We start from the raw sequence: 71,897 nt of genomic DNA, 5'->3' as shown, positions 1-71,897 counted from the left end.
CTTGCTCGACGTTTCGACAAGCCCCTCGCGAGTCGGTGATTATGTATTTGGAGGAGGAGTCGGAGGCTGCTAGGGCGATGGCGACCTCTTCTGCGTGAATTGATGACAGGGCCTTGAAAGTAAGGGCGTCTACTGTTTTGCCCTCGTGGACGACCGCGGCCGTGTACCATCCCTTGGGGTCCGGGCCGGGGGCGTCCACGTAGAAGACTCCTGGTTTATTCCCAAAATGGCGGTCCAAGGCTTCCGCCCGCGCCTGGCGCCTGCCATTATGGTCCTCTTTGGACATGTTGGTGGCGAGAGGCCGCACGTGGGGGGCGCGTCTCCAGTGTACGGGAAGGCGGCATCTCTCCTCTGTGAATTGGGTGTGCTGGATGTGAAGTCGGGCTAGAAGGCGGCGACCCGACCTTGTCTTTGTGAGACGAGTGTATTGGTTGGTGAGCTGGACCACCCGAAGCTCCCTGAAAGTGTTCACCATCCCCAGTCCCATGAGGTGGCTGGTAGAGGTAGAGACCGGGAGGTCCAGCGCGCGTTTCATGATTTTGCGGAGGATGACCTCGAGAGCATACTCTTGCTGTTTCCGCAGGTGGAGGTAGGGAGTCGAATACAAGATTCGACTGGTCACGAATGCGTTCGCCAGCCGTAAGGCAGAGTCTTTGCATCGTAACCCACCGCGCTTGTTGGAAACCCGGCGGACCATGCGGCCAACCTGGTCCCCCACCTGCCGGAGCTTGGCGAGTGTTGTGTCGCAACGTCGCTGGTTGTGTATGAAGAGTCCGAGGACTCTGATTTCCTTGGATTCGTTAATGGGGCCGCTTTGCAGGGAGAGATTGATTTGTGTCGAGCATGTGCGCGAGGGGCGCAGATGCACGAATTTCGATTTCTGCGGGGAGCATTGCAGACCACAGTCCCGGGCATAGCGGTCCACTATGCTGGCGGCCGTTTGCAGGCTGGTCTCCATGTCCCCTAGGCATCCTTGCGTAGCGCAGAGGGTGATGTCGTCGGCGTACAGCGCGTGCTGGACCCCTTCGACGGCACCCAGCAGGGCAGGTAGGCGCATCATGGATATGTTGAATAGCAGAGGGGACAGCACCGCGCCTTGGGGAGTCCCCCTCGTGCCGAGCAGAAAAGGTCCATGCTCTTGGTCCTGTATTTTGATGTATGATAGTCTGTCCGTGAGAAATTGCTTCACGTAATTGAAGGTATTGATGCCGCAGTGAGTTTGACTCAAGTGTGTGAGTATGACCTCGTGAGTTACATTGTCGAACGCTCCTTTCAGGTCGAGCGCGAGGACAATTTTGTCGTTTTGGGGGTATGTGATGAGGTTCAAGATTTCGCGGTCGAGTTGGAGCAGGACATCCTGTGCGGATCTGTGTGGGCGAAATCCAAACATGATGTCCGCGAAGGTGTTGTGTTGTTCGAGGTATTCGGACAGCCGATCCCGTACCATCGTCTCCATCAATTTGCCCACACACGAGGTGAGAGAGATGGGGCGGAGGTTGTCCGTGTCGATTGGTTTCCCGGCCTTCGGGATGAAGGTGACAAGGGCCGTCTTCCAGTCAATGGGGAGGGGGTTTCCCCCGTCCAGATCGCATTAATGTATTCTAGAAGGCACTGGTACGCCGAATCAGGAAGGTTCGCCAAAAGTTTGACGGTAACCTTGTCCCGGCCCGGCACGGTGCCCCTCTTCATTATGGCCAGACTGGCCCGCAGATCGTGAAGCCGGAAAGGCTTGTCCAACTCCGAGTTTTCCCTGCCTGCGTAGGAAAAGGCCGATGTGCGGCCGTCCTGAGTTATGCACAGGTAGCGATCCCGGAGTGCCTGTGCCAACTGCGTTGTATTTCCTTGGAATGAGTGCACGGCTTTGTGTAGTTGCTTGTGCGTTTCTGTGCGGGTCTGCGTTGGGTTGATGAGGGCTCGGAAGAGCCGCCATATGTTGCGTCTCGACATTTGCCTAGCCGCCGTATTGCAGCGTTCCACCCAGTTGGAGTCAGCGAGTTGGGCCGCGTACTCTGCTGCCTGCCGGGTGAGGTCCGCAATGCGCGCTTTGAGCTTCTTGTTGTGTTTCAGGCGCTTCCAGCGGCGCGTAAGGCCGCGGCGCGCTTGCCAGAGGTGGAGGAGGTGGTTGTCCACGTCCGTGACTGCCTCTGTGAGCTGTATCTGCTTCTCGTGGGAGCGAAGGTGCGATATGACTAACTGGGACCAATTCGTGTAGCCTTGCTTTGTGATGTTCGTGTTGGCGTCGGATGGGAAATTTTGGCGAAAGGTGGTTCAATTGGAGATGTGTGCTTGTGTGGTGGGGCGCTTGAAGGGGCGTGTATAAACAGTGGTGTTGAGGATGCAGTGGTCGCTGCCGAGGGTTTCCTCGGTGTTGATCCAGTCAGCGTGTCTTATGTTGCGAGTGAAGGTGAGGTCCGGGCATGTGTCTCGGGTCACCGAGTTGCCTGCGCGCGTAGGAAATGCCGGGTCAGTGTGGAGGGTGAGCCCCAGTGTGGACGCCAACTCCGCCAGCATGCGTCCGCGCAATTCCTCCTTACGATAGCCCCATAGCGGGCTAGGGGCGTTGAAGTCGCCCACAATCAGCAGGGGGTCGCGACTCGCCTCTTTAAGTGCACGGCTAAAGAGGTCTGCGAAGGTCACTCGCTTCAGTTTCGGGGAGCAGTATACATTAAGTACGTGTAGGGGAGGATCCGACCGTCGAAGGGGAAGGATTCTTACCATGGCGTATGAGTACGGTATATTGAGATCGAGGTCAATTTCGGAGGCGGTGTACGACTTGTGTACGAGGAGACACGACGAGGGGTCTCGCTGGAACGTCGCGTAATTAGTCAACTCGGCCGCCGTTCCTGGCTCCTGGAGGGCGACCACGGCGGGCAAAGCCTCGAAAGTTTCTAGGTAGAGACGCAGGTTCGCGCGTTTCTGCCAGGCCTTGAAGCCTCTACAATTCCATTGCGTTACGGTTACCAATTTGTGTGTTTTCGGAAGAGGGTAACGCTTGTTAGGTAGTCCTGCCATCATTAGCAATGGAGGTGTCAGATGGGGGCTGATGGGACTCCGACCCAGAGCCAGCACCGGGTTGGGGTGCGGGGTTGGAGTTCACCGAATCCGCGTCTCTGGGAGCGCCGATAATTTTCATGTGCCTGTTGAAGGCTCGGATCCCCTCGAACCGCCGGCTCGTTCGGGTGGTGGTGGATTTCATGCACCGGCTGATAGCTGCAGGGACCGATGTCGAGTATTTGGTCTCCATGGAGCTCATCGCCGTTTCTAGCATTTTCTAGAAATGGGAGGTGAGACGCGCCTCCATTGCGGCCATTGCCGACTCGAACGCGGGCGGCAGTTCGGGCTCACTCTCCATGGCGTCGGAACTCGGGATACCCGTCGCAGCAGCTAGCTTTTCCTCTAAATTTTGAATTTTGGTGAGCAAGTGCCTGATCTGTGCTCTTAGCTGCTCATATTGTCTGCGGCTTTCGACATCAATGCCGTAAGCCGAGGAGGGGGAAGAGGGTGAGGAGGAGGGAGGGGAGGAGGCGACCTCTGCCCAGCTGCTCACCTGAGTGTGTTGCTGCTGCGCCGGGGCGCGGGCTCAGGCAGCGCCACTTGGTTTGAGGGCGGGGAAGTGCTTGGCGTGGTCTCCGCTAGGGGGCGGTGGTGGCGCCTGCTTATTCTTCTTCATTTTGTTCTTTCGCTTCTTCTCTCCCGTTGACTTCACTCCGGGAGAGGAGGAGGCCGCGTTGATGTCTCCCTCGCGCGAGCCGGTGGAGTGATTGCCGCGTACCGCGCCGCCATTGGCTTCGTCGACGGGGGCACCTTGCCTGTTTCCAGGCGCTGGCTTCTCGGTTACCCCATGTTGGGAGGGCTTGGCTCCGGCAAGATGAAGTCTGCGGAATTTTGCCTTACAATCTTTCGAGCCCGTGGAGTGGGCTAGTCCACAGATTGCACAGGACGGGTTGCACTCGTGTGGCGCACGGCCGTCCTGCGTCACAGTCACAGTTTGGCCGCAAAGGCCGCACTTGGGCGAGTTAGGCGTGGGGCAAATGTCCGCGCGGTGTCCCACAGTACCGCACTTCACACAGGCCGGCACAGTGCGCTTGTATTCTCGGACGGGGGTGAGTTCCCCGTTGTAGTGGACGTACCGCGGGACCACCTTTCCAACAAAGGTGATCACCGCGATGGATGATTTTCCGAGGCGGCGAATGTTGGCAATCTGGCCGCCTCGCCAGGCAATTTGGGCGGTGAGCGTTGCGCTGGTTTCTTCGTCGGCGATGCCTCCGATGACGCCGCGGCACACGTCCCCGGTTTGTTTCAAATGCCCGTGTACGGGCAGGGTGCCTTTGGTTGTCGACAACTTGAATTCGCCGAGCAGGCGATCGGCAAGGTTTGGATTCCGTGCGCCCACAACGAGCAGATTCTGCTCCCAGGCGGGGACGATGTTTAGAACGTGCTCGGCAGTAGAAATACCGAGGTGCGAGGTCAGGGCTTTGCCCAACTCACCACGTCGGAACGTATTCCGTAGGTCGGCGGTGACCCTGGGCTTGATTATGACCACGTAGTCTTCAGGGTGCATCTGTGGAAGGGCGGCGTTTCCACTGACGCGACTGGGCTTGTTTTGTACGCGATGAGGCAGGCCCGTGCGTGAGGGCTTGCTGCTTGGCTTGGGACGCCGCCGATGTGGAAGCCGCCGTGTTGGAGCCGGCTCTGCCGCGCCGGTTGACAAGTTGAAAGAGCTCCTCGTGCTCGAAACTGGCAGGTTCCGCGGGAGCTTCAGGTTGAGGTGCCGAAACAGTCGTCCAGGCCATTTCGGCAGGGTTGTAGCCCCTTAGAGGGGCTTGGGAAGCCATCTTGAGATGCGGCGAGGGTGTCGCCGCCACGGGGGCGACGCAGCCGTTAGGCCTAGCGCCCGCTCCTCGTAGCAAAGTGACAATCTCCCCTCGCAAAGCGAAAATTGGGCCCACCTGATGAAATGTGGTGTCTCCAGAGTCCTGGTGATGTTAGGGACCCACTCGATCAAATTTCAAGAGAGGCCGAATTGATGCGCCGAAAGAAATAGCGACACTTGACGGAGCCGATATGGCATGCGTCCGCTCGCGTTCCTTCGCTCCACAGAAACACGTCGAGTTCTAGGCAAATGCCGTGAACATGCAAATGCGAGCGGGTGCTAGCGGCGCCGCGCGGCAGCGTTTTTCCTCGCGCAATTGTCCGGGCCCCGTTTGTCTACGCGCAGGGAATGTTACGCACGTTTGTAGAGAAAGCGTAATTCGTTTTGGTTGTTTGCTTACTGCAATGCACATAAAAGGAGAGGGTGCTGCCTGACCGCGGCATCGACTACAATGTTTCGCATAATAGAATACACTGTTCTGAAAGTGGCGCTATAACCCGAAACAACACACCGCCGTGGACGCTGGTTGTTAGCCAGGAGCTGACAGACAGAATTGCCGTGAGAGCATCCGTGTGGTAAGGCTGCCCATTGTCACCTCTGCTTCTCGCTCTGTACCTAGAGCCACTTTGCTGGAATGTAACAAATAACATCTCAATTCGTGGTTTTGAACTAGAAGCATGTGAAATTAAAGTCTTGGCTTATGCCGATAATGTGGAAAATTTTTGCAGCGATCACAGCAGCATATAACATGCGATGTCTGTCGTTCGCAGGTATTTTGATGGAACCAATAGCGTTGTTACTCTGGACAAATGTGCGGGCCTTTGGCATGGGAACTGGACATCAGCGCCTTTGTTTCATGCAAGAGTAAAATAAAATAGTCACATGTCTTTTCAAAATACCTAGGTGTTCCTCTTAAGAGGTCTCGAGATAACGATGACTTTTGGAATGAGAAAAATCAAGACCTGTCCACGCGTACACAGAAAGGGTCGGGGAAAGAGCCGTCTAGATTCCCGCGCGCAAACATATGTAGTGTATACCTAGTTTCAAAACTGTGCGATTTGTTGCAGGTCCTCTCGCGCTCTCGACTTAACATTCAAATTCAAAAGTTTCTTCTCTTCGCCATTTTTGTTTGGCAGTCCTCATGGGAGTGAACTAAACTTGATAATTTATTTCTCCGTTTGAGAAAAGGGGCCTTTCTTTGCCACACATGTACCTGAGGCAGGTGGTGTCAAGATTTATGTTTCTTCGAGATCAACGCATCCCTTTCTTCCGGACTTTTATTCAAGTGAGTTTTTCTTAGGCTTTACCAAGCTATGTGATTTCCACTGTAGACGGGATGCGATACATTGCAAGTAGATTTTTAAAAATGGTATTTGCTTTCCAGTTTCTAAATGCTCGGTTGAGTTTGGAATAGAATGTTACGCGTAAGAAACTGCTAAAATATTTGCTTGACTGTGCCTTCCGTGAGCCAACATATCTGTCTCTGTATAGTGGAGGCCAAGGAGGAAATGTTTTAAAAAGAGTAAGGAAAATGGTGGTGCCAGCAGGTGTGACGGCGTTTTTCTTCAAGCTGCACACTGGTACGTTGCAGGTGAAAACATGGATAGAGGAGAAGGGATTGCTTTTACCATGGGGTGTAGACTGCTTGTTGTGTCACAAATCAGAGATGGCTGTTCGACACTGCGCTGAACATTCACGGTCTGTCCGAGACTACTTCAATGAAAACATATTTAAGCTGCGTGAAGTGTACAAGGAGCTATGTTTTGTAGATGAAGTTACCGAGTTGATAGGAGAGTTTGTTATTTGAAACAGTTTTGATTTTCTCACATGAGTGAATCGCATGTCCACTCTTGATGTTTGAGAATGTAGCGCAGAACATCTTTGTGATCTGTTTTAAACTGTCGAAACAGGCAATAAAGACAAAAAAAGTCGCGTTGGCTCAGTGGTGAGGGCACTTGGCTACTGATCCGGAGTTTCCTGGTTCGAACCCTATCGCGGCGGCTGCATTTCGATGGAGGCGAAACGCTAAGGCGCCCGTGTTCTGTGGGATGTCACTGCGCGTTAAAGATCCCCAGGCGGTTGAAATTATTCCAGAGCCCTCCTTTACCCCTTCCCTTAGGGCACGGTTCAGCTCTCCGCGGATATGTGAGACATACTGCACCATTTCCTTTCCCAAAAAAACAATTTTCAATTTACAACACACAAGTGACAATACACAGAATATATAGTTTAGGGGGTTTCACGTCCCAAAGTGACTCAGGCTGTTAAGGACGATGCAGTCAGAGGCTCAGCAATTTTCGACCACCTGGGGTTCTTGCACTGACATGGCACAGTGCACGGGCCTCTAGCATTTCACCTCCATCGATATGCGACCGCCACGGTCGGTACCTAACCCGCGTCTTTCGGGACAGCAGCCGAGCGCCACAACCACTGAGCCTTCACTGCGGCTATTGCAGACAATATGGTACACACGCCAGAAGGGGCGCTGACATCAAAGCAAAAATAAACATATAAAAGGAGAAGCCATATTCACAGTCAAAAACTGCAATACGTGAACAGTAATTAAACAATAAAGAAGGTCATAAGGATGTAAAATTAGAGGCTGTAAGTTCGAACGCTGGGTCATTCGGTAATGATTCATCGTTGTTTATTTCGGTTGCTGCCATTTGAAAAAAAAGACGCACGCATTCTCAGCGAATGGAAGTGTTTTTCGATTTCGCGTCAGTTTCCCCTGCTGCCTGGTGACCCATAAGACGCAAAATTCTAAAGGAAAGCGTACTGCGCGATGTCAGTGCCCGTTAAAGAACCCAAGGTTGTCGAAATTTCCGGAGCCCTTCACTGCGGTGTCCCTTATAGCCTGCGCCGCTTTGGGAGGTTAAACCACCATAAACCATCTCTTTGTTAGCGTTGTTTCTTCAAAAGAACAATAAGGGTTTCTGTTTCCTGTTCTCGGCCGATGTGAGATCTAGACTGCTCAAGTTCTACTTGTTGATGCTTCCTACATTTCCGTTTGTCTGTCCTCTCTCTCGCATTCCTTCCGCGTGACTCTTTCGCGCAATATATTGTCCTAATGTGTTTCTGCACGTGGGGAATGATAGTTCGCATCTGTAGGTCCTGCAAAGAATAAAATGCAGTTTACTTGATTTTTGGAAGGGCTGGAAATGTGTAACGATAATAGGGCGAACACACGAAATCCTAGTGACAGTTTAATAGTGATCTCAGAGAGACGAACGAATGCGAATTGTGCGTGGGTGGCAGGCGTTCGACGTGGAATGCCGAGTCACTTGCTTTCGGCAGCCTTTGCTCGCTATTTAGGTGTCGCCGTGCGCATAATGGGAGGCTATGCGTGGAGAGGGCGCGAAGCGGGCAGATGATGTTAACAGCGCTGTTGTTTGGCAGAACATCCGCATACTTATGCGTTGCGTCTGTGCCTTTATCTGACCTCGGGGTAGCGAGGGGCTGGTACAGATAGCGGGCTGCAAGTTGTCGCCGAAGCAGAGAAGAGCCGAGGAGCATAAAAAACTTAAAAGGGATTTATTCCCATGAAGACAAGAGAGAAAATACCTTTTTCGAAGTTATCTGCAATAGCAAGTGTTGAAGAGAGACTAGACGGACCTTTTTTTTTTCATTTGCCAGAGCGTCCTATCGCACTCAGCACCGTCCTTAAAACCCCTTTGTGCAGCCCCTCCCTCAGGGTGGTGGGCAATCCAACAAAGCCCACATCCCTCCAGTTTGTCAGCAAATCAAAATAGCACAGCACTGCAGGAGGCCGAATCAATCTTTGCTCGAGTCGACCAGTAGGACGGGCGAGGAGAAACCGCATGCCCAGTTTTAACTCCGCTTCCGCTTCTAACCGTTGCAGCAGGGGTGCAGGTGGCTCCGTCTCCTTGAAAACAGACGTTGTCCGTGGGACGCCACAGGCATAAACTAAAACCGACGACGAGCTGTCCACTGTGGGGCTGGCTCCTAACAAAAAGGGATAATTTATTTATTTATTTATTTATTATTGATACCCTCAGGGCCAAAGGCATTTCAGAGGGGAGTGGTTACAAATCACAGAAAATGAACAAAAACAAAAATTCAACATACAAGCGTCATGTTCCTGGTTATACAATTCAGAAGTAAGCATAATATGTAAGTGCAAGGTAAGAGAACAAAACAAGGGAAACTAAAGTAAACAAAGGAAATGGAGAATGATAAGTACATTTGTTGTGAACCTTAGTATACAATGTTAGCTAAATTGCTACGGAAGCGCAGGATGTCTTGAATGCAGGCTGTCGATCCGGGAAGGTGGTTCCAATCTGCTGATGTACGGGGAATGAACGACTGAGAACAAGCTTTTGTTTCGTGCGACGTTATACCGACCTTGTGAACGTGGTCTAGCCGTGGAGAGATGAAAGACGGAGGAGATATCAATTCATCGCGTAGATTGGGACAGTTGTAAAAAATTTTATGAAATAAACATAACCGTGAAAATTTTCAACGGGAGGCTAATGGTGGGAGGTTGAGCGTGTTTTTCATGGAGGTGACACTTGCAGTACGATTGAAGTTAAGTAGGATGAAACGGGCGGCGTTATTTTGTACAAGCTCGAGTGCATTAATTGGGTTTGCGTAGCTGGGGTCCCAAATTGCAGATGCGTATTCTAGTTTACTACGGACAAGGGTTTTGTATAACATGAGTTTTAGGGAGGTAGGGGAATTGGAGAAATTCCGGCGTAGGTAGCCTAGCATGCTGTTAGCGTTGTTAATTATGGCGTTAATATGGAGCGACCAATTTAGAGTGGAAGATATATGAACTCCGAGGTAGCGATATGACGTGACGGCCTCCAGTATGGTATTATTTAGACAATATGCACCTGTAGTAGATGATGTGCGGGAGACACGTAAAACTTTGCATTTAGAAGAATTAAGTTGCATTAACCATAAGTTGCACCATGCAGATATAGCAGATAGATCATTCTGCAGAGCGCATACGTCGTTAGTGTCGTTAATTTCGCGAAAAATTACGCAGTCATCAGCGAATAAGTGTATGTTGGAGGTTACGCAAGAAGGTAGGTCATTAATGTAAATAAGAAATAAAAGAGGGCCTAAGACGGATCCCTGTGGCACTCCAGAATGGACGGGGGTTGATGGAGAGGTGGCATTGTTAGCCGTTACGAACTGAGTGCGGTTGCAAAGGAAATATTCGAGCCAGAAAAAAAGCCTAGGATCAAGGTTTAGTTTGCTTAGCTTAAAAAGCAGTAATTTGTGGCATACCTTTTCGAAGGCTTTTGCGAAGTCGAGGAAGACGCAGTCAGCTGTTGAGCGGCGATCAAGGATGAGATTAAGTTTATGCGTAAATGATGCTAACTGAGTTTCGCAAGACAGTCGCTTACGAAAACCGTGCTGCATGTCTGTAAAAAATGAATTTGACTCCAAGAAGTTCGCGATACCTGTGTATAATATGTGCTCCAATACTTTACATGGAATACTTGTCAAAGATATGGGACGGTAGTTAAGGGGTGAATTCTTGTTACCTGATTTATGGATTGGGACCACCTTCCCGACCGTCCAGTCAGCAGGCAGAGCACCGGTGTCGAGGGACTGTTGAAATATCTTGCAAAGCAGCAATGAACAGTAAGTTTGAGAACCCTTAAGAAATTTCGCGTTGATTGAGTCAGTACCTGGACTGGAGCATGGTTTAAGGGATTCAATAATCTTCTCAATACCGCAAGCTTCGATGCAAATGGGATCCATAGTTATGTAGTTGTAAGTCTGCGCTTGTGGAAAAATGGTGTTAGTACAATGAACAAAGTTTTTACAGAATGTGGAGTTCAGTACCGCTGGGCATTCTGCATCTGGGATGGCAAGGCCATTCTCGTCTAATAAGTTAATGGTATCGCTGTGGCTGGGGTTGACAATGCGCCAGAACTTTTTAGGATCAGTGGAAAGAATGCTAGGAAGTGTATTGTGAAGAAAATTATTTTTTGTGCTTTTAAGTGCAGTTACGTAAACGGTGTTAGCTTCGCGGTACGCCTCCCATTTTGCGTTACTACCAGACCTTTTCGCAACTCGGTAGAAACGTTTTTTTCGATTGGACAGTCGTTTAAGATAGGAGTTGTACCACGGGGCTCTCGAGTGGGAACAGATTGTCCGTAATGGTATGTATGTATCTGTTAATTCTTTAACCTTGGTAACGAATAGATTCCAGTTAGTATCGACAGAGCGGTCATCAAACCCGTTGCAATAATAATCGATAAATTCGGCGAGTTCCCTGTTAATGGCCTGAAAATCAGCTTTTTTATAGTCGCGGATGTGTTTAGAAATCTTCTCAGCTGGGGGAGTAACGATGCAAATGTCAAATGAGAGCGATAGATGGTCGCTGAGACCAGGTAAGTAAGTGATTTCTGAGGCCATATCGGGATGGGTAGTCAGTATTAAGTCCAGCGTGTTTGCAGTGGTATTAGTAATTCTTGTCGGTTGAGAGACTAGTTGGGAAAAGGAAAAAGTAGAACAAAGGTTTAAGAAATCGGTGCTTAAGTTAGAAGAAGGGTTCTGAACTGGGGTATCAAAAGACCAAGATATGTTAGGAAGATTGAAGTCGCCAAGTAAGAAAACAGGCGCCAGGGGGTGTCGTGTGCAAACAGCATTTATGGCATCGTGCAGATCATCGAGGAAGTTAGTAGAGTGACTGGGAGGACGGTAGCATACCCCGAAAACAATTTTAGAGTGTCCAAGTTCCACGCATGCCCAGACAATCTCGAGATCTGTTGTGATGTTAATAGCGTAAGACCGGAGTGTTTTACAAATGGCAAGTAATACGCCACCACCCTGACGTGACGTGCGGTCGCAGCGATAAAAAGTGTATCGGGATGAGTCCTGGAAAATTTCGGTGTTATGAATGTTAGAATGAAGCCATGTTTCAGTAAGTGCAATAATATCTGCGTTACACGTGTCAGCTACGGAATGAAATGCATCACGTTTGTTTACGATACTTCTTACGTTAGCGAGAAGAACAGATGTGCGTGGTGAAGGCGACGACTGCCCACGTCCCCTCTCGTGATGCTACAGGGCGTTTTCGGTGTTTTGGGCATTTGATGAAGGCGACCGCGGTGTGTCCTCTTCGAGTACTTCGGTGGGAAATTCCTTTATCAGTTCGATGTTGTTTGTCACGCTGTCGTACATGTAGCACTTATTGTTAACGTAGAGTTTGTTGTAACGAAGCTGGAACTTTGGTGACTGAGGCAGGCTTTTAGCGAAATTAGTAAGTTGCTGGCGCGCGTTACGGGTTGCTGGCGAAAAATCCTCTGATACAGAAATGTTGTCAGTTTTCAAGTGGTCAATTGCTTGATGTCACCGTCCCTTGGTTCCCCCGAACGGACCGGACCCCCTTGGTTCCGTCCGACGTCCTTCGCTGTCCCCAGCCGTCAGGAAGATCACACTCACACAGCGAAGCATGGGAACATGCTGCAGGTTCTTTACCAGAGCAGCACCATTCTTGAGTCTTCAGCTGGCCAGATGGCGCGTCGCCAGCAGTTGTCGTCTCAACCTCAAGACCACACTCTCGGTGCTCAAAAGTTGAAGCCTAACAACCTGGGCGGGCTTTTAAAGCAAAGGACTCTAATGAACAATGCATTCAATTTCGCTTTTTGTCACCTTCGATGCTACTTCGAAGTTTTTGTCGTGTTTAAGTGTTCGTAATAGCAGTGACCGAAAGTAGAGAACGATTATAGGTCGGGTTAGCGGGGAGAATCCAAATTGAGAAATACGTAATATTTGCGCACCTAAATAGTTTACTTCAGTTTAACACCTACTCTAGCTTAGCAATTCCTAGAAGCTTGATAAAAGCAGTACAATCTATAAGGCGGCTTTGTAGCGCTGCTGAATATGGCTTGATATTTGTCTCATTTCATAACCACGGATGTAGAGGTTGAAGTTACAGGGGCGTCCGCAGGTTTCCATCTTTGCAAAGAAAGAGAATGTCACGTTTCACGTGGCGTTCGCGGTATTACAGGAAGTATTACCTCCACCGCTAAGAAGAGGGTGGCGCTGGTGAAATCTCTGAAGGTTAGGTTGCATTACACATAAATACCGCCGAAAGCAGACCAAACAGTCCTGGCCGTAGCTCAGTTGGTAGAACACCGGACGCGAAATTCGGAGGTCGTGTGCTCGGCTCCCACGCGTTGCATGCGGTTGTTTTTATAATGCATTCAAATTAATTACTTTAAATAATTACCCTATTAACTTCAGATTGATTAACACGACAAAGTAAAGAAGGAAAAATTATCCCGTATGCTCCTTGGTTGTGGTGACTGTTGGCTTCCGTCATGAATGTCATAACGAGTCCATCTTTTCCCTTCCCCTCTCTGCTCATGAACTGTTCAAGGTATGTTTCGTTCAAGGGCACTAACGTTAAAAAGAATACGCTTCTCTCTTGTGTACAGCAGTTAATAAATTGTAAAGACTGCGTCGTTGTCGTCATCAGGCCACATCAAGCCAAATATTTGCGCGTTCCGGAAAAAAGGACCAGTAAATCTCTGGCGTATTTTGGAGGATTGGGAGATAGTAACAATCCAGCTTTAGAAAAACTGGCGTCCGCTGTCGCCTGCCGCTGTCAACAACGGCTATAGCGCGCCGCTTACACTCCACTACTTCGAATGCGCTTTTTTACCTTGGCACTGTCCTCGACCTTGAAACTGAAAAAAAAAGACCGAATAGCTCCGTGAGACGCCATTCCGTGCCGTCCTTTGTTCCAGCTGCAGCAGCCGCAATAGAGAAGAGGGTAACGGCAGAACGTGCCTGAACTGAGATATAAGTACTGATTAACGAGACTTGTGCGGCTGAATTTAATACGGAACAGTTCACCGTAGAGCCTCTATCGCACATTTGCATTTCTCTTTTGTATCTGTTGTGTTGAGCAGCTACTGCAGCCGCTCCTGCGGACCCAAAGGGGCGGAAAGAAAGCCTTTTGTACTGTGGACGCCATTCTTTTCGTTGAGGCAGTGCTTTCTTTCTCACCACTTTCACACCGCCTACTACCTCCGAGGTACGCAGGGATTCCTCAGGCTAACGGTCAAGGCACTGGGAAGAAACGGTGGCGTCACTGACACCGGCTTTGAGCAAGGAGACCGACATACTCCCAGGGGCTGCTTGAGTAAGTGCCAGTTGGCTGTGGGCAGCATACTGTGAAGTTTCGCATGTAGTTCGAAGGTTTGTAGCACGCAGCGTAGCGACAGGAGCAGGCATCTTTGAAGTGGAGTCGCAGTGCTTAAGTGCTTTTGTCATGACTCCTACTTGCTGTTATAGGCATTAGGTAGCGCGTTTTGACGAAGCCACACATGACGTGCGGCAGCGAATTAAAACCGGTGCCTTTGGTGAGGCTCAAATGCGGTCTAGAACGACTGCAGCAAGGCTAGGTATAGGGGGGGGGGCGAAACACCCATTGTATAAAATGATTGAACTACTAATTGTAAGGCTGCGGACAAACGAAACATGAATAAATATTTGAATACTTTGTCTTATGTGTAAATACTGTGCTAAATTTCGTAATTTCATTGTAGCATGCTTATGGTCCCCGTGTTATGAGGGTGTCTGCAGTGGTTGCGCGAATTTCCACGCCTTGTTGCTGTCGCGGTGTAGTGCTTGTGATACAGTTGCTTATGCTCAGCCCACGCTCTCTCTTGAAGGACGCCTCCTTTTCTGTGCCGCATTCTTTGCTAGCTGCTTTCGTCGGGAGCCCACTTTACACAGGTTTCGGGGACCCGCGCACATTTCAGCGGCAAAGATTGCCGTGCGCTGAAAGGCAACAGTCCTTAAGTCAGACGGGGACGCTGCGAACCCTGAAAAATTCTTTACAACCCATGCCAGTCGTGACGTCACATATTAACTGTTCCCCTTTCCCATCACCAAATGTTGTTGGTGAGCCCCATGAGCCAACATGTCTAGAACGCTTAGGCGTCTAAGAAAGCTTTGCTACCAGCTTCCATCTTTTTATTTATTTGTTGATAGATACTGTGAGCCTGTAGAGGCTCATACAGGTGTGGGTCACAAGACAAATAGTGCAAGGTAAAATTACAGCAGAAAATACATGACATGTCAGTGATTGTTTCAAAAAGCAAGCGCAACAAAAACTCAACGTGTGACGCAGATAATGCTAGGCAACGGTCGAGAAAAGGAGGAGGAGGAGGAGGAACAACTTTATTTACGTCATGGCCAAATGGCATCAAGACCTAATGGCGCCGTGACGGGGGCCCAGGCGGCAACTCAGCGGAGGATCTGAGGCCTTTGTCGCTCAAGAGCCGCCGAGACCTGCTGGACGGCCCAGGTTTGCACGTCACGGTCAGAGCATTCCGCCGCAGCCGCGAGTCGCGGCGGAATCGTTATGCTTTTAGAAGCCTCGTCGGGGAATTTTGTGCAGTCCCATAGGATGTGCGTCAGAGTTGCCCTCTCCCGCTGGCACACGCGACACACATCACTTTCATATAAGTTTGGGTATAGATGCGTCATTAACACCGGGGTTGGTAAACAACCAGTTTGTAGTTGTCTAAACAGCACCGCCTCCGCTCGGCTCAGTCCCGGGTGTGGGGGTGGGAAAGTCCTTCGAGTGAGGCGGTAAAACTGCGTAAAATCATTGAACGTTGTCATGTGGTCTTTGGCACTACACCACGTTGGACGGTCGGTTGCAGCGGCGCGATTGGTTAGCGCTCGCGCCACTGCATGTGCCGTCTCGTTGTGGTTAGCGTGCTTCTCCGACGCATCGTTGTCCGCATGCGCCGGGAACCACTTGAGTCTGACATACCTTTCTTCCCGTTGTAGGTCAGTCGAGCACAGAACGCGCACAGCCTCACCGCACACTTTGCGCAGTCACCGCACACTTGAGAGAAAAGGAGGAAAAAATCTCCAGTTCCGTTAATAATGCGCAGCAGACAAACACACGCCAGGTTAATTAAATAACAGCGCAAAGAGGACATTGCAAATAATGTAATGCTATGTGAAAAAGGCAACAGCGAACAGTTGATTCGACTGCGACCAAAAGAAAAACATTCGAATGCACAGATGCCAGGAACACAAATAAACGGCATGTAGACCTACCCATGAAAAAGGTAGCTAATTTTACTTTCAAACAAACCAACGGAGTCAACACTGACAATCTCTCCTGGCAGATGGTTCCATGAAAACAATGACACAATAAAGAAGTGAATATTTAAATGTGTCACACAATCCAAAGGAAGGCCTCATGCAATTAAGATGATTTGTTCGGTACGAATGTTGGAAGGTTGGCATGATAACTTTGCACTAACTATGTTTATGTGACCATGATAAAGGAGAAAAATAAAGTTCATGGCGGCGGCATGACGTCTTGACGTAAGGATCAGTATATTAACTTGTTTGCGCAAAGCAGTGACACTGTCGGGCGGCGAATATCTAGAGTAAATAAAAACGTAGTGCCATGTGCTGTAGTCTGTCTACTTTTTCGATTAGATAAGCCTGGTGTGGGGACCATAAGATACTGCCATGTTCAAGTTTCGGCTGTACGATGGTTTCAGATGCGGTTAATTTTACATGAAATGGTGCTGTAGCAAAATTCCGACGCAAGAAGTTCAGCTGCCTGTATACCTTAACACATGTCTTATCAATATGAGCGTCCCATTTTAGCGCACACGAGAACGTCACCCCCAAATATTTTACGGTGTCGGAACGTCTTACAGCCCGGTAGCCTCTTATGAGTGAAGCTGATGCATGTAGTTTTGCTTACATTGAACCTAATCCTCCAATTTTCGCACCAATTTGCAAAGTTGTTCAGTGACAGGTTTAGTCTGATTTGATCGTCCAGGGACCGAACAGTACTGTAGACAACACAATCATCTGCGAAAGGTCGCACTGCAACGCTATGCTCAACACAAGATGGGATGTCGTGATTATAAGCAAGGAATAGCAATGGGCCCAACACGGACCCCTGTGGTTCACCAGAAAAAACTTGAAGGGTGTCAGACTCAGCATTGTTTACAGATACATATTTTGATCGGAGTGAAAGATAAGCTGATATCCACGCAACAGCGTTAGAGTCAATGCCAATAGGTGTAAGTTTTTAATCAGTTCAGAGTGAGGGACGCGACCGAAAGCTTTAGAGAAATCTACAAATATAGCGTCTGTTTTATCTCCGGAACTAATTGTCTTCGCAATGGCATGGACTATTTCCATAAAGCTGCGTTACCGTAGAAAGGACTTTCATAAAGCCATGGTGTTTGGGGTAGACTAGGTTATTGTTTTCTAAATAACTAAAGATGGATTTGTTAATAATGCGCTCCAATAATTAGCAACAACAGCTAGTCAGGGAGATTGGCCGATATGTGTCTATGTGCGACCTGTTGTCACCTTTGTGTATCAAGATTACCATTCCGACGAGAAATCTGAACGAGGTGCCGCTGCTTGAAGCGGCGCCGTAAAAATCCTGTGTAAGAATAGAGCTAACTGCGCGGCATATCGTTTTAGTAATGCATTGGAAATGTTGTCGGGACCAGACGCTTTTTTCGTGTCAACGTTTAAAAGGAGGTTCAGCATACCAGGTTCAGTTTTAAAAATAGCGGTCATCGCAGAATTAGATTCAACCAAAACGTCACTTGCCGGGAAGAGCGTGCGAACACAGACTGAAAATGAGTGTTGAAAGCGTTAGCGATAGCGTGTGCATCATATGTGACATCACCAGCTATCTCAATCTGAGCTATTCGGTTTTCTGTTTTTGGCTGGGATCGCCAATCACTCCTAGTTGCCAGATGATTTGTTGTCCGGAAGCCAACACCGGGGAAATTGCCTTAATGATCGGGAGAGGTACGGATGTAGGTATGGCGTGGCTTTCCAAGGGACTTGGAGCCGGGACAGAAGTTGGCGGGGCTGGTTCCACTGAAGCTGGAAAATCTGCTGGCGCCCACGGTTCCAGCAGTGTGAAAGCGAGGACCCGGGTAAAAACTGACGTGAGCACATCGAAGAGACGATGTCGGGCCCCTTGTACGGGCAGCGGAGACAGATGTGCCGAGCTTCGCCGGAATGGTAGCACAACGGCTGGCGATCTGCGGTTCGCCAGACGTCAGTCCGTCTAAGACCCGTGGGATGCACGACGTTAGGCATGGAAAGTGAAACAGCAACGCCTGGTGGCGGTGGCTCATAGCCCGGTGTTCGTGGAGGCATGTAACGGCTTGCGACGGGGCAATAACTTAAGGTCTCGGGAGGAGGAATGGCTGTGACGAGTGGACGAGTGGCGAGATATTGAGTACCTGCTGCACCTCTTCACGTACGACGTCAGAAAACGCGCCGACCTGTGGCTGTGCAGTGGTCGGCAGGAACTACGCTACCCCTTCTCTAAATATGGCCCGGACCATCTCGCGCAGCGATTCTGCGGCTGGTATCGCAGTTCCCACAGCACTGGCGGCGATCATATTGATACAGTGGTTCACTGGTACTGCCGAGTTCGCATCTCAAGGGACTTATCTACTGTGGCCGCCTCACAGACAAAATCTGCTACGCTCGCCGGAGGAATTCGCACTAGGTAAGCGACCAGCTGTTCCTCGACACCCCTCATCAAGAAACGCACTTTCTGATTGGAGGCTGGATTCAGGATTCTCAAACCATATCCTCGCAGAGTCTTCGAGCGCGAAGTACACATGGCTCAGCTTAGTGTCAGTGTCCCACGCATTGAAAACAGACAATCGGTCGAACTTCTCCAGCCAGTCCAAGGCATCTTCACATGGAAAGCCGTGAAAACGAGGTGGTTCTCGCGGGTGATGAAGCCAACCGGCGTCTTTGATGTTGGCGGATTCATTGTCAACGCCGACGCTTCTTGTTTCCTTGCTCTCAAGGGGAAGTTCGAATTCGGGAGCCAGGCCTTTCATCCAGTGACTGGCCTGGTGAACTCGTGTGTCTACCGCTGGTGTGCGTCCTGGGCTCGATTCCAGGATTGTAGGGGGCGTCCGGTACATGAAAGGCGTACCCAGCGCCTTCCACCTGAGGTCACGTAGGCTATTGACGTAGGTAAAGAGCGTTGTCGGTGGATCAAGGACGAAGCCCGAAGAATTAGACACCGCAGCGGTCAGCTCTGCGGTGACTAATTCTTCAGCGCTGGCGGCAATATGTGCTAGTAACGTATAGACTGTTTCTCACTTAGAACGGAACTGGGAGCGCATGGCCGCAACGTTTCGAGAACCGTTACTGCCAAGTTCTGGAGAGAATGGGCGACAGTTTACGCATGCAGAGAAAGTCCAGCCACCCATGCTTATTGCGCATGCTCCTTTCCTCAAGATTCCTGAAGGCTGTCGGCGGCAGTGCTTCGTAATACACGGCGGCCACGCGCTCCCAGTTACCCTCTAAGTGTGAAAAACCTGCACATGTGTGCGATCCAGACAGCTGCCAGCCAGCTGGCCGACCCAAGGTGATATACGGCTCTGCAAAATTGAGATTTCAACCCGACCGCGGCGGCTGCGTTCTTATGGAGGCAAAACGCTAAGGCACCCGTGTGTTGTGCGATATCAGTGCACGGTAAAGATCCCCAGGTGGTCGAAATTATTCCGGAGCCTCCCACTACAGCAGCTTTTTCTTCCTTTCTTCTTTCACTCCCTCCTTTATAACTCCCCTTACGGCGCGGTTCAGGTGTCCAACGATAATAGTGCGCCATTTCCTTTCACAAAAAACCAATTAATATTATTATTATTAAAATTGGTTTTGAGGGAAAGGGCATGGCGCAGTATCTGTACCACATCCTGGCGAACACCTCAACTGCGCAGTGAGGGAGGGGATAAAGGAGCGACTGAGAAGAAACGAAGAATGAGGTGAGTAGTGGAGATCTCCAGAATAATTTCGACCACCTGGGGATATCTAGCATGCACTGACATCACATAGCACAAGGGCGCCTTTACGTTTCGCCTCCATCGGAACGCGGCAGCCGCGGTCGGGTTCGACAGATGGTACTGCGGATCATTAGCAGAGCGCCATAACTACTGAGCCACCGCGGCGGGTTCAACTAATTGACGTCAAGAATTAAGCCATGTAAGTGCAGTTGTACTTGACATAAGGTATCCAACGAGATATGACTTAATATTGAGCTTTACGACGCGTAAATAATACGCTCAACTGTACTCGACAAAAGCTAGACATGTGGTTAGGATAGACATCAGTTTGGGTCCCGTTTTACCAAGGCACAATTTTGGGAAGGGGAGGGCTAAATAGAGCAGTGGCCCGACTAAATTTTGTTTACAATCATGCTGCTTACGCTCGAATTTGGTTAAGCACTCAGTTTGCCCGGACCAGCATAGAACTACCGGCTACGTGGCATCTTGCTTGTTGCTAAGTGCATTTTAATCCTTATTAGGCTGAAGGACATTAGCTTGTAGCATGCTGGTCAGGTGTTCTTGAGCAGAATGGGCGAATAGATTAGAGCAATCTCTTTATAAGTGGCAGGGTTTTCAGCATAGCTAAACGAAGTATACGCGCAAAAGCATGTGTTCAGTGTTCTTGGCTAGTGGTTTTGCTTTGCTGTATCGTCGGCACGTCTGGAGACGGTACTAGACTCAGGTTAAGCTCTGATCCAGGTTATTCGATCTCTTCGCGCCGCAGCTGGAAGTTGCTGAGCACGGCGACGTGCTATGCAAACCGCAAGAGTGTTGAAGTTTAACACAAGGCGTGATCGACTACGGCGATAGCAGAGAAAAGAAGACAGATACTTTATTTGTAGATTCAGCTCATGGAGTAATCTATGGTACCCTCCAACACACTCCAGGAAACTGTACAAACCAAAATACTGCAAATGATTATGAATGCAGAGGATCAATTTGGAGACACAACTGTTTGCCCATCCCATTGTCGTTTCTAAGGATACGTCATTTTTGTTCCCTTGCGGGAACTGAATACTAGTACGGGTTAGACTGACAAAGAAAATAGTTTGCCTAAGATCACGGACGAATATAATTAGTAACAGCTTGTTGAGAACACGTTTAACGTCTACGGTAATGCTTCACATTATTATAGTTCGTAAAGACCATGGCGCATCATGAAAGAATGAAACAAGCCGTCATAAATGCAAAATGTGACAAATCAAGTAACGTTATATAGTTTCGAGGAGTCGTAGCAGAGAAGCTTCCGGATCGGCATCCAACACAAGAATGGAAAAATTCTAACACTTAAGCTAGCAAGCCAAATGAAATACTTGATGACCCAAGTAGGATAATCAAAAGAAAATTCTCAGGTGATGGTTCTCTTGAAATCTGCGCGTATTGATGCGAGAAACAACTATGCAGGTTCAAGATCAGTGACATTGTTACAATCACTTGTCCGCACAGGACAGGCGCTACATGACTTTGCAACGTTCATCCTCGGCACATATTAAACGTCAAAGAAGGAACATTTCTCCACCGGGTTCATTTTGGTTCCTTTTCGACAACTATACACGTCAGCGAAAGCCTCAGATTTATGCACTATCTTCTTACAATCCACTGCAAGAGGTTCCGTTGAGTCCTTTCTAGCGCATGTCATCAAGCAAAGCGTTAGGAAGAATACCTTGTTTTCTGGAAGATCAGAGCCCAGCGGTAGATGCTCCATACCATCGCGAAGATGGGATGATTTGAATGCGGAAAAGGTGGTCCGAAGGGCAGGTATCTCCGGAAATGTACTTTTGGTGCCATTGCTCTCGGAGCATCTCTGTGTGGTGCAATACGGTAAAGAGATGGACTCGGACTAGATGGAGTGGACGATGCTTTTGTTGGACGCCCATTTCAGCCCCTCCTCGTCTATTGATCTCACAAGCTGCAGCGCAATGAGAAAACCGAGGCCACAGTAGAACATAGTAGCCGTTCCATCATGGTAGTATGCAGGCGAAGTAGCCACTCCGAGTGCGATTTGGTATTGTTCAGTGAGTAGTCGTAGACAAAGTACAAGGGGAAGTTGCTCTCGGGTAGGTCCAAAGCGTCGCGGTAGTCCTGCGTTTAGTTCACTAGCGATGTGGCACTGCGAGAAGTCGCCCCGTACTCAGAAAGGGATGCATTTTCTCATATGTCCGAGTAGGTCCCCTCAAGCACAACATCGTTCAGGAGTGACTCCGGCGGCCACATCTGCATCTGTACAAGGGCCAATTTCTGGGCGACGCGCCCGTCGCTCTCGTTGTCCATCCAGCGGGAAGCGTTCATCTTGCTCAAAGCTGTGGAAACCAGGCTGATTAATGCTGTGGTGATTAAGCGGCGGTCTTTCACAGTGATACGTGAGACAGTGGCGGGGGACAGGACCAGCACCTTGAACGACACCTCCTCGAGGTGTGGACAGTACGCCGGGCGGAAAATCTCCGCCTTTTGCTAGCTCCAAAAGCGTGCGGTCATGAGCGCTATCTCCGAGAGTGGAGAGTAGAACTTCACCAGCTTCCACGCCAACAGTGCCTTCAAATCCTGGTTGCCGTACATGAAAAAGAGGCTGTTGAAAGCCTGAAGCAGCACAACATCACCAAGAATGACCTCGTCGTCTGGGGACAACCTGGGTTACAGGTGAAGGTCTTCGTCGAATTGTGGTAGCCAGTAGGCAGTAGAGGCGTTCGGGACATGCCTGTCGACTTCGCGGAAGGAAAACACGGAGGGTGTTTGGCTGAGCGACTTCGCTACGCTGTTAAGTTCGGAAAGCACAGTTTGCTCCAAGACACGCATCTCGTCGACGGCAGTCTTGTTCACACCGCTGTCCGCAGTGTAAGCGGCATAGTACGACTGATAGTAGAGCAGGTAGTCTGAAGCGACGCGAAGGTGGTAGTTAAGGAGGATTGGCACGTAAGTACTGGGTCGTAGAACGACGCGACGCCATCTGGAGGAGCTGTCGTGCAATACGGTGACTGCAAACCAGACGGGGACCAGCCACCGGTAAGCGAGTGACAGCGCCACACTGAACGTTGTCCCTTAAGGAAGGCGCGATGCAGGGGCAGCTGGGACCCATAGACAGGGCGGCGGCCCGTGCACATTTCGTACATGACCATAGCCTTTATCCCTGCTAGCATCTTCGTCGTGCCCATGCGCAGGGTCTTACCAAACTCTTCGTACCTCGCATAGCGCAGACTCTCTATGATTGATTTGACATGCTCGCCAGATGTTGGTTGCAGAAATCTGAAGCAAACGAAAGCTGAGAAATCATCGCAGGGGTCGATCACCGTGTTGACGATTCTTCCGAGCAGACTGGCATGATGGATACAGTCGGCGGTGTCGCAAAACTTCACGTGCTCCATGAAGAAGGCGAGGAGGGCAAAAAATAGGACAGTGAGGAGGGGTCCTACGACAAAAATGGCCCCTCCAATTGTCTTGCTCCTCCAATTGCTCCTCCAAGGCCTTGGCACGACCTTTCTTGGAACTGCGATTTCGGTCTTCGGACTTCTCTGCGGTACAAAATAGCGCATATTCACTCACACGGAACGTTTTCTTGTCTTTTGGCCTCTGTTCGCTAAAAAGAACAAAGAGGAGCAATTGAAGTTTGCCTCTATTGAGTGCTTACCATATTCTAAACATAAAGCTGCCACTTTAACCGAAAACCAGGCTTTCATAAGCAAGAAAAGACCAGAAAACAAAACACATGTGTCGCCACAAGCGGCTGAATGCTCCAAGTAAAAGGCATGCGTCGATATCGCCTTTACCTTCCTTGGTCGAAACCAGTTTCGCGGGGACTCCAGAGGCCAAGCTGAAGCGACGATCACTTCAACACGCAGGTAACCGGTTCTCTTCGGTTGGGGTATCATCGTTTTGAATCAGTTGGCGGTAAAATTTTAAAATACAATATTCTTCGCGATTAAATGTGTCTTTTTCTGCCGGACAAACTCAACATAGAAAGAAAACGACAAATAATAAACTTTTCCTGATCACAGTAACTAGATGTCGTTTCTGTGCTTTTAAACTTGGTCACCAGACTTTCTCAATATACGCATAAAATATACCACGTTCAGTACAAGTGAAAGCACTTAGTAGTTTTTAGACACCTGCAAATATTCAGGCAAAATAGTTACGTGGAGTTTTGTGTTAACTGAATGGCTCATGTAATATGGGCCTTGCATAAGGTTTTTTTTATGACTTTGGGGGGCAAATGTCAGCAGATATTTTTTAAGGTCAACGTCGCGGTCAAATTGGCTTACACAGCAAAAAGTCGTTTATTTCGGATTTCTCGGGTTTTTTTTTATAACCGCACTATGATTGATAATTTATCTTAACGGTGCGAGTTTGCTCTGCGACATTTGGAAGCATTCGTGACTTCATTAGGCTGGAGTATTTCTCTGGAACTCTATTAAGGCAAAACATGGCTAAATTTCGGTTCAAGTTTTCGTTTCTTTCTGTCGATCAGGCTTACTTTCATCTTCCTGAAAGCAAAAACAAGCAGCTATCATGGCTTTAAAATTGGAGGGGACACTTAACCTTCGCCTTAACTGATTGACGCGATAGCGTACTGGGTAAATTCTCATTTACTTGCATGGATACCTTGCAGTCCTCATACCCCCCGTGCCGCAGTGGTGCAGCGATTAAGCGATGCGCCAGTGCCCTTCAAAGCAGTTGCTGCCACCAGTGGTCGTGTTCGATCCAGGTTGCTCATGCCCAATCATTCATTGAACTGCCACCTGCCACGGTCGGCAACTTGTTCACTATCCCATGGGTAGGTTGTGATGACTCCGCAAGGTCACGTGACCTGGGTGGCCCACCAGCCTCCTTGGTTGCTCTCTGGGGACCTGCCAGAACTGCGCCCGTGATATTTCGCTCACAACGCCGTCGCCGACAACGCCGACACGTGATTTTATTGTGACCGGTGGAAGGCTATCGCGTTAAAATGTGCGCTGTGCATTTAGAGGCGTTATGTTATGAAATGTAGTTCTGCACCGCAGAGCGAATGTGCCTTGAGAAAAAAAAGGGGGAAAAGTGTAAACACAGACGAGGTAGCCTGCAGTAGCACCCTCGTGAATGTGCCTTGCGAACAATTTCAAGCCTCCATCTATCGGTAGAATTTTAGTGCTCCGAAAAACGTTCGGTCTCTGAAAAATGTGAAACATCGGGTTATATAGGGCCCTTCGTTTTCGGGCAAAACCCAATGTCACCCGCTTCTTGCACACCAGCACAATATTCTTGAAAATGAGGAACACCCCGACTTCAACACGAAAATGCGTCTTCTAGGAACTTCCATTTTCCTGTACAAAGTTGAAGAAACCGAGCGAAATTTAGCGAATATCTCGTGCCTCCTCCGGAGGGGCGTTTTAAGTCCACTGGTGATCAGACGCCACTTTGAACAAGGGTTGAGGAAGGGTTTCATTCCGCTAGTCAACGTTTCTTGACAAGTCCACTTGTCGCAATGTTTGCGACAATATATTTGCGCTGTCAACAATCCCATCCACTTGCCGCCTCTCTACCGGGAATCGTCTTTAAGCGTTTGTTGTTCAAGATAAGCTCGAAAGTACGTTTGGGAAGCGAGAGGCCGATGCATGAGTATTGACCACATATCACTGGGTCTAGTGCTGTCCAAGCTAAAGAAGCCCTATTAGAAGCCTCTTGTGCGTTCGAAAAGTGTGCTGTGATGTTGAATGAATGTTTCCGTAGGCAACGTTCATGGTTTTTTGCACGTAGCTTATTGGTAACATTAACAGGAAGTCGAGGCAACGCCCAGCGATTGCCGCTAAGTTTAGCGTCGTATAGAGCTTCAGCGGCATCCACTCGATCGCTCTGTTTCTTTCTATCGTGACGGTTGATGTCTGCAAGACGTTATTGAGTGTCCAAAACATGCGTCGTGTAGCAACACCCAAGATCTCGTTTTCTGCATAAAGTTTTTTTGACAAAATAACTCCGGCAGTTTGGGGGATACGTGGCTGCAGCAGGGACAGGATTATTTGAAGATATTGTTCTGCCGTGGGCGCCGTCGGCTCCATGATAATCAGGAATAATTTGGAAAAAGAAAGGAATTTAACTCTCTTTGGTAATAAGGAGAGATTCCCTAGTAAATAATGGTAAGTAAGACAGGGATGAGAGGCCAGGCTTGACGCTTCCAACAACGCCGTCCTTTACAGCACTGTCGCCTTTAAAGCAATAGCACTTTCCTGTACCGGTTACTTTTGGAGCTGAGCGAAGCCTAGAAAAACGTCGACAAGCAGAGAATCGAATACTTCAGGTGAAGCATAACCGCTGCCACTATGAAAGTTCACCATACTTCTTAAATGTAGCGGAACCGACAAAGAACTCCTGGCTACAACGTGTCATCGCGCCGCGACTATTCGACGTGAACTTTTAGACGTGAACGACGATAGTATTTACTTCCGTTAAAATATGCCACGTAGAACACCAATATTTCACGAGGCACCAACTATATATACGCGGCAATCTTTCTGGTGTACTCTCCTTTCGGTACACAAATTACGTGCTTTCTTTTTGCATCACGTGGCGTGCCAGTACGCAGTGTGCCCTCGTTATAAGAAACGTTCGTTCCGTGTTAAGAACACCACATAATTGTCCCCGTCAGTCTCCCGTGAAACATTTTAGTCAATTCACTAACGTACGGGGTTGCTTCGTAGTTGGCGGGTCCTTATATTCCAAAGGTTACATCCCGTAAAATTGTCGTACCCCCCCCCCCCCCCCCCCCCGTGAACCAAAACTTTGGCGCCTCAAAATTTTTTACTCAGTCCGTGTAATTAGGCATTCAAAATGAGTAATCGGCGGCGCTCTAGTGCGGCGCATATTTCTCACTGCATCATTCCGTTACGTCCCTTCCCTCACGCACAAATAAATACCATAGATTTAATTTATAATGAGAAATGGTTTATTTCAAAGAAAAAAGTAAGCAAAGTAAATGCTCAAACACGCGTCCGCATCCTAGGCCAACAAGGCTGCAGCAGACTCGCAGCCAGACATTTCTTTCGCTGGTTGCCCAAGGACACTTTTATATTTATAGGATAGAGGAGGGGGTGGTTGCTGGGTCATAAGTGTCGAAAATCACTGGTGCCTGTCGAGAGAATTGGGGGTGAGCGGGTCTTTTTTTTTCTGGGGGGGGGGGGGGGGGGGGATGAAGGCCAAGCCCCTTGGTTCCCGCTCTTCGATACGTGTCTGCTACAGTTACGGATCCATAACAAAAATATAATATTTTATGTTCTTGTAAAGGACGCTGCATGTAGAAGATTTAATCGATAGGGTTATTTTCAATGTTTTTCACGGCCTCGTAAACTTTGGATCCTTAGTTTTTTGCATCTGACGTGGCGAAGACTGCTTCGACCGCGGATCACGATTTCGATGAACTCGCAGCGCTGCTATGCGAACTCGTGTCAAAGTACTATCGCATTTCAAGCAGATTCAGTTCAGCTCTTTAAGCAATAGATTTCGTTGCCTTCCTTTTGCAAATAAGTTGCTGGAAAAGTCACTGAAGCACTCACGATGTCTATGTTTTCGAAGATGGACTGGTCTAGCTGCTCACACGTGGGTCTTCTGCTCACAAAGATCTTGGAGCTTCGCGACCGCGTACTCAGCACGGTTGGACGACCGCCTGCCACCGACGCCGACAGCGCTTCTTACAGTCGCGTAGGAGACTTTATCGTAGCTGCAGTAAATTGTATAAGATCGTCCTCCTTGGATGGCGAAGGTCTCGGCTCGCCTGAATCTTGCGGATGTTCATCCTCTGCAGACGATGGAGCCGATGTCAGCGGCAAGGATGTGGTGGCCTGAGCCACGTCGGCTCCGGGTTGTCCGCAGGAAGCCCCGGTGTTGCCGGGGCCCTTTAAGGACGGTGCGTCTGCGCCAACACTGGTGGCACCGATCGCTTTGATTGATGCAGGATTCACCGCCGATGAAACACAGAAGACTCTCCCGGTTTTGTCCTTTATGGGCCGTGTTCCTGATTTCGATTCCGCCGTCGTGATCTGCGAGGTTTAGAATAAGATGGCAGAAAACGATGGGAGCTGTAGGTAGGTACGTATCCAGGAGGGGGGGTTCCCCTCCCCCCTAAACCGCGCTCAACCTCCCCCTCCCCCCTTTCTTATGGGCTTCGCCCTATAGAACAGCCTCGGGCCCCTCCCGAGAAATTTTTCTGGCTATGTGTCAGGTGGCAGGGGCGAAATTTAACCACCGCAGCTTCTCAGGAAACCCAGCGATGGGGTAGAGCACTAGCGAATACAGGGGACAGGGCACCACAGAAGACCTTGCCAATTGCTACTCAAAGGGTTATATTGTCTACTTGGTAATATCTCGAAGATAATTAGGATTGCGTATTTAGAAGCAGTGTGTTATTGAAATCAAATAGTTAATTATTTTTGTTAACATTGCGCTCCACTTCGGCATTGAGGAAAACTAATGACGATGTGTCTGGACAACTAAACGAATACGAAGAACCGAGGGGAAGTGCAAAATCAACACGTCGTAAACACATTGAAATGACGATCACAGATCAGATCCGAAGTGCACAACAGGGAATATAACCGGTAATTAACGATAACTATCGATTTCAGGAAATTATGTTAAACTAAGCGTAATAACTGAGATCGCCGTTTCGCTTCCACACCAAAAGGCACTCTGAGCGGGATCACCATTAATCGATTTTTGCTTTGCAGCTTGAGGCAGGACCCACGGAATGAAATTTTTTTAAAAGCTGTAAAGAGAAAATGTTTCAGATAGTCGCCAATCTCATTGCATGCCGTTTAGAGAGCTGCTGTCCATGTCAGCGCTTTAATCGTTCGAGCCTTTCAATGAAAAAGATGTCGTGGTACGGTTTATCAGGTTCAACGTCCCAAACCTGTACATGGGTTACATGCGACGATGTAGTGGGGAGCGAGAGATTAATTTCGACCACCTGTGGCTTATTACCGTGTAATCATAACGTACAGCACACAGCTGTTTCTGAATTACGTCAGAGAAATTTCTGCGCCGCGGCTGGGATTTGGTCCTAGGATGCAACCAATGAGAGATGGAAAGATCTCTTACCGTTTTTTGCGCGTCGTAGGGCGAGGGCAACGTTCTTGCAGAAGTGGGCACGCAGATAATCAATTCCTCTGTCACGAAGAGCTATTGAAGGTATGCAGACGCATATGTCGCTCTTTGGTCGGATGTTGAAGGCTTCTTCAATCTCTCTGGTCCGTTGATCAAAATACGACGGGACGACCATTGTGTTGATAAACTGCGGAGCGCATTCATGCTCTCTGCAATGTTTGGGTAGTTCACTGCTGATGGCACCCTTTAGGGATCTTTTGTGCTCTCGAAGCCGTTTATTCAAACAGCGCCCTGTTTGACCAATGTATATGCATCCGCATGACAAAGGTATTTCTTAAATCTTTGGATTACAGGCGCGAAAACAGACCACAAGGTAGATAAACGGGACGGAGGCGCTCCGTCCCGTTTATCTACCTTGTGGTCTGTCTGTTTTCGCGCCTGTAATCCAAAGATGTACCAACTTGCCCAGCAAGACGTTCTTTTAAGTATTTCTTAAACCCCGCTTATCACACATGTCACATGTTTTTTCAGGTGTTTTTCTTGCAATGTTTTTTTCTTTGCTCGCCGTTGACTATGGCGCACAGGCTGCTTAACTTGTTGGGTGCTGACATGAGCACTTTTGCACCAGTTCTTGCTCTTACCCTTTTGAGACTGTGGGAAATGCCATTAATGCAAAGAATGACCGCGTAAGGCTTCCTTTATTCTGATGTGGTTGTGACGTATTGTCTGCCTCTGGGTGCTTGCAGGATCCCTTCTGCGACACTGGATAGCAGTCTCGTCGGGAAACGTGGTGCTTTCAGCCGACGGTTCTGGGTGTCAAAACTGCCTTGAACCTCATGATGACAGGATCTCGTCAATGCGGCTCTCATTGCTCTTTTTTTCAACCCACGCTTGATGATCTTGGAGTGCGCAGATGTGTAGGGGAGCAGTCAATTCTAGCTTCGTGGTCCGTACCACCAGCATATGTGAGCGCCTAGAAAGGCTGGCGTCAAGTCAAGAAATCGCATAACGTTGCTTTCTGGGAGTTCACTTGTTATTTCAAGTCCTGGTTCTTCTAGTCATTAGCAAAAGCAGCAATGAGAGCCGCATTGACGAGATCCTGCCATCATGAAGTTAATAATTGGTTTTTTGTGGGAAAGGAAATGGCGCATTATCTGTCTCATATATCATTGGACACCTGAACCGCGCCGTAAGGGAAGGGATAAAGGAGGGAGTGAAAGAAGAAAGGAAGAGAGAGGTGCCGTAGTGGAGGGCATGAAGTTCGATGAAGTTTTGGCGCCCAGAACAGTCGGCTGAAAGCAGCAGTTTACCCTATGAGACTGCTATCCAGTGTCGCAGAAGAGATTCTGCAAGCACATTGATGCAGAAAATATTTCACAACCACATCAGAAGGAAGCCGTACGCGGTCATTCCTTACATTAATGGTATTTCCCACAGTCTCAAAAAGGTAGGCGTAAGAGCTGGTGTAAAACTGCTCATGTCAGCACCCAACAAATTAAGAAACCTGTGCGCCAAAGTCAACAGCGAGCAAAGAAAAATCAATGCAAGAAAAAACACCCAAAAAAAAACATGTGAAATGTGTGAAAAGCGGGGTTTAGGAGTTACCTCAGTCATGGGGACGCACATACATTGGTCAAACAGGGCACTGTTTGAATAAACGGCTTCGACAGCACAAAATATCCGTAAAGGGCGCCATCAGCAGTGAATTAGAAAAACATTGCAAACAGCATGAGTGCGCTCCGCAGCTTCAACACAATGGTCATCTTGTCGTATAGTCAACGGACCAGGGAGATTGAAGAAGCCTTCAACATCGTGCAAAAGAGCGACGTATATGCGTCAAAAAACTTTTGATAGCGTTTCGTGAAAGCGAAATTGATTATCTGCGTGCGTTTTCCTAATGTTTTACCAAATGTATATCTTATGCGTTTGTCATGCTTCTGTCCTTTCCTTATTGCACGAGCGAGATGTATATATTGTCACTGAGAAACGGTTGGCGTAAGCAGGGCTGGTTTACTTGCTTTAATTAGACGCGCAAGACGTTGGAACGCGCAAGGCAGCAGGCAGCACGAGAGATGAAGAAGACGAAGCATCTAGCCCCGAGATGGCTCAAGGCTCGCCAGGAAATGCAGTTTAGCCGCTGCATGGCGCCACTAGAGTAGTTGGTAGCGTAGCATTGCTCCCCCTCTCTTGAAGACACCGACTCGGTGTGGTAGCAATTGCAGGCAGGACCACAAGGGTAGTCGCACTTGTCTGGCGTGTGGTATAGACACGCGCGAGGGGCTAGCGGACGTGTTACGGCTTCATCCGAGCGACGTGGGCAACTTCGGAGGTCGGCCGTCTAGAAGAGCGAACTGTTCCTTGGGGGAGAACTTCGTAGGTAACTTGACTGAGCTGGCGGAACACCTCGTAGGGGCCAAAGTATCTGCGTAGAAGCTTCTCAGAGCGTCCCCTCATGCGGATTGGGCTCCGCACCCAGACTTGTTCGCCGGGCAGCTAACGCACATTTCGGTGGCGGAGGTTGTATCGCTGAGCGTCGTGAACTTGCTGGTGCCGGATGCGCTGTCGAGCGAGTTGGCGGGCGGCCTTAGCGTAACGAACAAATTGGGCAGCACCCATAACAGAGGGGGTAGCGCTAGCTGGAAGCAGCACTGCATTCAGCATGGTTGTGGCTTCGCGACCATGTAATAAACGAAATGGAGTGAAGCGTGTCGTTTCCTGGACCGCAGTATTATAAGCAAAAGTGACGTAAGCGAGTATGGCGTCCCAGTTCCGGTGGTCTGCGTCGACATACATAGAAATCATGTCGGCGATCGTCTTGTTGAGCCGTTCGGTGAGGCCGTTCGTTTGAGGGTGGTAAGCGGTTGTTTTGCGGTGACTGGTGCCGCTTAGGCGCATAACCTCCTGCGTAAGGGCCGAGGTGAACGCTGTTCCCCTGTCAGTTAAAACGACGGTGGGTGCACCGTGACGAAGCACAAGGTTTTGAATGAAAAAGTTCGCAATTTCGTCAGCAGTGCTACGGAGAAGAGCTTTAGTCTCACAGTATCGGCTGAGGTAGTCGGTGGCGACCACAATGTAGCGGTTGCCCAACGAGGACTCCGGAAATGGGCCGAGTATGTCCATGCCAACTTGGTGGAAGGGAACCTGAGGCGGATCAATAGGCCGGAGTAGGCCGGCTGGCTTAGTCGGCGGCGCATTGCGACGCTGGCACTCGCGGCAAGTTCTTACGTAACGTTTCACAACTGCAGCAGCACTTGACCAGTAGTATTTTTGCCGTATTCGTGCCAAAGTTCGACAAAAACCCAGGTGACCAGAAGATGGGTCATCATGGCTCGCCTGCAGGACTTCGTCGCGAAGGGCCGTAGGCACGACGAGTAGATAGACAGCTTTTGTTGGACTGTAGTTTTTCTTATACAGGACGCCGTCACGTAAACAGAACGACGACAGCCCGCGCGAAAAGACTCGCGGGGGAGTCTGAGCGCTTCTTTCTAGATACTCAATGAGGGGCCGTAGTCCGCTGTCGTCCCTTTGGTGTTGAATGAGGATGGACGTGGAGATGGCACCAAGAAAAACAGAATCGTCGTCGGGGTCAGCTCGGTTATTCTCGATAGGAGCACGAGACAAACAGTCGGCATCACTGTGCTTCCTACCAGACTTATAGACGATGGTGACATTCCTGAAGTCGAAGGCTCCAGCGTGCAAGCCGTCCTGAGGGATCTTTGAGGTTCGCCAGCCAACACAGCGAGTGGTGGTCGCTGACGACCCTGAAAGGGCGGCCGTATAGGTACGGGCGAAATTTTGTTAGTGGCCACACAATGGCCAGGCATTCTTTTTCGGTAGTTAAATAGTTCGCCTCATCTCGTGACAATGTGCGGCTCGCGTATGCGATTACGCGTTCGAGACCATCCTGCCCCTGCACAAGGATCGCACCGAGGCCGATGTTGCTGGCGTCTGTGTATAGTTCAGTGTCGGCTGACTCCTCGAAGTGTACAAGGATGGGCGTACTTTGGAGACGAGTGCGGAGGTCTTCAAAGGCTTGCTGTTGCTCCAGGCCCCAGAAGAATGGTTCGGAATCTTTCGTGAGTCGCGTGAGGGGCTCAGCGATCTGGAAGAAGTTGTGCACAAAACGCCGATAATAGGCGCAGAGACCCGGAAAGCGGCGCACACTGCGCTTATCGGTGGGCACAGGAAAAGCAGCCACGGCAGCAGTCTTATCGGGGTCTGGGCTAACCCCTTTAGCGCTCACGATGTGGCCTAGAAACTTCAACTCTTCGAAAGCGAAGTGACACTTTTCGGGCTTCAGGGAAAGACCGGCCGACCGAATTACTTCGAACACAGCGCGCAGGCGTCTCAGGTGCTCTTCGAACGTGTCAGAAAAAATGACAACGTCATCCAAGTAAAAGAGACAGGACTGCCATTTGAGATCGGCAAGAACGGCGTCCATCATCGTCTGGAAGGTTGCAGGAGCCGAGCACAGGCCGAAAGGGAGCACCCGGAATTTGTACAGACCGTCCCGTGAAATAAAGGCGGTCTTTTCCCGGTCGCGTTCTTCCACCTCGATTTGCCAATAGCCGCTTCGTAAATCTAGCGATGAGAAGTACTTGGCGTGGCACAGCCGGTCCAGGGAGTCATCAATACGCGGGAGAGGATAAACATCCTTTTTAGTGACTTTGTTTAAACGTCTGTAATCAACGCAGAACCGTAAGGTTCCATCTTTCTTTGCCACTAGAACAACAGGCGACGCCCACGGGCTTGTCGACGGCTGTATCACGTCGTCCTTGAGCATTTCTTGAACTTGGCGGCGAATGGCATCGCGCTCCTTCGAAGAGATGCGGTAGGGCGGCTGACATAACGGCCGTTGGTTGGCGTCAACTATAATTCGGTGCTTTGTGAGCGGTGTCTGCTAACCTTGGAGGTCGAGGCAAAGCAGTTGCAGAAAGACTGGATAACGCTTTCCAAGCAGCGTTTCTGGTTAGTTGGGAGGTTTGGGTTCACGTCAGTGTTTATGGGAGTGGTCGGGTCCTCCACTGATGCCGGGGCTCTGGACAAGGCGTGCTGTCCTGCGAATTCGCTGAGTTGCTCGAAATACGCAATAGCTGTTCTGCCAGGCAAACACTGAGGTTCACAACCAAAACTGGTCACCAAGAGTTCGGTTCGGTCCTTGTCCAGTTCAACAATTCCTCGAGGAACACAGACTTGCCGACCAAGGAGCAGCGACATGTTGGTTTCAGCAATGCCACGAATTGTGGTGCTGTTATCGCACTCTACAGTAACAAACATGCTGGATCTTGATGGGATCAAAACGCGGTCGTCACAGACGCATAACTTAGCCCTGCGTGGCTCGGTATCGTCGTCGACCGGACCTTGGGTGGAAAACGACACGATTAGCTTCTGGAGGTTGATAACGGCACCGTACTCTTGAAGGAAATCCAAACCGAGTATGAGGTCTTTGGAGCACTCGGGTAACACAGCAAAGCAGCCAGGGAAAGTAACAACGCGGATCTGGATTCGCGAAGTGCAGACACCGATCGGAGTTACCAAATGGCCACCAGCTGTCCAGATCTGCGGCCCAGACCAAGGGGTCAGAACCTTCCTCAAGACCGTAGCTAACCGTCAGCTCATTACCGAAAAATCGGCGCCGGTATCCACGAGTGCGGTGTCGTCGTGGTTGTCGGCGGATACCGGAATTTCGGCTGAGGCCAGTCGGTCGCAGCGCGTCGTCGAGGTCGTCGGGTCAGGTCGTCGTCGGTCGGAGCGTCGCGGCGAATCGTCGGATGGAGGCTCTTCACTCGGTCCAGCAGCGGCAGCCCTACCCCCGGAGGACGCCGTCTTCAGTTTTCCCGACGTGGGGACGTACCTCTGAACTGGCCAGAGGATGACGGGCGGCCGGGCGAAGAGAACCGCCTTGGGGATGGCGATCGGGACTGGCGTCGCTGCGAGGTCGAAGATTGCACGTTCTCAGCCAAGTACTGTTCGATATCCCGTGGTCTTTCACCGTAGCGTGGTCGAGGTGCGTCCGGTAAAAACCCCCTTAAACCCATGCTCCGGTAGGGGCAGTGGCGGAGGATGTGGCCAGGCTCTCCGCAGTGGTAGCAGAGCGGACGATTGTTTGGCGTACGCCAAACGTGCGCTTTGCTCACGGGGGGCCTGAACTCCTGAGGCACGGAGGGTGCTGTTGCGATTGGCTCCTGCAGGTATTGCACAGGAGCGATGGGGGAAAAGGCACGCATCGCTGGCCCGGGACTTCGTAGCGCCTCGCTGTACGTCATAACGGAGGGCGCTGGGTGTGGAGCGGGGGGTGGCTGCACAACTCGTCGGATTTCTTTGCGGACCACGTCCGTAACGGCAGCGATGCTGATTTGTGGAGCTTCAAAGCGAAGTTTAGCCAGTTCCTCGCGCACAAGGCTTGTTACAAGCTCCGGAACGTCCTCGGCGGGCAGCGACGTAGGCTACTGGGACTGGGAAGCGGCTGCTACAGTAGCCTGACGTTCGAAGTGGGCGCCCCGTTCCTGTAAAGAGCGCTCGATACTCATTGCCTCCTTGGTGAAGTCGGACACTGTTCGTGGCGGGTTACCGACCAGTCCGGCAAACAGCTGCTCTTTTACGCCACGCATTAAGTGGCGTACCTTCTGGGCTTCGGGCATAGCAGGGTCGGCCCGATTGAACAGTCGGGTCATGTCCTCGATGAACATCGTGACGCCCTCGTTCGGCTGCTGTGATCTCGAGCGCAGGGCGATTTCAGCTTTCTCTTTTCTTTCGCTGCTGGAAAATGTCGCTAGCAGCTCTCGACGAAAAGCCTCCCAGGTGGTATAGGAAGCTTCGTGGTTCTCAAACCACGTTTTGGCCGAGTCCTGCAGCGCAAAGTAGACGTTGCGCAGCTTGCGCTCGCCGTCCCACTCATTGAAACCCGCCACTCGGTCAAAGCTGGCCAAGCAGTCTTCGACGTCCTCGAACCTGTCCCCGAGGAACGGTGGCGGTGACCGAGGTGCGTGAAGGACAAATGGCGGGGCATTCCCGGAGTGCTGTCTTGTCTGGCTAGCCGCGGTGGATGTCATGGCCCTTACCGGCGCTGTCAGTTGGCCGAACTCGTGTTGTAGGCCTCGCAGGCGGCGGCTCGCCTTGTGGACTGGTGTTGTAGCCACGCGTTGAGAGCTGACGTCAAAGGTGTCCTCGAAGTCAGCGTACATGGGCCGTTACCCAGCACCTCCACCAAATATGTCACTTAGAAACGGTTGGCGTATGCAGGGCTGGTTTACTTGCTTTAATTAGACGCGCAACACGTTGGAACGCGCAAGGCAGCAGGCAGTACGAGAGATGAAGACGAAGCATCTAGCCCCGAGATGGCTCAAGGCTCGCCAGGAAATGCAGTTTAGCCGCTGTATGGCGCACTAGAGTAGTTGGTAGCGTAGCAATATTCGATCGAACGTGGATTAAAAATCTGGTTGTCAGTCAGCGTTCATTCTCCCCTGTCTCTTCTTTGTTTCGTGCTGCGCTGCTCCCGCCACAAGAACATGAAATGTGCTAAAATTTTCCACAGAAAGGAAATATTAATTTAAAAAGTTCGCCAGATCCCGCCCATATAACAGGAAATAGCAGCGCAATACAAATGTAATTACAGTTTATTAGATGTGCTTTTTGCATTTAAATGAATACAAACAGGAGACGCATATGTATGCACCATTTAACACACAATGTACGGATCACTACGACATCAGCAAATAATAGTGGCCAAAATTTTCTCTAGCTCTGAGAAATCTGAAAATATGGAGCAATAAAAACATAATACAGGCTGAATGTTGAAGCACCTTAAGCAAACATTCTAAAGGGTACAAAAGCATATATGCACACGCAAAAGCAAACGCATGTAAAGAGCAACCTAGGTGCCAAAAGAAAAGACGAGATGGGCGTAGGATACAGACGCGCGGTTTCACGTCACGGATTTTCTGCAGAGTGAACCCTCCCTCTCACATTGCCTCTCGCACGAGCCTCGGAGTAATCATGAGTGTGTTATCAAAACAGGAAAAAAGTTATTTCTACTAGGCGAAAATAAAAAAACGGGCATAAACCAAAATATCTTGACGAAGTTGTCAACAGAAACCCGGGGATGAAATAAAATGCTGCAACTATATATATGTGAGTTCAACGCAGCCTTCTGTCCTGCGCCTTCTCACGGCACGCTCAAACATATGCGTTACATCCTCGTTACACCTCCGTTTTATTTTTTGTGACTAAGTGTGGAGATAAGACTGCTTGGAGCCGGATGAAAAGGGGGGACGTCTTGAGGTAGGAGCCCTGGCTCGCCGCACCCATGGCACAGCAGACCACGCGTGAGGCACAATACGGCGTGGGAGGCGAGATTAAGGTGACCAAGGCAAAAGTAATCCGGCGGGGGTGGGTTGGGAGTCAGCGACGCGAGCACAACACAAGCTATACCGCTGCGACAGGACGGCAATGTAGGTAGAGCAGGATAATCCATGGGCACTCGCAGCAAGAGTCTGGTGGGCTTCCGAAGATCTCTCCCGCCTATGACCGCAGTGGACGGCCACGCTGCCACAAACAATACTCCACAGTCGTCAGAGGCGTGGAGGAATGCAGAGTGCGCGCTAGGAATCGCCTATTGCCTTCAAATCCGCTTCCGCGAACGACACCTGTAAGAGCGCAATTATGGTGCAGGGCCGTGAAGCTGTGCAAAAGACTTGCGATGCGCCTCGCGCCGCTGCACGAGTTCTAAAAGGAATTAAGTGGGCATGCCGAGGTGCGCGGGAAAGCTGCCATGAATCCGCAGCACTGAAGTTCACGACAGCCCAGTGATGAGAGCAAAAGCTGCTGCGCGCTGGAGCTTACGCGCGAGCGGCTAAGGGGCTGCGCGAATACGTATGCGCAAGATGGCTTTCGTCCAGCGAAGATGCCGGGCGAGCGACGGGAGGCCCATTGCTGCGCCTCTGCTAGAAAGCGGTGCAACGAGGACTGCTAATAGTTGGAGATGCCTGCAGAGACCGCGCACCATGCTGAAGTTGGAAACACTATTGAAGAGGGGCACGTTGTTGACCGCCGCTTCCGGCGATGCAAGGAAAGGCAGACCGCCGTCGCCAGCCTGCTTGCAGCATGGAGCCGACGGCCCACGAGAGAGATGCGAGGTGAACTGCGCTTCCTTCGGCTGTTCGAACAAAACTGTCTGATCTCTCAAAACGGCGAGTGCAAGCGCAAAACCTTCTCTCCCCGTAGCTTTTGGCGCGAGGGAGCGAGAAAAGGGAGAGAGGAGTCAATTTGTATTTTTTGTTGAAAAGCATTGGTCCCAAAAACGTTCTCCCAGTTACCTTTCTGGGACAAAAATGCTATGATTTGTTTTTGTTTCTGCTTAAAACCCTCGAAAAAACCTTTCTAGGACATTAGTGGGCGGACTTCCCTTTTGCTTGTGTTTCTATGTCCTGCCTCTACGGCCTGGAAATGTTCGATAAATGTTGTACTGGGACAGGGACATTCCATCCTCTCTGGGCGCTCCTGGGGAGGTACGTTGTTTGCTGGGTCATGAGTTAGTTCAAAAGTAATGTGACGACGTCCTGTTGTCTTCAATTCTTTGCTATGCATAAATAATTCAGGTAACAGTCTTCGGCATATTTCCGGCGGGAACCTCAATTTCTTCTTCATTGGAGGACTTCGGCGTCCACTTGCCTCCTCCAACGTCGTCATCGAGGACCAAGCCACTGCCAAGGAGCTGCGTTCGCCCGGAGTATTGAAGTTATGGAAAGCAAGTGAGTGCGTTCATCAACTGCGTTTCTTAGATGCGTGAAGAGCGTTCGAGGAAATGAGCGAGGTCACGATCTGAGACGCATCGAGTTCGGTCGGTTGAGGAGGTCGCTAAGCCTAGCGGACATACGCAGTTGCGAACATGTGAGCAATTCAAGAAAATAGCCAAGGGCCATTCGTATTTCTAACAAGAAGAAGGAATAGTATAAATTATCACATTTCAAGGACACTCATTCCAGACTGGCTAATGTGGCCGCATCCGTCTAGATCGTGTAAGACGGAGGAAGCAGAGACGATGTTACCGCCATTGCATGCAACCTGTTGCTGCGCAGGCGAGGAGGAAGGCCGTTGGCCGCCATTTTCTGTAACCGGCAGTCGCTAAGACCGGGAGGCCGCCAAGTTTCACGTTAAGTATTCAATACGGAAGGAATGAAGAATCGAAAGTACATTGTACTGGGCCAGCGTTTTCGTTAGCAGCGATTCAGAAGGCCGCAGTGAGCCGGCCAGTGAGAGACCGAGAAGCCGCAGCCATTTTCGTAACCGGCCATTGGAGGATCCGGGAAGCTGCCGCCATTTTCGTAACTGACGGTAAGGAAGGCCACCGAATTTTGTTAACGTGCCAATGAGAGACCGGGAGGCCGCTGCCATTTTTGTAACCAACTATTGAGGAAGCCAACCGCCACATTGAGTATGGCTTCGGGAGGCCAATGCGTCATTTCTGGCACTGGCGTTTGAAAGTTAAATTGAGGAACGGTTGTACTAGAGAAATGGAAGCTGTGAACAAGATAATCAACGGAAATTGAAGAAAAAAATGTCGAACGCGACGCAAGGATTCTCCGGCGTTCATGCGCCTGAGCCTTTGCTTCAGAGACCGGGACGCCCGGCGGTGCCTTGGGCGCAGTGGGTACAAACATTTGAACTTTATTCGAACATATCTGGTGGATATTCAGCATCACCTGAAAGCAAGAAATCATTGTTGATATACTATTTAGCGGACGAAGAGCGCAGAATTTATTTTGCACGTACTACAACGCAAACGGAGACAGCGTCGCATCCAGCAGCAGCGTCCACAGAAACGGGAGATACTGCGCCAGATGTGTATCAGGCTGCGGTAACTTTATTTGCCCAAGAGTTTTCTGTATTGACAAATTTGGTTGTAGAACGACGTAAATTCTACAACGGCGTGCAGCAGCCAGATGAGTCGGTTACAGAATACATAGCCGAACTCCGATTTCGGGCAAACGCGTTCAGTTTTTCGTCACCAGATTAAACAATGAGAGACAGGTTCGTTACCATCGTCTCCTTGCTACGTGTTCGCGAACGCCTTTTGTTAGAAGGATCAGATATCTCCTTCGCTACAGCTTCGAATATTGCTTTGCGTTACGAGCAAACGGCTCGCGACGCTCAAGAATTCGCAGCACCAATACAGGAAGCAACCTACTCATTGCATCAAGTTCCTTCACAGCGTCCAGCAACATGATCGTTGCCAGAAGCTTTTCCGCAGGTTCAAGGAAAAAATTCGTCTTTTCGTCAAGTTCGTCCCGGATGTCAAGAAACCATGACGCCGTTTCAGCAAACTTGTGCGCAGCCTTCTACTACATTTCAAGAGCGGCAGTACGCTATATGTCCACAAGGTCCACGATCTCCCGGACGCCCGATGCTTAAATGCATCGTAACACCGTCTGCGAGTAGACGCAACTTCAGCACCGTTGCTGCCAGCGTTCCGAACGAACTCAACTTTTCAGACAATGTCCCTTCAACGAACGCGAACACACGCGCAGCGCGCAACACGCCAAGCTGCTTCTGCTGCAGATGTAGATCGGATCGTCATACTGCGTCGGCACCTAGATGTCCTGCACAGATAAAAACGTGTTCAGTGTGGACGAGTTGGACATTTCAAGTTATTTTACAATCGTAGTCCACCTCCTGTGAGAGCAGTACGAGCGTATTCACCTGGGGAAAAGGATGGAGCTACTTTACATGTGGCGGAAGAAGACACTACTACTCTTTATGGTATAAATATGCAAGGGCGGAATGGAATATATAGTCAATTGAAAGTGGCAGGAACAAATCTTACATTTCTTCTTGATACAGTATCAGCAATATCTATTACTGACTATAAAATTTTCGTACGCCTGTTCTCACATGTCCACACCTTAGACGCACCTCGTATTACACTTCTGGACTATTCCCAACGTCCTATCAAGGTACACGGTTTCTTCATGGCAATGACCACATTCAAAGAAAGAACAGTTCCAATATATTTCTGCATTGTTCAGAAAGGAACTACCCTAATCGGTCTGGATGCAATTTGGGCACTTGACTTGTGCATTGTGAGGACAACATTACAGTGTCTTCAAACGACTGCAAAACCATCTACAAACCATGTTCTTTCAGCAGCTTTAAAATAGTTTCCAGCCCTCTTCTAGAATAAGTTGGGATTAGCCTAATGCTACCAACATAAAGTGAGAATTCTCACCACAGTACAACCTGTGGTAGCTAAGTTGCGTCGACTACCGTTTGATAAACGCCCTAAAGTAATTGAGAGATTTCAACGCCTAGAAGAGCAAGACATCATCGAAAGAATTGATGCTTCGGAATGGGTTTCTCCCACTGTTGCTACACTGAAGCCGAATAGAAAAATCCACTTTAGCGTTGACCTGCGTGAGGTTGAATGATAAGCGCGTGTTCGCAGTGCAAGAACTCACTTTCCTTGGTCATAAAATTACACCATAAGGCATTTCTCCAGTTAATGATGCAGTTGAGTCTGTTATCAAAACTGCAAAACCGCAGAATGCGGCAGAATTGAAATCGTTCTTGGGCTTTGTAAAATATTTTGCAAAGTTCCTGCCACACTTGGCTACAGTAGTGGAGCCTATGAAAGCCTTTCTTCAAAAAGACCATCCGTTTATACGGTCGAAAGAAGCACATGAGAGTTTCAGCAAGGTGAAACGTCTTCTTACATCCGCACCTGTCCTTCATATGTTTAATTCCTTCTTTCTTACCATAGCGTCAACGGACGCTTCAGACATAGGGCTGGGAGCTGTGCTCGTGCAGGAGGGTCCTGGAGGACTCCGGACTATAGCCTTCGCATCTCGGACACAGTCTCCGACAGAGAGAAGTTATTCGGTGGGGGAAAAAGAACTATAGCATGCATGTGGGCATGTGAGCGATGGCATGTGTACCTATGGTGTCGTCCGTTCACACTTCAAACTGACCACCAAGCACTTATTTAATTTTTTTCTAAGCAAGGTAGACATCGCCGAACATTTTGTATCTCACGATGGTACATGTTATTCTTTTACAACTTTGTCATTCAGTATCACAACAGATCTCATAACGAGATAGCAGATGCATTGTGAAGACTTCCTACGCCTCAAGGCATCGAAGGGAAAAGTCAAGAAAAGGTCATTGCATTCACTGAGTCAACTTCCGTCACGAATGACCAATTTAGGGCTGCATTTCGGAAGATAGTTGCATTCAATGGGTCCAAAACTTTGCCCTTTCAGCCTGGCCAGCGTCGGATCAAATATCAAAGGATCTGAAACCGTTCTTTAGTTTGAAAGAACTTCCTGTCATTGATGACTTGCTGTATCGTGCAGACCGTATTGTAGTTCAAGAAGCGCTAACAAAACCGTTGATTGAAGCAGCACATGAGTCACATCCAGGTATAGTTCGCACTAAAGCGAGGCTGACAGAGAAATATTGCAGGCCAGCTATGGACCGACAAATAGAACAACAGATAAAGAACTGTCCAAGCTGCATCGAGGTAGATAAGACTCTGAAAACATCTGTACCCCCTTTGCAGGCTGTTGCTTTTCCAGAAAAGCTTTGGCAAGAGTTGTCAATCGATATAATCGGCGGCCCGATGGCCGACATAATCGGCCATCGCAATGCAATCACTTTAGTTGACTGTTTTTCGAAATATTACAGACTTCTTACTTGACGTTTTTGCTTATGAAGGCTATTTAGAAGAGATAGTATCTGATCAAGGCCCTCAGTGCATGTCAAAGTAATTTAAGCAATTTCTGAGTAAGAGGGCTGTCAAGTAAACTCATTTTCAATACACCACCCGCAGGCCAACGGTTAAGTTGAAAGATTTAAGAAAACTTTCAAGACTTTTGTTTAACTGACATCGTTCGAACGCCGGTCTTTGAAAACCACTATTGCACAGTATTTGGGTATATATGAGGAGTCCATACGTCCATGAAATTTCACACCGGCTCAAGAAAGTAGAGGCGAAATTAAGGCGGACAAGATTTTCACGGCGAAGAATAAGCTTGCGAGGATTTGTAGTGCTGTGCGGAAAAAGCTCGAGCCTGAGAGCAATCGTGCTGGAGCTGAGTGCACGATAGCGCACAGGAAACAAATCAGGTTCACCGAGTGTAACACCGGAGTCGTGTGTGAAGTCCTCCTCTCGTGTGGGAAGAAGTACATCGGCCAGACAGGTCGATGTATAAACGAGCGGATGGGAGAGCATCGCAGGTCGTTGAAGGGCGCGGCTTCTTCGAATCTTGCCTTAGCGCCAAGCACAGGGATCAGGTATGCAGGGAGTTGGTGGAAGCTTACCTGATCAAGAAAGAATCCGATTACTGCGTAGCATCACCATCTGTAGACGTGATTGAAAGGGAGATACCCTTTTTGCGCAGCTTTATTAGCGCGAGCAGGCAGTATGGAGTGTTAACCTATTAGGAGTGTGCCCGGGGGGTTGATGTTTTTATGTTGTCTCTGACGATGCGGAGTTTGCTTTTTAGGTGTGTGATCACACTAGCATCATTTTAATTGCGCCAAGACAGTGTGTGATAGTTTTTGCGTTTTCATATTTTAGCCTGTCTTACCACGGGCTGAAGATACATATATAGGCCTCATTTACTTGAATAAAAAATAAGTTGATAGTCTGCGCTTGTGTCGTGCCTTCTTGTTCTGTGCCTTCGTTTTTTTTTGCCCAGTTTAACAAGAATATATAGATATTCACCTCATGCTTCAAAATGGGTGGCACCGGCAGTTCTTCTTCATGGTAGATGGCTTCGTACATAGCTAGATATTTTTGGGTTTCTTCATTTCAGTCATTGTTTGCTCAGAATCCATATTTAGCTATGCAAGATTTGAGGAAAAGAACTGAGAAGAAACAGACGACGATGAAAGAATATACGGATAACAAGCGTGAAGCACGACCTCCAAGAATTCAACCAGGTATTTTGACATACTTCGCAAACCCATCATTCAGTTCAAAGGAGAGAGACGTTTCACCGCACCACGGGAGGTTATTCAAAAACGTAGTCCAGCATCATACCGCCTAAATGATATCAAGCTAAGGAATGCTACTGAGCTGGCAAAAGTACTGATACAAATGAATCGGGAAGAGGATGAACATTTTGAGCATTTCAATTACCTTTTCCCGACGATTCTAAATGTTATGCACAGAATCCAGGCTTGGTGGGCCCACTGTTGCCTAGGCAGCCTCTTGATGCATCATCGATACCGCGATCTCCAGAAGCTAGAACCCGCTTCACCATGTCTTCACGGCCCCTAGCTGGACAATCCATGTCGTCCTACCTCCACAGTGATGTGAGTGATTTGCCTGTGAAAAGGTGTGATGCGCCTTCTTGCACAAGTGCTCAATGTTCAAGTGATTTACCCGTGGGCAGGCAAGATGTGCCTTCTGCTTTGCGTGCGCAGTGTTCAGTGCTGCCTCAAGAAAGTGGACCAACCCCAGATGTTCCGCCTAGGAACAGGCGCCGACGGCAGCCTTCGGAACTCAAGAATCCAGTTTGGCACCGGAGAGACCGAGAAGCAACGCTCTCAATCCATACTGGTTTAAGGACTATGTGTCACAATAACTTGTATTCCATTCTTCTCCCTTGTTTAAGAAGTGGCTTTGCATATTTTGAATTCTTTGTGTAACATAAGTCATGCAATGCAACCGGGTGTTTCACATGAATTTCAATGTAACTTCTTTCGTTTTTAGTTTCTCCTTCCCAGTAGCTATTGTACTAGAAGTGAATGATATTTCTCTGGTATATTTCTGTGCATAATAGTATACTGATATTAAGATATGATATGAATGTTTCAATATTTCTGATATTTTTTCACTGTGTTGTGAAGATTATTCAGTATAATCTTATGAGGCAGCATTTCTCAATAAGAACATTCTTCTAAGGTACATTCTAACACGATAAAAATAATGCTTAACTGTTCAAAAAAGAGTACTATTTTTCAGGCCACTATACATATATTTGACCTTCTTCGTGCAGGCAGAAGCAAGTAGTACTATTTCATGTCAGACATATAATGAACAATTACCAGCAGATTATGATCATTTCAGTCAGAGTCGTGTGACCTCTTTGGAAGGTACTTGCTGTTCTTTCGTATGATTTTTCACGTCTAGTAGACTTGACCGATGTTCATGTGTGTATATTACGGTTGAGTAAAACTGGCCGATGTTCTGTGGTCCTGTGGACCGTTATTTTTCATTCATGTAGGATGGTTCTACGGGCAATTAAAACCAGCCCACGTTCTCAGGTAATTTCATAAAAACAGCAAGAAGAAGTATTTTATAAGACATCATTTTATTTGGATGAAGGATTCACTACTCACGGGGAGGCCCATCAGCAGATTCCCTGGGGACGCTCAGGGAATAGACAATTCATCCAAACCTTAATGATATCACACGAACTCCAGTGTCTGACGTTACTAGTAGCCTTCAGTGACACTGCCCTAGCAGCATTTGTTGAGCAATCTTGAGCTATTAAGCTTGCAATGCATTTAAAGCCCCTCATTATTTCTTAAAGAAGGGGGAGATGATAAGTTTCGGAAGGGTATTTTCATTGTTCTCTAAGAAATGTTCATTATTATTTTGAGATGTTTCAGATAATCATCGTTATTGATGAAGTGGCATCTGCTCGTGTTTGATGAAGAGGGAAATGCTCATTGTTCTTTTGGGATGAAGTATGAAATTTTGTTTTTCGATTCAAAGCTTACATAGGAGTAAGCTCATTCAGATATTTTTTCATGTTGTATTTGTAAAACTTTGTATTTAAAATTTTCCATAGAGTTTAAATTGTTCACCAATGTTTGCTTTTCTCCGAAGGGAGGGAGTATGTTGTGTCCTAGGTTTCAGTTTCGGTTTGTTCTACTTAGATTAGATTTAGCCTTGTTTAATTTCATCTGTACTCCACTACTGGCTTGGATTATCACGTGTTTGCTTTATATAGAAACCCATCCCGACATAAATAAAATGTCATTCCCCATGTTTTGCTGAGTCTTGGCTCACTGCTTGCGGCCGTCCAGGACGACACCACAAGTTTTAACGTAGTTAAGTCTAGTATACGTGGAAATGCATGTGTTCAGCCTGGATGGCTCATGGAATTTCTTTGCTGGGTAGTCGGCACGTCTGGCGACGATATTGGACTCGGGTTGAGCTCTGAACGAGGTTAACCTGATCTGATTTGTTCGTGCCGCGGATGGAAGTTCGTGAAGACGACGATGTGCAATGCACAGCAGGACAGTGCGCTGTAGAGAAAGAGAGAGAGCTCTTTAATCGAAAAACAGAGAATTCAGTTTGACACGAGGCACAATCGGCTGCGGAGATAGCATAGTATCTCGTGCAGTGGCCAGCGAAGCACTAAATTTGTTTAGAAAGAGTGACTGCCAGAAGTGTGAGGAGCATTGTACCTCTTTTTTGTTCCTGAAAAATGAGTTGACTTGATTCGAGGTGTTGAATGCTACAGGTGGGGTTAGCCTTGCTTTATCTGCCGGCAATTGCTCCTCCGCAGCTCCATACAATCCACATCACAGTTCACTCCAGGAGCCAACATCTATGCATATATTCAGTCACCGTAGAACTTAGTCCATTGTAGTAGCACAATCCATGCACACATTTACTCACAGTATAACGTAGTCCACTCCGGAAGACACCATCTACGCACACATTTAATCGCAGTTGGCCGTAGTCCGTTCCTGCTCTTACCATTTGGAAACAAGATCCGCATCCTGCAGAAATGTTAAAAGAAGGTGTGCAGCTTCCCTCCTGCATGGTTAGTTTCCACTCGGGTAGACAATGTCCTGGACTGTGGTGTGACGGGTTCCTGTCTCCTTGAAGGATGCGATCATCACATGCCTTCCCGGGTTGTACTCTGGGCAGTACATAATATAATGTTTGATATCCCCGCACACACCACATAAAGAGCAGAGTGGAGACGATGCTACGCCGGTCTTATGCATCCAGGCAGGAGTGCGAGCAGAGGCCGTGCGAATTCGATGTAGAAGGGTAGCCTGAGATCTTCTCAGTCCCTTTGGCACACATGGCTTATGGGACGCACTCCACAGGGTACTGAAGTGATCGAGCACCGTTTACCTGCAGAGACATTTTCCATCTTGAGGTACTTTTTTTGATGGAAACCATGAGAAACCATGGGCGAGACTGTCTGCCACCTCATTACCATTGACTCCTATGAGAGAGGGCAACCATTGGAAATGTAGAGTAAAGCCTCTTTTGTGCAGATTCTGCACCAAGCGCAAAGAGCTTATAGACAAGGCGTCATTAGGGAATCCGCGCTCTAACCTCTGAAGGGTAGATTTTGAATCAGGATGACAACAGGTTGAGCCGGACAAGACCCTAACTTCCGTAAAGCCGCCTTAATAGCAACAGTTTCAGCCGTTGTGGAGGATACGACAGCAGTACAGCGTACGGACCACTTACAGTCCAAAGAAGGAATGTAAAAAGCCGCTGCGCTAGCTAGTTTGACCTTGTCCCCAGAACCATCCGTGAAAATTTGAAGATGACAGGCATACTCTGTTTCCAAGTGTTCCAGTACAAGCGAACGCGTTGCTGCCAAAGGAGAGCTGCGCTTTGCACTCACATGTCGAATTGTGACCTTACAGACTAGGGTCGGAAAAGACCAGAGGGTTTCAACCGTTTCATTTGCCTTCGGACATTAATGCCTAAAGAACTAAGAGTATTGAGTGCCAAGTAAGCCTGCAACTCATATCTCTTGCAGAGCCGCTGGAGAACGGATCGCCCAGCTACCGTCTCTCCTAGGCGGTCAAGATGCATTAATAGTCTCTGAAAAGCGATTAGGCTAAGAGGATTCGATAGGGACTTATGATGTACTGCCTTATTCGCAGCCGCCGGGGGAACTCCAATGGCTCTTCTTAGGCCCGTTCTGTGGACAACTACGAGACGTTCAAGTTGTGATGCCGAGGGGGAAATTAAAGGTAATTGATACATTATGCCACTGACCACCACCGCGTTATTAAATCTGACCGTTGAAGAAGGATGGTTTCCCCATTGCTCACGTGCAATTCTACGGATCACATTGAGACGAGAAGATATAGATGAAACAATCGCGTCTACAGCTTTTCGCCACTGTAGACGGGAGTCAATAATGACGCCCAGGAAACGCGTGTGGTTGAATTGACGGATGCAAGGGTGACCAACGTCTATCTTCAACCGCGCTTTACGTCTTCCTACACCTGGAAACAGAACAAAGCCGGATTTTTCCACTGACTGTGACGACCCCACACCTTGAAGGAAACCTGTTGCCGAAAGTAGATCCTGTCAAGCTACAGGGCTAATCGCTTGTGTTGGTAGCCAGTAATCCAAATACAGATGTCGTCAGCATAAAGTGACATACGCACTTGCCTGCAACTTTTCTTCAACGAATCGAGAAGGCCAGCCATTACGGTGTTAAAGAGCGTGGGGGAAAGAACACTTCCTTGGGGCACACCTCGTGATAGAGCCCTTTCGGTGCCTAACGTACTCCCTAACCGTACACGAACCGCGCGATCACTTTTAAACTTGTAAATGAATCTTAACATATGGCCGTGTATACGCATGCCTTGCAAACTGTTTATAATTGAGCTCTGAAGCACGCTATCGTAAGCTTTCGCAACGTCAAGAAAATTCGCTAAGGTGGAAACGCCGAAAGCTCTGTGGTGTTCAATGTGACTTCCCAAGTCTAAGACGCTATCTTGGGCACTAAGACCTTGGCGGAATCCTGTCACACATGTTGGCAATGACTTGCTGTCCTGAAGCCACCCCAATAAGCGTTCATTTACCAGCTTCTCCATCAACTTAGCTACACAAGAGGTCAATGACACAGGGCGATACGAGGCAAGGTCGGTCATGTTTGCCAGGCTTCAGTACTGGGACTACATGTGCCACCTTCATGACGGAGGAACATCGCCAGTCTCCCAAACTTTATTGATGAAGTTGAGGAGCTCCTTTCTGAGTTGCAAGAGCAGATTAATCAGCATTAGATTGGTGATGCCGTCGTGACCTGGTGCACACCGGCGCCGCAGGCCACTGATCGCAGTCTGAAGCTCACAAAGCGTGAACGGGACGTCCATGATTGACCTGGAGGAAGCAGGGGGTGTATATATGTCTATTTAAGAATCAGCGCGTACGAGTGCGTCTGCAAATTCCTCTGCCAAGCACGCAATATGTTTTTCCTTGCGTATTGCAAGAGCTTCAAAAGGCTTTGAAGGGCGAGATTCTCCAGCAAGGCTGCCAATAACTCGCCATATTCTCGTCATCGGTGAGAACGTAGTCAAACTTGCACAAAATGCGGCCCATTGCGACCTGTACAGCTTGTTCGTGTGCAGACTAATAGCAGAATTCAGCCTATTTAAGGTCGTCTTCAGTTGCCTGTCGTCCTTCTTAAGCATGAGTTAGCGCTCCGCCCTTCTCGCTGCGCAAAGGTTCTTGAGTTTTAAATCCGGGGCCGGAAAATGATCAGGTAACTTAACCGCCGTAGCTGCTGCTAGCTTACTAGAAATCATTTTGTCAACAACATCACCAGAAACACGTTCTAGGTGCGCTCTGTACTTGGCCCAGTGGAAAACATTGCCAATTTAGGACCATGCGTACGGAAGTCGGCAGCAAACACAAAAATTGGATAGTGATCACTTCCCATGCGGTCAGGCGCTGTTGACCAACTCACGCGGACGTCAGGTGAATGCAGTGTCAGGTCTATAGCTGTCGCTGAGGTTGGAAGCTGGAAGAAAGTTGGGCTTCCGTCATTGGCAACACACAGGTCCAAACTATCAATAACCTCTACGAGTTTGCGTCCACGAAAATCCGTGTTCCTGTCACCCCAAACGGCATAGTGGTCATTGAAATCACCGCAGATGATTCTAGGATATGGGCAGCGGTAGCAGAGCTGCTGTAGAAACAAATCCAATGCTACCTTCTTCCGCGGAGAGACGTACACGGATGATATAGAAAGGGTTCGAAAGCCGAGCTGTATTCTCAGCTACCTCAATGTCATCCGTGCAAAGATCGGCAACGCTTAAAGAAACATGTTGAATTTCCCTTCTTATGTAAAGCGCAGAACTTCCTGCAGGAAATGACTTTATGCTGCAGTTTTTATGGGCGACATATCCAGTCAAACATCTCCCGCTTGGCAGGCCAGCTTCTGACAGGGCCAATACTGGAACAAAAGTCTCTGTCCAGAATAACTTTAGTTCACCTAACCGACTTAAAATCCCAGCGCAGTTCCACTGCAATATAAACGGCACTTTTCGGTGCATATGAGATCCACGGGGCTTAACCCCATCCATTTTAGTTCGCAAGGAAGTTTGCTCCGAAGGTGGTAATTAGTGACTAAAAAGAAAGCAACGGCTGTAGGAAGTTCTTCAGGTTACCAGGCGCCATCGTTGGAACATGTGAACGCAGGGCCCCAAACAAAACATGAAGAATGTCAGACATGCCTTGATTTTTGAGCTCCTTATTTTGCGCAATGAACTCACTTACAACATTGACAAAATATGCCGACGGGGACAAGCTCTTGGCCGCAGTAGCTGTTTTTATTGTCACTTGTGGACATGAGCGTCCCCCTTGCCGTGGAGTCTGGCTGTGATCCGGCCGCTCAGGAACATGGACACTTTTTGCTGGAGGTCGAACAGCCGACTCGCGTGCACTGGACCTTGGCGTCTTGCTGGACTCAGGTCTCTTAAGAACATTGTTGGGCAACGCAACATCAGACTCCAAAACTGGGAACTCGTCTAATCCTGGGACAGGCGTCTCAGTTGGTGGGGTTTTTGGACCAGCAATAAATTATATCCGACGGTGCAGAGCGCTCACACGGAAGGGGCGTGGGACGTGTGGGGAGTAGGAGTTGGAGAGGTGCGCGCTTGCCCGGAGTCGGCGGCAGTTCCATTGCATATTTGATAAGGAATTATGTGGCCGCCCCCTCCATACTGTAGGTTTGCTGGGGTGAGGGTTGGTGGGTTGGGTAAAGGGTTCTGTGGGGTATGTGGGCGGGATTGATGGCGGATTTGGTAGGTGCAGCGAGGGAAGGGCCTGTTCTTTTGTTTGGAGGTGGGTGTCGTACCGTGCAAGGCTCATCTCAAGGGTGTGCACCATGAGCGTAAATGCCGCTTCATTTTGTTGTTCGAAGCGTTGGGACAGGTGGTCGATGAGGTGATTGAATTTTTGCTTCTAGACGCGCGTTCATTTCGGCGATTTCAGCCTCCATGCGGGCCTCTGGGGATGGAAGGTACGTCTGGGTGATGGGTGGTTGCACTGTTGGGCGTTTTTTATAAGTTAGCATACTTAATGAATCACTCATTGCGCTCATCGGGTACGATATGTTGCACTGTACAATGAAGTTGGAAACTGTGCGAATTGTACTGAATAAAAAATATTGGATGAAAATAATCTGCGCTCCAAACTTACTTGCGCTCCCCCTGAAGAGCCAAGGTCCTTACTTCACATCGTTAATTTAAAAAAAAGCCTAGGGGTTCAACCCGGGTTACAGCAACCATCGAGCGATAACGTTATGATATATATTTTCGAATTTTACCCGTCGACACTTATTCAACGATATATCACTCGCCATTGTAGCCTAAGTTCGATTTTTAGTCACATTTAACTACTTAAGGGCGATTAAGGTGTGTAATTAGTACAGTGTGATTGTACTAGTTATAACCTATTTAACGATATACGACTCGACGTAATAGCGTGAAGTTCATTTTTGGTCAAAATTAATTAAAAATGAAAATTAGAATTGGTTTTTGAAGAAAGGAAATGACGCAGTAACTGTCTCACCTTATCTCGGTGGACACCCGAACCACACCGTATGTAAAGGAAGAAAGACGTGCCATAGTAGAGGTCTCCAGAATAATTTCGACCATATGGGGATATTCAAAGTGCACTGACATCGCACAGCACGCTGGCGCCTTTTAAGTTTAGTCTCGCCTCCACTGAAACGCGGCCGCCGCTGCCAAGTTCGAACCCGGTTACTCCGGACCAGTAGACGAGCGCGTTAACCACTGAGCCACCACTGCGGGCCTAACGAATCAACGTCATTGATTATGACGTGTAAGTGCAATAAGCTATCAAACGATATGTAACAGCATTGTAGCTTAAAGTTCAAATTGACTAACTGTAATTACGACGCCTAATTAGCACGGTGAATTGACCGCAGTGGTGGCCTAGTCGTTTGAGCATCGTCCGCGCATGCGGGAGGTGCACACGTGATACAATGGTTACAAACATTCTGCCTGGTGCTCGGCTGCTTTAGGGTGAAACGCTTGGAAAACGGGACTTTGCCCCACCTTGAGAAAAAGAAAAACCTTGTGCCGTGGCGCTCGTTGGCCACCGCTGCCCATGAGTTAAAAAAATTCATAACCATCATCATCATCACTACGGTCAATTCGAGTACAGCTGGACATGCGCTTAGGCTAGAAAAGAACATGCAAAAGACATTTGGTGTTTCACATGTTCGTCAAGGTGTCCGTCTTGAGCGATAACACATGGCTGTTGGTGTTTTTCTGCTTCTGAATTCTTACGTTCTGAATTCATTAATCACTGTAAGCGCTATTTTTTTTTCAATCCGCGTCGCTTTCTGTCGTAAAACCTTTAGATCCCATTGCATTGTATATATTTTTAAATCCGTGTTGCTTTCAATTGTATAATGTTATTCTCAATGCATGTTCTTTGCTGCAAAATTGTTCCATCCACAGCTTTAGTTTTACGGTAATCACGAACTCTCCGTTGCCCGGAGACTGGGTAAGAACCTTGTTAAGCTGCTCCTGTAGCAGCTTTTTGTTATTTCTCTTGCATTTGTTTCTGTAACGAAAGAAATGCTAAATAAATTAAATAGAATAAAAACATTGGTCCCATTAATCCAGGGTCACGTTTTCGGAAGGGGTGGGCCAAATTCGGAGATTGCGTGGCTACATTTTAGTTATCACTATCGTGTTGCTCACGCTAAAATTTGGTTTAGCCCGCCCTTAGCTTGGACCAGCACAAAATTACCGCCTAGGAAGTATCTTCCTTGTTGCGACGCGCATTTTGATCTTTTTTAGGCTGAAGGTCATTCGTTTGTTGTGTGCAGGTCACGTGTTGCTGCGCAGAATGGGCGAATAGATTAGAGCTATGGCTTTAAAAGTGCCACGGTCTCAACGTACCTAAACAGAATAGACGTACGAAAGCATGTGTTAAGCCTTACTGGCTCAGGGTTTTGATTTCCTGGATCGTCGGCACGTCTGAAGACCATATTCGACTCTGGTTAAGCTCTGATTGAGGTTAAGCTGATCTGATCTCTTTGCGCCGCAGTTGGAAGTTGATGAGGATGACGACGTGCAATTTACGGCGCGTGTGTTGCAGTTTAAAACAATGCGCAACCGACTGCGGCAATAACAGAGAAAAGCAGACATACTTTATTTGTGGATTCAGCTCATGCAGTAAAACTATGGTACCGTCCAACATATTCGAGGAAACTGCGAAGTCAAAATACTGTGAATAAATATGAATGCTGGGGATCAGTTTGGCGGAACAAGGGTATCGATATCATTGTTTCTAAGAAATGTGTTATAGCACTGGTCAGACGGACAAATATCGTAAAATAGTTTGCTTGAGCCCAAACAATAATATAGTTAGTAACAGCTGCTTGAGAACATGCTTAACGTCTTTCGTAATGCATCGCATCAAATACAGCCCGTAAAGACCGCAGCGTATCATGAAAAAGAAACAAGACGCCATAAATGCAAAAAAAGACCTCAGAAAGTAAAAAACTGCCAAATCAAGTAACGTTATTTAGGCTTCCAAATGTCGTAACGGAGGCTTCCGGATTGTCATGCAAGTGAAAAATGAGAAAATTCTAACATTTAAGCTAGCTAGCCAAATGAAGCTAGCTAGCTTTGTTACTTGCGTGCCGAAGTAGGATATCCAGAAGCAAGTCTCAGGAGACTGTACTCGAACTTTGCGCGCATTGATGCAAGCAGCAATTATGCAATTTCCAGATCTGAGACATTCCACTACAATCAGTCATTGTGAGCGCAGGAGAAGCCGCTACATGCCTTAGCCACGTTCGTCCCTCGCCTTATATTACACTTCAAAAAACGAACACTTCTCCACCGGGTTCATTTTGGTTCCTTTTCCACACCCGTACACTTGAGCGAAAGCATCGGAACTCTGCACCATCTTGTTACAATCCACCGCAAGCGGTTCTGTTGAGTCCATTCGAGCGCATGTCATCAAGCAGAGCGTTAGGAAGAATACTTTGTCTTCTGGAAGATCAGAACCCAGCGGTAGATGCTCCATATTATCGTGGAGACGGGATGCCTTGAATGCGGAAAAGGTGGTCTGAAGGGCAGGTATCTCAGGAAATAAGCTTTTGGTGCCATTGAGTTCGGAGCAAACCTGTCTCGTGCGATACGAGAGAGCAGTGGACTCGGACAAGATGGAGTGGACGATGCTTTTGTTGGGTGCCCATTTCAGCCCCTCGCCGTCTATTGATCTCAAAAGCTGGAGCGCCATGAGAAAACCGAGTCCACCGTAGAACATGGCAGCCGTTCCATCATGATAGTATGCAGGTGGAGTAGCAGCACCGAGCGCGATTTTGACGTTGTTCAGTAAGTAGTCATAGGAAAAGTATAAGGGGAAGTTGCTCCCGGGGAGGCCCAGGGCGTCTCGGTAGTTCTGCGTTTGGTTCATTTGCGATGTGGTACTGCGTGAAGTTACCCAGTACTCGAAAAGGGATGCATTTTCTGATACGTCAGAGTAAGTCTCCTCCAGCACATCATCGCGCAGGAGGGACTCCGGTGGCCACATCTGCATCCCTACGAGGGCCAGTTTCTGGGTGACCTGCGCCTTGCTCTCATTGTCCATCCAGCGGGAAGCGTTGACCTTGCTCAGAGCCGTGGAAACTAGGTTGATGAATGCTGTGGTGATTAAGTGGCGGTCTTTCACAGTGATACGTGAGATAGTGGCGAGGGACAGGACCAGTACCTTGAAAGATGCCTCCACGTGGTGTGCACAGTACGCCGGGCGGAAGATCTCCGCCTTTTGCTTGCTCCCAAAGCGTGCGGTCATGAGCGAGATTTCCGCGAGTGGAGAGTAGAACTGCACCAGTTGCCACGCCAAGAGTGCCTTCAAATTCTGGTCGCCGTACATGACTACGAGGCTGTTGAAAGCCTCAAGCAGCCCAATATCGCTAAGAACGACCTCGTCATCCGGGGTCAACCTGGGCTGCAGGTTAAGGCCTTCGTCGAACAGTGGTAGCCAGAAGGCAGTAGAGGCGTTCGGGACACGCCTGTCGACTTCGCGGAAGGAGAACACGGAGGGAGTTGGGCTGAGAGACTTCGAAACACTGTTCAGTTTGAAGAGCACAGTGTGCTCCAGGACACGCATCTCGTCGACGGCAGCCTCGTTCACATCGCTGTCCGCAGTGTAGGCAGCGTAGTACGACTTGTAGTAGAGCAGGTAGTCTGACACGACGCGACGGTGGTAGTTCAGGAGGATTGGCACGTAGGTACCGGGTCGTACAACGACTCGCCGCCGTCCGGAGGAGCTGTCCTCCAATACGCTGATTGCGAACCAGAAGGGGACCTGCCACCGGAAAGCGAGAGACAGCGCCACACTGAATGCTCTAAGTGTCGTGTTTGAAGCTTTTGGCCATGCGAGACGTAGATCCTGGAGGAAGGCGCGAAGCAGGGGCAGCTGGGACCCGTGGACAGGGCGGCGGCCCCTGCACATTTCGTACATGGCTATCGCCTTTCTCCCTGCTGGAATCTTCGTTGTGCCCATGCGCAGGGTCTTGCCAAACTCTTCGTACCATTTAAAGCGCAGGCCCTCGATGGTCGACTTCACATGCCCGCCAAACCTCGCTTGGAGAAATCCGGAGCAAACGAAAGCCGAGAAATCGTCGCAGGGGTCGATCGCCGAGTTGATTCTTCGGAGCAGGCTGGCGTGATGAATACAATCGGCGGTGTTGCAAAACTTGGCATCCTTCATGAAGTGAGCGAGTATTGTGATTGAGACGGCTACGATGGCGAACATTCCTACGGCCAGGATCACTCCTCCACCGACCAGTGCCGGCGCTAACTTCTTTGAAGCTGCGATTTCGGCCCTCGGGCTTTGTCTCTGCAGTGAAAAGTAGCCAGAGTTGTAAAGTAGCGGACATTCAGTTACCCGAATATTTTAGTTTCTTGTAGCCTTCCTGAGCTGAGATTTGATACCATAACTTTCAGCGAGCCCCTAAAATATATTGTTTCGAAAACAACTGAAACTGAGTTCGCTTGTGCGGACTTCTGACTTCGCTATGGCTTCTGTGCACACAGAAGGGATGAGTAAATTAATAAGACACTCAGTACATACAGCTGCGAAACTCTGCGTGCGACTGTTGCAGCTAGACTATTTGCTATTATTTATTAGCAGAAATTGATCAGCTATTTGTTCATTTATGAGCAATTATTTCTTCCTCTCTGGCCTAGAATCTTTTTCTCACCCATGAGCATATGCGTGAGTTCCGTTTAGTGTACGCTTATGAAGCCGTCGGTGCTTTGTGTTGTTATGCGGGGGTGCTGTATAATTATCGAAGTGAGGCGTCTGCAGATACCAAATATCTTCAGAAATATTGTGTAAAAATTGTTCGCTTTCGACTAATACAGCCACTCAGATAAGAAAATTACCTGGCGTTTTTTTTAAGCAATGCGCCGCAATGAGCTTCCAAAATTCGCAAATTATAAACCCTTGATGCTTTCCAGGGCTCAATGTACTCTCTCACTGTAAAGAGCGGAAGTGAGAACTTAATGCATTGCAAGAACGGCCTGACTTCACAACTTTTATTTAATGGTATCCGCGCTCAGATGGTTGTGCGGTGTTTTTTGCTGCTGAACGGGCCCCGCCTTCATCGCTTTATTCCAAGAGTCGGGCAGCGCGTATGCTTTACCTGCAGGCTGCTTTTTTGGCATTGGGAGCCTCCACCATTAGTCGTTGTTAAAATGACATCGTGCGGCTCCCATCGCCACAGTGGCTGCGTTACGTGCCGTCACGTAGAGTCGAATGTTTCTCGGTGCTGGGCAGCGCGTCTGACGTCTCTCTCTGCTTCCGCTCTTTGCCAGGCCGTAGCCATAGTCAGCTCCTCAGCGCCCTTAGAAAACATTCTCGGCTCAGACCTTACGGATGAATGATGGCCTACAGCATTGCACGGTAGAGTAACAGGTAGAATACTCAGTGCGAGAGGCAGTGGGAATGGCCAAGTCGTCTGATCAGGCACCGAGAAACGACGCTGCGCTGTTTAGGGTTTTGCTACTCTGAAGGTGGGTTTGGGCTAGTAGTTCGATCGAGCTTGTTCTGTTTTTCAGCAGACTGGCTGAAACGAACATAGCGCTTCATAACACTTATTTTACTTTATTAGGCGGGAGGAACTATGTTTTTCAGTGCAGGACACTGACGGTGCGAATAAGTAATATACTGAAACAGCAAGCAAAAATAACTGTGCTTTTTTTCTATACCTCTAAACCTTGCGTACTCAATATCTTGGGACAACGCATAAAAACTCATATGTCTTGCATTCACCATCGTGATCATCATTATCTGAGCTATGCCGTCTGAAGAAGAAAGACCTCTCCATATCTTTGCTAATAACACGGTCCTATGCCACCCGCGGCCGCCTTATGCCCCAAATTTCCTAATATTATACGGTGATGTTACTTTCTGCCACCCTCTGTCACGCATGGCTTGTCTTGGAATCCGCTGCGTTTCCCGCAAAGCAAATCCTATGAATTATTTATGAATGTAGAAACTTGTTCTTTGGCTGTTCCTAACGATTTTAACGCTTGCCCGGCAGCAGGAATCATATTTTTGGCTGAGAAAATATTTTAGAAATTTCCAGCCTCCAGATTCAGACTAGCTACTTCCATAACAATAATATCTGGTGTCTGCCATTACTCTAGTGGCAGTACAATATAGCCTTTGGGGTCAGTGCTTACATTTCAGTGTCGACGCAGACAAATTTGCAGCATTTCGGCATTTTGTTTGCGGGATTTGCTAGCTTATAAACGCCATGTCTTCGACTAGAGTGGTGTTCTTATTACTATTCTAGCGTAGTCGGTCAACAAAAGGCAACTTAAGTTCGTCTTCAATGTGCCTTTAACGAGCATTGCTTCTCTTGCCTTTGGATTGCGTGCCCTGCGCAAAACCATTTGTTCTTCATTTCGAATAGGATATCTTTGAACCACGTTTGTTCACTGCACTAATATGCTCCCTTATTTTCGCCTATTACGTTAACCTATAAATTCCTTTTAATAACTCGCAGCGGTGGCCTCAATTTTAGTTGAACCTTTTCATAACCGCCCACGCTTCTGTCCCATAAGAGTGCACCGATAAGAGACAGATCCCGCTTTTGCGGGATATGCTGGTAAACTCTCACTCATCTGCTATGAGTAACCGCCAAAGCCACTTCGCCTCATTCCTAAGGATGTGATTTACTCTCATGGCCCGGATCTGGTGTCACTGCCTGCCTTAGGTGGATGTATTCCCTCCTTGGCAGCCTTAACCATCTTATCCACATTACAAATTGCTTCGCTCACCTGTCTCTAAACGTGTACATCTAATTTTTGCCTACGCCTAGTTTTCTCTTGGACGCTTTTAGCGTACACCTGTTTTTAGAGCATGCTGCATTCTCTAAGATTACAGTTACTTATACCAGTTATCGGCCCATTCTATTTTATCTGTGGGGTTAGATGCTTTCACGATTTGCCGCTTCCTAATAAGTTAACTTTCGCCTTTTCTAACAGCTCGCCGGTAACCTGTCAAAATCCTCAATTGCTGTTCGCTCCTATTGCTGTGTTGATGGTTGGCTTCGGTAGTAGTCTCTTCCTACTCTCTTCAAGCCTCGGCTAGTCGGAACCTGACCATCCTTATGGTCACTACATTTCACCTTCCCGAGAAGCTCCGCATCCTGCACGGTTACAGACTCCACGTGCAATATGAAGACTTTTCCATTTTCAGCTTCACAATTCGGGCTTTACACCGTCCGCTTTCCCACGCGGGGAGGGTTGGCTGAGCTAACTACCCCGTGTGGAAATAAGTCATAGTTCTGTGGTCTCATTTTAATGAAGGGCAATTAAGAAGGCACGCGAGAAGTGCGCGCTGCTGGTGCAGGCGAATCAACTGGGAGTCGTGCACTAAGGCGCCTTTTTCTGCCTTTATCAGGTTAAGAGGTCTATAAGAGGGAGATAATTAACGTGGCTTTCTTTTCCTCAATAAATGTTTGCTTCCTTTCATCGAATTCGTGGAAATTACGGAATTGCAAGGTTTTCCTATGCGGGAGAGGCGCGCCGTTTAGAAGGAAGGGAGCAGACGCTTTCCTTCGTCTCTAAGGACGAGTAGCCAAAGGGTGAGGTTGGGCGAGCGGACGCTGATTGGCCGAAAGGGACGACGGGCAAATGCGCCGAAATCGTTGTGGACCGGATGGGACCGGAGGGAGATGATACAGAGCCACGACCGCGAGAAGACGAAAGGTAAACACCGCTCACACATATCTCCATTTTCCTTTGTTGTCGCCATCTTGCCACGTCAGCCGCCAGACATAGCCAAACGATAAGGATCGCGGACAGTCAAAAGATGTACCGGTTCTTTGCGAAAGCCGGGTAAACATTTGGCGCCAGGCAACTGTGTTGTGTCCTTCACGTATACCCGCGGTGTCGCCGTATAAAGACGGTCGCACGTAGTGTGCGCTCCCGGGAGCTCGGAGTTCAAGACGTAGATCTCGATAAAGGTTAGCGGAATAGTAAGAATCCTAACCATATGAACATGCCGTAGCGGTCATTCCTTGAATCACCGTTTCGACCTACTGTAAGCAATGCGACGGGCTCATCTCCTTTATCAATCGCATTTGAACGGTAATGATACAGCGCAGCGTCTTTCACCACTCATTTCGTCGCCTTGTACTTGCAAAAAAGTTGCTAGAAAAGCATCACAGCACTTACGATATCAATCTTCTCAAAGAATGACTCATCTAGCCGTGCGTATGAAGGTGCTTTGATTCCAGGCATCTTGGAACGTCGGGACTGCGGATGTTTGGCGGTTGGCTCTCTCCCTCGCAAAAGCGACACTTGTGACTTCTCCAGCTGGGACGGAGACCTTGTGGCTGGTGCAGTAGATTGTGCGGAATCGTCCGCCTTGGATGAGCTAGGCTTCAGCCCACTCGGCTCTTGGAAGAATTCTCGCGCTGTGGACGATGAAGCCGATGTCGGCGGCCCGGATGTCGCGGCTTGAGCTATGTCGACCTCTCGATGCCTGTTTGGCACCTCAGTGTTGCCAGGGCACTTCGAGGAACAAAGATCTGCGGATGCACTGGCCGAAACCATGCTTGAGATTGAGGTGGGGTTCACTGGCGTTGTAAGGGCGGAGTCGGCCCGTGTTCGCTCGTTCGTGGGCTGTGTTTTTCCTTTCACCGTCAGTGACTGCGAGTTTTGAAACAACATGAATGCAGTGTCTTTATTATAAAAGCGGGTATTTAAACCGAATGAGGTGGAGTCGCACTACGGATCTGTGCAGATTAAAAAATTTCGAATAGTGACTCGAATATTCGCCTCTTTTATCAAACCGAACAAATCGAGTAGTAGGTATTCAAAATTGTTCGTGAGTATTTGAATATGCTCAAGTTCAAAAACAGTTTCGGGGCAATTTTGCATGAAGGAACGCAGTAGCTTTTTGCTATGACTATTTCTGCCTGGATAACTATTGCCTAGATAACTGCCTGGATAGATAAGATGCGCTGGTGACAGTGAGGAGTGGACTACAAAGCGTAACAAGTGATATTAGCCTCTAAAGATATACATGCACGTGGTCAAAAAAAAAAGGCGGTGTCTCCTGGCGACCGCTGGAACAACGCAGGCAGAGGTAAAGTGAAACTTTTATGAAAGCTGTGAACGTTAAGAATGGATGTCTGAAAATCGGATTCAAACGTTGATCACAGTTCCAAGTCACTACTGAAGCACCGCGCAAAAGTAATTGAATTTTAATGGCAAATCTTCAGTGAAGCACACTTTGCTGCCTCTTGCGTAGTAACGGAGACAGATTTTAGCGATAACACCAAGACACCTTCTTAGACGTAGTAAACCGAAAACAGTGCTGTCTGACAGTTTGAAGGCGGAGCCTCAGAGTGTAATCTGCTCTTAAAAAAGTGTCGAAATAAACAGCCCTAACTCCTTTCCAAACTCCTGGGTCAACATTTCGAGCGCTGCCCTTCTACTCAAGGCGCACTAACGCATCGCGCGTATAGTGAAAAAGTACGGCATGTCCACATCTGTCACTAGAGACGTTTGTGCTCATATGAACTCTAATTCGAAAATCCAAGGGCCTGTTAAAGAATGTGCGCCATTTTATTAGAACCGCTCTTGCGCAGCAAAGATCATTACACTGTAAGAGAGTGATGTGCCGCTGCATTTAATGGCACGAAGAACTTGTTACAGAGCTGTAATTCTAACAATAGCACGTAGTTTGTTGCCTTTTATTTACGGGCAAATCAAGTTGATTGAAGCGGTTATTTGGATTATAAATTTTGTAGCACGTGCTGTGAAAACGATGTGCAGCTCGGCTCACGGCTGTCTTGTAGAGGAAGGTCATGCCGAACGGAAGAAGGACGCCATCGGCTAATTGGTGCTTCGGACTACCACAGAGGCCGAAATCATGAATTTCTCTTTGGTGCGAATTTCCCGAGCATTAGACCGCATAGTTGACTGGCACCCGCACCCGCCTAAAGTAATGTGTCACAACCAGCATTAATGAGATAGGGTATATGTGGTCGCCCCTGATTGAGAGCTGTCTTGAAAATGGGCATATGGGCCATTACGCATTAGAGACGTCCACCTGGACCCAAATACCTGCCAGTATCGTATTTCAAGGGCGCAAGCGCAATGCGCGAAGTCGAGATTAATTTTGTTGAGTCTGTTGATACCGTTTTACTCACCTTTAATATCTCTACAATACTGGGACTCAAAGAAGAGAATGAATGATTCAAAGACTATTATACGAACCTAAATAGAAGTACGTACTACACTGATTTCAAACCGCATGGTGTGGTTTCGGCGCGCCTGTCGCAATGAATTCTATGTTACTGCTCACTGAGCTCGAGGTTCAACCAGAAGCAGGAAAAAGCCGTTCCAATGTTTGTGCACATGCTGTCATTGCTGCATTGAAAACTTAAATACAAATCTAAAATAAATGCAGATATATCTTACTGTCCTGTGGGCGTCGTGTAACCAGGGCGACGTGTTTGTAGACGTGGGCTTGGAGGACCGTGCAGCCGTGGAAGCTGAAGGCTGTCCAGGAACATCCTCGCCGCGTTGCCCGGCCTTCGTGCTTCTGTTGGGACAACGTTTGGGCGAGGGCGTCGTGGTGTCCAACGTCGACGCCGGTAGGCGAATCGAAGGCGTTGTCTTTGCTCCTGAGTCACGTTCTGTAGACTGCTGCATAGTAGCCGGAGCTTCTCCATCTATGACCTGTGGGTGCTGCTGCTGGTTTCCGGCGCCAACGGACTGGAGAGCACTCTCGTGAGCAGGAGAGCCAGTGCCCGAAGGTCCACTTGATGAGGCCAGTGCGCTTGCTTCCGAGGCCTTGGTCCGGCGTTGGTGTTGTTGCCGTGACCTCCCACCGTGCGTCTGCCTGGAGCTTTCGTTCGGCATCGCAGCCTGATGGTCTTGGAAACGTCAGCAAGCCCGTGAGGTCAAACGTCCACGCAAAAGGTGCGCTTAGGGTAATTATTGGGCAGACGAGTCAAGAAGTACCACTGGACGCCGTATCTTAATGCCGGCCTCCGGCGTTCTGCAGCCTGCGCTCGCAGATCGAGCTTGGCAGGCGATCAGATCTCGTGACGGCCCGGACTTTCTTCTTCTTCTTCCTCTTAAAAATGGCACATACCCACATGGGGCGATTGGCCAAGTTGTAGTTGCAAAAACACGGAAATTTTCGTAGCAGATTACGACAAAATTTTAACAAGCGTGAATTTTTGAAAATGTATTTGTAAAAAATGACAGAAGAATACTTAATGTGAAATAACAGACAGCATTATGGTGAGAAAAGAAGAGCTCGAAGAATTTTACAAGAGTTAGCAAATCGACCTACCAGTTGCAATTATGTAATCATGGATAATTTCACAAAATGAACCTAATGCAAATCCTTTGACGCTCGCAGCGAACGATAATAACACTGGCAGAGATAACGGGAGCCCTAACCTGGAGAGAGGGACCTCCAGGTAAATCTTTCTCTGAACTGCGAACTATGGACAGTAGAGGAGAAAACGGTTTACAGAGTCAACTTTCCCGCATGCGCCACATAGGTTTGTCGGTGTCACATAGACATAAATTCAAACTGGGAATCCTGCACTACAACCGCGTCATTGATATCTCACACAGCCCGGTTATGCCCGCAGGGACGTTCCAAGGATAATAACGTGAGACACATGACATGGAACTTTGTGCAGGGCCATTCCAAGATCCAAAAATTCTGCAAAGAATATCAGAATATAATCCTGGATGCGGACAGAATAGCTCCATACCAAATCCTCCGAAAAGATGCCAACTGCAGGTTTTTGGCAGTTCATGGAGGCATCGGTAGAAAGCACCGTACGAGGGAGGTAGTCCTCTATGTGATCAGAGCGAAGACAGGTTAATATGTTTGCGGGCATGTGTTTCACTTGAGATGGGACGATGTGGTCAAAATGGAATTCCACTGCGGCCGGCGTGTCATCAACCCACTGCAAAAAACTCATATCAACAACAGTCGGCGTTAAACGGTTCTGCGTTAACATAATTGTGGCATTTGATACCGCAGCCAATGATGAGAAAAGTATAAGGCCGGCTGAGACACAAAAATAGGAGTACTGACAGCAGTCACCGGGTCCAACGACCTGAGGAAAGTTCGCACAGTGAGTATTTGTAAGCGGGAGTTTGGGTCGGGAATACGGGCTTCCAGATAAAGCAGGGCGTTTGAAACTGATTTTGGGAGACCACGGCAGAGACGTAGAGCACGTCTTTCCAGTGAGCTTAAGGGTTTATCATGTAGCTTGCGCTACCAGAGATTAGAATGCAACAAGAGTCAAGTATAGGTCTTACATAGGCTTTCTTTATTTTTTTCTTTGTTGCCTGTACATATTACATATTAATAGAGAGGCTTTGTATAGTAACAATAATGTGTCGCGGCGCATACTCAGATTTTTATTGGCGATTCTTGTCAGCCGGGCTAGAGCGCGTTCTCCTTTAAATACATTTTTTTTATTTGAATTCTCCAATCTAATGCCGGCTGATAAGTAACACCTAGATATTTAACGGATTCCACCTGCGGAATCTGGTTACAGCGATGGACTAATGAAATGTGCAAAAGCGTGTCTGGAGAAAATACCAAAACTCCGTATCTGACAAAATTCAGGGATAAATTAATACCGTGCAACCATACTCCAAGAGCATCCAAATATCACTGCAGAAACTGGTAAAGGGAATGAATATCCCTGGGCGAGGCGAAAAAAGCTGTCATCTGCATACCAAAAAACTGTTACATCAGGACGAATGGGGATGGCTCTGACCAAAATATTAAAAACACCGGGGCCTTTAAGGAGAGAACGTCGTCGTCAGCGCTACAGCTTTTCTCGGCAAGCGTTTTAGGACCCTTTGTAATAGTCATCCATCCGTACATATCTCGATGGGTTCATGCCCACAGCATGATAACAATAATTGGTTTTTGGGGAAAGGAAATAGCGCAGTGTCTGTCTCATATATCGGCGGATACCTGAACTGCGCCGTAAGAGAAGGGATAGAGGAGGGAGTGAAAGAAGAAAGGAAGAAAGAGTTGCAGCAAGACTTTCATTTGAGCTAGTTGGTTGTAGCTTGACATGGTTTACGCAAAAAAGCGTACAGGTGCTAAAAGACGAAGACAAGCACACTCAAGACAGGATAGGCGCCAACTTCCAACTAAGTTTATTCATGAAAAAAAAAACCGCTTAATAGCCACACCAGCAGGCAAAGATAGAAGCAAAACAAAAACACGCAGTGACAGAGCATAGGAACACGTGCCAAAAGGATCAAGAAATGATCAAGAAATGTCCTACAACCCCAGATCGTGCAAAGAGCTACTCCCTTTCGGTAGTGCACATTCCAACCTAATCAAGCGAGGAATCGTTGCGACATGCCTGAATGCAGCCTTGGAAAAATCTTGCCAGCATGAGATGGCACTGAGCTTTGATGCGCAAACTGAACGCATTCACCAAGCCGGGTACCCAAAACACCTCTTCACGAGTATTAGTGAGAACCTTGTAAAAAATCGCAAGGTGGCGTCAAGGGGTGAACAGGCTCAGAAAGACAAGGACAAAGAGAAGAAACCGACGGTGGTGATTCCCAATATTCATCGCCTTTCGCACAATCTAAAGAATGTAGCCAGCAGGTATAAGGTCAATGTGGTTCTATCTGATTCTTGCAAGCTGTCGCGCGTGTGCACTTTGAACAAAGCAAGAATGGTTAGGCAGGGCTAAACTAATCACCAAATCCGCGCCACTGTTTGCACTACTGACGTTGTGTATGGTGTGCCTCTTAGCTGCGGTCTGGAATATATTGGCCGAACAGGTCAAAGCTACAATGAAAGAGTGAGGCAGCACAAGATTGCGATAAAAAATGGTTATGGGAGCCACATGGCCACTCACTGCAAAAGCTGCAAGTGTCGTCCATGTTTTCAAAACACCAAATTCATCGCAAGGTCTAAAGACAAATTAGAGCGTGAAATCATAGAAGCTTATTACATCAAGCAGAGGGGTCATATCTGCATAAGCAAGCCATCTGTCTCGCTCTCAGAAGAAGAGATTGGGTTTCTCAGTGGGTCATTATCAGAGTTGTAATCATTTCTTGATCCTTTTGGCCCGTGTTCCTATGATCTGTCACTGCGTGTTTTTTGTTTTGCTTGTATCTTTGCCTGCTGGTGTGGTTATTTAGCGTTTTTTTTCCATGAATAAACTTAGTTGGAAGTTGGCGCCTGTCCTGTCTTGAGTGTGCTTGTCTTCGTCTTTTAGCGCCTGTACGCTTTTTTGCGTAAACCATGTGAAGAAAGATTGCCGTGGTGGAGAGCTCCGGAATAATTTCGACCGGTTCAGTAGCCGAGTGCCCCAACTACTGAGCTACCGCGGCAGGTTACATGCCCACAGCATATAGTTTTTTTTACCCTCAGAGTTCATCTAACTTCCACTGAAAGAAAGACACACTCACACGGAAGTGTGGAGAAGTCAGCGAGATTTTAAAAAGGAGATAGTGAAGAAGTTTCTTAAATTTTTTCGTGCGCTAGGAACTATAGTGGCCATTCCCCACATTTGGCCATATTTTGCTTGTTGGCCTTTTTGTCCGAAGCCGTATGGTGGCAGGCTTTTCAAGTGCCCATCGTGTCAGGCGGCAGCTCAATTAATCGTGAGAGGCTGCTCGAGAAGAGCAACCTGGGTCGCAACCCAACCCAAAAAAACCCAAGTTCAACTTATGGCAACTGCCATACCGCCTGCCTTTTGCAACTACTCGCCTGCCACCGCGTGGTTTACTTGCCAAGGTGTACCCGGTGGTAACGAGGCGAGAACCTAGGGCGCTAGTCAGGCAGCACCGGCCCTAGCACACCGATATAAGCGGAATGAGCAGCAGCGGTTAGGAGGAGAACGTGATTCGAATGATGCTAGCAGAGTAGCTGAAGGGAAGAAGAAATTGGGGTGGTAATTATGTAGTAGCCTGGGGCCACCTAGTAATTCCTATCTCCAACAGATAGTTGACGTCATGCTAGCGCACATATCCGCATTTGGCCTAATTACCCAATTCGACTATATTTTTTGAAGCGAAAGCTTTACTACTTTACCTCGTAACGGTTCCGCTGTGCTTGCTGTTTTGACCTTGAAGTGAGCCTGAGGTCAAACCCCTTAATGCGCGGTTCGGGTGTGCACCGTTATATGTGAGACAGTCACTACACCATTACCTTTCTTCAATACCGGTTCGGGTGTCCACCGATAAATTCGAGACAGTTACTGCGCCATTTCCTTTCTTCAAAACCAAGAAAGCCAACGTTCAATTTTCTTCTAAAGCAAAGGAAAGGCGTATAACTGGCCCTCTAGGACGGTTGACACCTCTGTCGCGCTTTATGTTACGTGGAGGGGCGTGGCGGTAGTGACAGATGTGCGCTGCATGCGTTGGCGTCCACAATGTTGTAACAGAAACGCGGCACTGAAGCCCTCCACTACGGCACCTCTTTCTTACTTTCTTATATCAGTCCCTCATTCATGTCTTCCCTTACGGCGCGGTTCAGGTTTCCGCCGAGATGTGAGACAGATGCTGCGCCATTCTCTTTTCCGAGAAATCAATTAACGATTTGCTTTCTTCTTTCACTCCCTCCTTTATTCCTTCCCTTATGGCGCGGTTCAGGTGTCCGCCGATATGTGAGACAGATACTGCGCCGTTTCCTTTTCCTCAAAACCAATTCTCATTTTAGACCATCGCCCCTCCACGCTGGCTCAGTGGTTAGGCGCTCGGCTACTGATCCGGAGTTCCCGGGTTCGAACCCGACGACGGCGGCTGCGTTTTTATGGAGGCAAAACGCTAAGACGCCCGTGTGCTGCGCGATGTCAGTGCACGTTAAAGATCCCCAGGTGGTCGAAATTATTCCCGAGACCTCCACTACGGCACCTCTTTCTTCCTTTCTTCTTTAACTCCCTTCTTTAATCCTTCTTTTACGGTGCGGTTCAAGTGTCCAACGATATATGAGACAGATACTGCGCCATTTCCTTTGCCCAAAAATTAAATATTATTATTACTATTATTATTAGTTATTGCATTTTTTTCATATTTTATTTAACGTTGTCGGATAAGGACACAGTTTCAGGTATCAACGGTTATTTCATGTTTTCCTCCTGCGCAATAGTCTATCATTAATAATATTTTTCGTCGGTAATTGCCTAGCTATTTTCTCACACGTCATAGTCCCTTGTGTCCATAAAAATCCTGCGAGCATTTTACTATAGCGCGGAAATATCGAGAAAACTTCAAATTCCATGTGGTCTATATTAATCCTGAAACTTCCACTAGAGCGCCTCTCATACACCGTGTGCAGTTGTAAGAAATTATAAATGCCACATAACATTCCACACCACGCATACCGCACCGCTCCGAACCTTACTTACCGTACCCTGCTTTACCGTACAGAACTGAACCGCACCTTATCGTACCGTACCGTACCATACTGCATCACTCCCTGTATTCATGGCACTTGACAAATTTATGTGGAAGTGCTTTTAAAATTAATTTTCCCCCGAAACTGGTTTGGACGTGCGCCAGTAGCTATGAAGCACTTGTGAAACGCAAAGAAAAGTGTGGATTTCGATGGACTGATCTTTCACAGAACATTTCTCGGCGCTGCCGCTAGTGTGGTGCTCAGTTCGCGAAATCGCCGATACACGGCATATTGTGTCGTGAGGGTGAGTTTAAAATAGCACGCCCATGCATAGAGCTCTATCTGAAGGAAACCGTAGTATAGAAAAACCCACCTTTATAAAGTCTCGCAATATACGTGGCAGGGCAATAGCTATACGTACGGCCGCTATTAGTGAAAACACCCGAGCAAAGAAATAAATCGCGCGTCGGCCAGGTATCGATCCGTGGGCACCCGCACGGCAGGCAAGCATTCTACCACAGAAGCACCGACGCTTGTTTTTTTTCTTTAAACATGGCATTTGTTACATTACAGCAATGTTCTACGTATAAAGCATGAAGAAAGCAATCGCAAATCAACAAAATGCATAATGCAACTGCAGCGAATGCGTAAGATGTGGGGTTCGATCCCCAGTGCCGCCGGGAACCCACTGGTGATACAACGGGTAGAATTTTTCCACTGCCTGGTGATCGGCTTCTTTAGGGTGAAATATTTGGGTTATGGGTCTTTGACCCCGCGTTGAGTAGGAGAACCAAACTTTGTGCCATGGTGCTCTTCGGCACCAGATGCCTTTGCGCGATAAAAATTCGTCCTCACCAGCATAATAACAAACTCCTAAACAACCACGCCGCGGTGGCTCAGTGGTTAGGGCGCTCGACTACTGATCCGGAGTTCCCGGGTTCGAACCCGACCGCGGCGGCTGCGTTTTTATGGAGGAAAAACGCGAAGGCGCCCGTGTGCTGTGCGATGTCAGTGCACGCTAAAGATCCCCAGGTGGTCGAAATTATTCCGGAGCCCTCCACTACGGCATCTCCTTCTTCCTTTCTTCTTTCACTCCCTCCTTTATTCCTTCCCTTACGGCGCGGTTCAGGTGTCCAAAGATTAATGAGACAGATACTGCGCCATTTCCTTTCCCCAAAAAACCAATTATTATTATTATTATTAAACAACCAAGCACGAGAAAAGACGTGACACAGTGCACATCACTTCTACATCAGAATACGATAATAATAATAATAATAATTGGTTTTTTGGGGAAAGGAAATGGCGCAGTATCTGTCTCATATATCTTTGGGCACCTGAACCGCGCCGTAAGGGAACGGATAAAGGAGGGAGTGAAAGAAGAAAGGAAGAATAGGTGCCGTAGTGGAGGTCTCCGGAATAATTTCGACCACCTGGGGATCTTAAACATGCACTGACATCGCACAGCACACGGGCGCCGTAGCGTTTTTCCTCCATAAAAACGCAGCCGCCGCGGTCGGGTTCGAACCCGGGAACTCCGGATCAGTAGTTGAGCGCCCTAACCACTGAGCCACCGCGGCGGGGCGAATACGATACAGCTAAGCCACGATGCACTAGAAAAAGGGCAATGAAGAGCACAGCAGTAGGAGTGGTCGCTACTCCAGTTGAAACTCAGTCTGGGTATACAATGCATTTAGACAAACAATCATTCTGCCGCAGGAGACATTTGAAGAAAAAACAGGTTCATAATGCCGATCCATCATGCGCGTTTTCTAGGGGCTATGTAGTCCAGTCAGAAAGAGCATGTCTAAGGTAATAAGAGAGCAAATTACTCATTAGCATCCACACGAGGCTACAAAGGAAAGCTATACAGCTTCCGCAGAAACTTAGTGGCTTAAGAAAAATTCTTCCTTGTCCAAGGTTCAAAACCGGGACCACCGCATTACCGGAGCAGTCGCTCTACGGTAATTTGAGCTAACCGGGACGGCTCGCATATGATAAGAACGAGGACGAATTATCAGTGCCTCGAAGTGCGAGCAGTGTAGCCGTATGGCTGAAATTAGGTGGACGGCAATGAGTAATTTTCTCCCTTAGTACAAATTTACTGCACCTAGGGATATTACCCTAAACATTCGACCAACATGCGTATGGGCTTATCAACAGATGGCATTGCAGTGAGGTACTAAATAAAATGCTGTGTCAAATGATCGAAGTCTTTTTTTTCAATGTCCGTTGCAAGATATCCCAGAACAGCATTGAACCTTTGCAATCGATGGAACAATGCTCCATCGTTTCTGGAGCATCACGAAGGTGGCCATTTACCGTGGACACAAAAATAACTTCTTTTAAACCGTGCTTTAACGGACAGTGTATCGCTATGTAGATTATGAAAATTATTTTTGTACACGGCGAGAGGGGCATTTTGCATACTCTTTTGAGTATGTCATCTCCCGGTAAACCAGATTACACTGAGCGGTACATGGCTAGAGGGAAAAACATACGGATTAAACCCTTGTACAACGGTTTCGTCGACACCGAAAACAGACACTCAGGGGAGAAACGAACAAGCAGGAAACGGGCTGCGAATTACACCTCATGTATGAAGCCTGACAAAACACGATAAATCATAAACATTACAGGACACAACAACGTTCTGTAAAACCTGAACTAAATGGGTTTGCAAGAACACAAGCATAATTGAGTGCGTATGTGACGGAAAAATATATAACGTGAAAATATACGCCAGGCATACAGGTGGATTCCGCCAGCGCTTACAGGCCGAAAAAGGTCATCACGCCTCATAGATTCAAAAGACGGATACGACACAAAAGTGGCACAAACTGTGTGAAAACGCTTGATAGAGTCTTGTGCAATGAATAATATGAAGTACGCAATAAATTATATTGGTGAGGAACCACCACCGACACCTGCTTTCTCACACCAGCGATACTACGAATAGGCTGGGCTGATCGCACAATGTCTGTCTTCATATGGAGGTCAGTGCCTGCTGCGCCTATCGATACGCCGCCATTCACCACGTGGACAGCTTGCCCGGTGCCGAACTGGCGAGTTCTAGGCAAATGCCGAGAACAAGCGAATGCGAGCGGGTGCTAGCGGCGCCGCGCGGCAGCGTTTTTCCTCGCGCAAATGTCCAGGCCCCGTTTGTCTACGCGCAGGGAATGTTGCGCAAGTTTGTAGAGAAAGCGTAATTCGTTTTGTTGTTTGCTTACTGCTGTGCACATAATAGGAGAGGGTGCTGCCAGACCCTGCAATCGACTACAATGTTTCGCATAATAGAATAGACTGTTCTGAAAGTGGCGCTATAACCCGAAACGACACACCACCGTGGCCGCTGGTTGTTAGCCAGGAGCTGACAGACAGAATTGCCGTGAGAGCATCCGTGTGGCAAGGCTGCCCATTGTCACCGCTGCTTCTGGCTCTGTACGTAGAGCCACATTGCCGGAATGTAATAAATAACATCTCAATTCGTGGTTTTGAACTAGAAGCATGTGAAATTAATGTCTTGGCTTATGCCGATAATGTGGCAAATTTTTGTAGCGATCACAGCAGCATATAACATGCGATGTCTGTTGTTCGCAGGTTTTTTGATGGAACCAATAGCGTTGTTACTCTGGACAAATGTGCGGGCCTTTGGCATGGGAACTGGACATCAGCGCCTTTGCTTCATGCAAGAGTAAAATAAAGTAGTCACATGTCCCTTCCAAATACCTAGGTGTTCCTCTTAAGAGGTCTCGAGATAACGATGACTTTTGGAAGGAGAAAAACCAAGTCCTGTCCACGCTACACAGAAAGGGTCGGGGAAGGAGCCGTCTACATTCCCTCGCGCAAACATATGTAGTGTATACCTGGTTTCAAAACTGGGCGATTTGTTGCAGGTCATTTCGCGCTCTCGACTTAACATTCAAAAGTTTCTTCTCTTCGCCGTTTT

The 71,897-nt window shown here is 48.4% G+C and overlaps 1 protein-coding gene across 1 annotated transcript; it reads right to left on the bottom strand.

Moving 5' to 3' along the window:
- Positions 1-20,431: 20,431 nt before the first annotated feature.
- LOC144129608 (membrane metallo-endopeptidase-like 1) lies at positions 20,432-59,823 on the bottom strand. The gene is made up of 3 exons (XM_077663730.1): positions 59,758-59,823; positions 54,506-55,906; positions 20,432-20,482 (listed from the first exon to the last, which is right to left on the bottom strand). The coding sequence occupies exons 1-3, from the start codon at positions 59,821-59,823 to the stop codon at positions 20,432-20,434; spliced, it is 1,518 nt and encodes a 505-aa protein (XP_077519856.1).
- Positions 59,824-71,897: the final 12,074 nt, after the last annotated feature.

The sequence above is a fragment of the Amblyomma americanum genome, chromosome 4, assembly GCF_052857255.1.
Source record: "Amblyomma americanum isolate KBUSLIRL-KWMA chromosome 4, ASM5285725v1, whole genome shotgun sequence".
In the NCBI taxonomy this organism is placed as follows: domain Eukaryota; kingdom Metazoa; phylum Arthropoda; class Arachnida; order Ixodida; family Ixodidae; genus Amblyomma; species Amblyomma americanum.
This window is presented reverse-complemented; position numbering and strand designations above follow the sequence as displayed.

Bases quoted from the DNA above. Each gene is read 5' to 3' on its own strand.
- LOC144129608 (XM_077663730.1), bottom strand. From the start codon at position 59,823: ATGCCTGGAATCAAAGCACCTTCATACGCACGGCTAGATGAGTCATTC. The intron at 55,907-59,757 runs GTAAGTGCTGTG...TTTTCACTGCAG, and splicing joins TCTTTGAGAAGATTGATATC to AGACAAAGCCCGAGGGCCGA. The intron at 20,483-54,505 runs GTAACTTCACGC...CGGTTTGCATAG, and splicing joins CATCCCTTTTCGAGTACTGG to CACGTCGCCGTGCTCAGCAA.